This window comes from Emys orbicularis, chromosome 2, assembly GCF_028017835.1.
Source record: "Emys orbicularis isolate rEmyOrb1 chromosome 2, rEmyOrb1.hap1, whole genome shotgun sequence".
NCBI classification, from domain to species: domain Eukaryota; kingdom Metazoa; phylum Chordata; order Testudines; family Emydidae; genus Emys; species Emys orbicularis.
The window spans coordinates 250,457,063-250,521,710 of NC_088684.1; the positions used below are offsets into that span (position 1 = coordinate 250,457,063).

At 43.7% G+C, this 64,648-nt stretch overlaps 1 protein-coding gene across 1 annotated transcript; it reads left to right on the plus strand.

Annotated features, from left to right (window-relative positions):
- Positions 1-10,972: 10,972 nt before the first annotated feature.
- LOC135874340 (serum paraoxonase/arylesterase 2-like) lies at positions 10,973-60,196 on the plus strand. Its single transcript, XM_065399138.1, has 9 exons — positions 10,973-11,046; positions 19,798-19,868; positions 48,482-48,537; positions 50,112-50,277; positions 52,241-52,367; positions 53,245-53,445; positions 54,425-54,506; positions 56,697-56,825; positions 59,809-60,196. The coding sequence occupies exons 1-9, from the start codon at positions 10,973-10,975 to the stop codon at positions 59,965-59,967; spliced, it is 1,065 nt and encodes a 354-aa protein (XP_065255210.1). The 3' UTR covers positions 59,968-60,196.
- The last annotated feature ends 4,452 nt before the right edge of the window (positions 60,197-64,648 follow it).

The window sequence follows — 64,648 nt, forward strand, 5'->3', positions numbered from 1 at the left end:
GCTTATGAACAGGTATAGAGAGGGAGAGGTGGGACACAGCCCCTCCCCCAAACAGAGGAAGCAAGGAGAGGCAGCACAGTGAGCAGGGCCAGAAGGGAAGAAGCGGTGCCAGAGTCTCTCAGCTTCTGGCCACGCTGCTCTCCCCCCAGCTTCCGAAGCAGCTGCAGCTCCGGGGCTGGCACGCTGCAGCCATGCTGCCCGGCCCAGCCTGCTGGAACAGGCTGCAGCCATGCTGCCCAGCCTGCTGGAGCAGCTCCGGCCAGGCCAGAGACATCCTCCCCTGGCCCTCCCCAGATAAGGTGGGAAGGGATGGGATGGGGAGAGTGTGGGGGTCCCGGACTAGGGGTGGGGTCCTGTGGGGGGGTTGTCACAGGGGTTACTCCCCTGACCCCCAGCTTCTGCCCCCCCCCCCAAATTTCCCCACCAGTTGCAGTCCCGGCCCATCAGGGTAAGCAGCTGCCACGCTGGGACACTTTGTTTACTTAGGTTTACCTCCATGCCTGCGGACACTTGAGGTAAACAAACCATCTCGGCAGCCAGCAGCTTATCCTGATGGCCCGGGAGCCAAAGTTTGCCAACTCCTGAATTATAGGGTCAGCTTATGAATGGGTCATAAAAAATTTCCATTTTTACTTATCCATCTTGGGGGGGGTTGGCTTATACATGAACCGGCTTATGATCGAGTTTATATGGTAGATTGTATCAGAGGGGTAGCCGTGTTAGTCTGAATCTGTAAAAAGCAACAGAGGGTCCTGTGGCACCTTTGAGACTAACAGAAGTATTGGGAGCATAAGCTTTCGTGGGTAAGAACCTCACTTCTTCAGATGCAAGTAATGGAAATTTCCAGAGGCAGGTATAAATCAGTATGGAGATAACCATTACTTGCATCTGAAGAAGTGAGGTTCTTACCCACGAAAGCTTATGCTCCCAATACTTCTGTTAGTCTTAAAGGTGCCACAGGACCCTCTGTTGCTTTTTACGGTAGATTGTAAGCTGTTTGGGGCAGGGGCAATTGTTTTTTCTCTGTATGTTCAGCACCCAGCACAATGGGTTCCTAGTCCATGATTCAGCAGTCAAAAAGCTTATTGAAACTTTTTTGTTTTATAAACATGCTTGTTTCCATGAGTATATACAACTATAAAAAAGTTAAATATCTAGTAAGCTGGATGCTACAAACCATTTAGAGTTCCTTGAGAAATTATCTTTGAATTCCTCATTTTTATAACAGCTTAATCACGCTCGTGATGAAAGTGGTAAAATAATAGTACCAAACTGAACGTACCTTTTGGTCTTTCACCAATCAACATTAGAGAAATCTTTTGCTCATCAGCCATGCCATCTGATCTGCCACTACTAAGCCAACAAAGTCTGCCACTGAAAAAGAGTTAATTACCTCACAAAACCAGCTAATTACTGGGGTGTGGATCAGTAGAAGAAACTGTACAACCATCATCTCTAGAATTTCAGTTGTTGCAGCTGCCTTAGGCTAAAGGATGTTTCCTTATTTTAATCACTGCACATTTTTAAATGAAGTTTAACTCTTGCTCATTTTAATTATCAATTCAGCCCCTATGCCTAATGATTATTATTTATTATTTGCATCTTGGTAATTGCCAGAAGCTGGGGGCGGTCCAAAGTAAGAGACCCTAGTCAAAGAGCTTGCAATCAAATGAGGCCATTATGTTTTAAAAGGAGCCCTCTGGATGGAGTTATAAAGGATAAAATGGTAATTACAAACCTGTGTATTAACTGGCTGCATAGGGAAGCAGCATGGCCCAATCCCATGTTTTGCTCTTTATAAGTCAGAAGTTCTCAGTCTGTTCCTAGTTCTGCCACTGACTTGCTGTTCATCATGGGCACATGATCCCTGGAGGTAGAAAACTTGCAAGAGGAAGGTTGTAGCAGCATGTGATGAGTGTCAGCTCCCCTCCCTCAAGAGCCCACAAGACATCAGCACAGCCTGAAAAGTGTGGGGCAGTGGAGGAAGTGGGGCATGGCCACGATGCCAGTGGGACTTCTATTGAACACCTGGTGAAAACTAAAGCTGCCCTCCTCTGGTAGAACCCTGAGGAAGGGCAGTGATGGAAACACATCCTGCCCTTCCTCTGGCCGTGAATCCCTAACCCATCCCCACAGAGTGCAGCAGACTTTGCTGGCAGAGGGCTAAATCATGCCTTTGCCATGAAACCCCAAGCAAAGGGCAGCATGCTGTGCTCTGTGTAGAGAGGTGTGGGAAGCAGACTGGCTTTCAAAGTCATACTCTGCTTCGTGGATTCCCCCTTTTTTCATGCGAAAAGTTCTCAAAATAATTCCTAGAGTCTATCTTTTAGAAAAACATCCAATCTTGATTTAGTAATTGCTAATGATGGAGAATCAATGACCACCAGTAAATTGTTCCAATGGGTAATTACCATCACTGTTAAAATGTACACCTTATTTCCAGCCTGAATTTGTCTATCTTCAATTTCCAGTCATTGGATCATGTTATACCTTTCACAACTAGACTGAAGAGCTCATTATTAAATATTTTTGTTCCCTATGTAAGTACTTATAGACTTTAATCAAGTAACCCACTAACCTTCTCTTTGGAAGCTAAATAGATGGAGCTCCTTCAGTGTATCACTATAAGGCCTGTTTTCTGATCCTTTAATCAATCTCAGGGCTCTTCTCTGACCCTGTCCGATTTATAAACATCCTTCTTAATATGTGCACAGTACTGGACACAGTATTCCAGCAGCAGTCAGATCAGTGCCAAATACTGAGATAAAATAGCCTCTTTATTCCTACTTGAGATTTCCTTGTTTATGCATCCAAGGATTGCATTAGCCCTTTTGGCCACATGTCACACTGGGATCTCATGTTCAGCTAATTATCCATCATGACTCTGAAATCTTTTTCATAGAATCATAGAATATCAGGGTTGGAAGGGACCTCAGGAGATCATCTAGTCCAACCCCCTGCTCAAAGCAGGACCAATTCCCAACTAAATCATCCCAGCCAGGGCTTTGTCAAGCCAGGCCTTAAAAACCTCTAAGGAAGGAGATTCCACCACCTCCCTAGGTAACGCATTCCAGTGCTTCACCACCCTCCTAGTGAAATAGTGTTTCCTAATATCCAACCTAGACCTCCCCCACTGCAACTTGAGACCATTGATCCTTGTTCTGTCATCTGCCACTACTGAGAACAGCCGAGCTCCATCCTCTTTGGAACCCCCCTTCAGGTAGTTGAAAGCAACTATCAAATCCCCCCTCATTCTTCTCTTCTGGAGACTAAACAATCCCAGTTCCCTCAGCCTCTCCTCATAAGTCATGTGCTCCAGACCCCTAATCATTTTTGTTGCCCTCCGCTGGACTCTTTCCAATTTTTCCACATCCTTCTTGTAGTGTGGGGCACAAAACTGGACACAGTACTCCAGATGAGGCTCACCAATGTCGAATAAAGGGGAACGATCACGTTCCTCGATCTGCTGGCAATGCCCCTACTTATACAGCCCAAAATGCCGTTAGCCTTCTTGGCAACAAGAGCACACTGTTGACTCATATCCAGCTTCTCGTCCACTGTGACCCCTAGGTCCTTTTCTGCAGAACTGCTACCTAGCCATTCGGTCCCTAGTCTGTAGCAGTGCATAGGATTCTTCCGTCCTAAGTGCAGGACTCTGCACTTGTCCTTGTTGAACCTCATCTGTTTTTTTTTTGGCCCAATCCTCTAATTTGTTTCAGAGTCACCACTTCCCAGAATTAAGTCCCCCATCATGTAAATATGGCCTACACTCTTTGTCCCTAGATGTATACATTTACATTTGGCCATATTAACAGGCATATTGTTTGCTTGTGCCTAGCTTACCAAGTGATCCAGTTCACTCTATATCAGTGATCTGTCCTCTTTGTTATCTAGACAGTGGAATGCTGGGAATCAAACTTAGTGAGCCTTCCTGTTTAAGAATCCAAAGTTTAATAAATGAATTGTGTATATCTAAAAGTCTGAGCCTTGGGATATATTTTTGGCATGACATATCATATATATTGCTTTTCCCCATTTTTACTGTAGTATTTTGTGAATCCAGGGACTATTTTGCATCTGTCACTTGTGATATTATGAAGTTTGTTGGTTTTTTAAATCTCATACAATGTTTTTACTGATACATTGATGTTCTAATTATTTTCTTAATACTCTTCTATCTGATTTTGTTTTGTACTAGTAAAATGATACATTATAAAAACCTTTCTAAATAATTAACAGAGGGTCCTGTGGCACCTTTAAGACTAACAGAAGTATTGGGAGCATAAGCTTTCGTGGGTAAGAACCTCACTTCTTCAGATGCAAGTCATAAATAATTTCTAAATAATTATTTCTTGTGTTGTAAATGTACAATATGATCAGGAATTATTAGTAATAAACCTGTCCCACAAGGATAAGGTGATTGAAAAGATATGAAGTACATTGTACTGATTTTCACTAAACATTTTTCAGGGGATGAATGTCCCTAACCATGGAATCTCAAATCCTCGGTCTCTTCTATGGAGTGATCATGCTGCACATTTTTTTCTGATCTGTGCAAAATCCTTTCTGAGTTTTTCCAAGCACTATATTTCCATACTGTGATGGTCTGTACCCCTCTCTTCATCCCTTGCACACCATTATAATAAACTTTGTACAAGTGTGCCTTGTAAGGTATCATTTGAAAACTCATAACTCACTGGTCAATATTGTCCTGATAAAATATGTGTGTCAACATTCTATATAAAGTTATAAGATCCCTCTCTATGGTGTTACCAAGACATATTCCAAGTCTGGAGAGCAGCCAAACCAATTCCTCCAAGACAGAAGGGCAAGCTGATGTCTCAGCCAGTGTAAACAAGGTCAAATGGGCCATCTTCTGCTAAATGGCTATTCGTTGGCAGGAAAAGGGACATGGGCAAAAAATCTACATCTTAAAAAGAAACAGTTTGGGATTCCTGTCCACACAAACTTTTTGTCTCCTGAACCTCAGCTGGAGATGCTTCTCAATTAATGGAGAGATATCCTATCTCCTAGAACTGGAAGGGACCTTGAAAGGTCATTGAGTCCAGCCCCCTGCCTTCACTAGCAGGACCAAGTACTGATTTTGCCCCAGATCCCTAAGTGGCCCCCTCAAGGACTGAACTCACAACCCTGGGTTTAGCAGGCCAATGCCAGGTGGAATCAGCACCAACAAGGGCCAGGATCAATGTCTCAGGTTTCTCTTAACAGCACAGAATAGAACTAGCTTGAGCCCCTGCCCAGAAAGCTTGGGAAACTAAACATCACCCCTGGGTAGTGGTACCTCTAAGAAGCAATACTTCCCTCATTCGCAAGCACTTAGGCAGTGTACAACAAAATAAAACTTATATTAAAAGGGGAAAAGGGGACCCAACATTAACACCACAGCCACAATTCAAAAGCATGTGACTACAGGCAAATATCCACCTCACAGTGCATTGGGCAGTGCCCTTTGCCTCATTTTCTTGCCTTGCGATGTGAAAATCCAACTAACAGATGTCCCTTAACATGCCGTCTCCCTCTGCTGCATGCCACTCACAGTTGGCTGTCCTTGGTTAGCAAAGACCCAAAGTTCAGAGGTGTGTTCATCTCCCATCTCTAGGAGGGCATTGAGAAATGCCTCTGCTGCTCCCACCTTTCCAGCTTGCTCACTGCTGTCACTGTCTTTCTGCCGCCATTGGCCACCATTCTTTGCTGCTGCTGCTAACCACCATCTCTCTGTGACATCCCGTTCCAAGATTCCGCCACTTAACCCAGCTCTTAGTGATTTCAGCAGGTAGAGGGGAACCTCGCTAGCAGTGTAGTTTCTGTGTTGTCTTGTGCTGCAACACCGTCCCCACACAATGTCTAAGGCTTAGCCCTTGGACCCACCTAGTAGTGATGTCAGCTCCAGGAATCACCAACCAGAAACAAGGGTCATCAATTGAGCCTAATCAGTTCTGCCTTTAAATGCTGTAGAGGAATAGATCCAATGGTGTCTAGGATTCTTTTGTCAGAGTCCACACCCCCATGTAGAAACACCATCCGTACCCACTTCCTCATCACTGGGATTTGGCATCCCTATCTCCTGCTTAGCAAATAAGATTCACTTAGGGGTGAGCCCCCTCAACCAGGGCATGATAAGCACAGTTCTGCTGTCTTTTACTCATACAATAAGGATAGCAACATTTCATTATCCCTGCATTAAAATACTAGAGGGATTTGCAACCCCAAACCAGCCAAAATTGATAATTTTGGCAAAGCAGATCCATCTTGCTGTGCACCGAGGCAGAGTAGGCATGTCTATGCAAACAAGGCCTGCTCCTGAAGTCTTTTTCCACAGCGCATCACTAGCTGTCAGGGGAGACCTCATTCAGACTTACATATAATCAAAGAAAAGCTTTAGGTTCAAAAAAGAACTAGATAAATTCATAGAGGATAGGTCTATCAATGGCTATTAGCCAGGATGGGCAGGGATGGTGTCCCTAGCCTCTGTTTGCCTGAAGCTGGGAATGGGTGACAAGGAATGGATCACTTGATGATTACCTGTTCTGTTCATTCCCTCTGGGTCACCTGGCACTGGCCACTGTCAGAAGACAGGATACTGGGCTAGTATGACCCAGGATGGCTGTACTTATGTTCTTAACAAAATGTCTCAGATCACAATCTGAAGCAAAGATAATTTTGCTATATTGCATAATGTTCCAGTAATCAAGATAATTTTGGAACTGATCTATTCTCAATTGACATTAGTAATAAGAGATGTAAGGACTATGCAAGTCTTATATATTTTCTTTTTTAAACATGTGTCCTTTCCATCCACTTCTCTGAAGCACGGTATTCTAGTTGTAGTCTTCATCTTTTTATCAAATAACTTCTGAAGGATGCTACATATTGTATATAGATTATTGATTTCATATAGATTATTGATTTAATAACAGACTATTTCAACCTTCATCAGCATGTGTCATTGCCCAAACAGGCAAACACAGTGGGTTCTACCAATCCAGGCATTAAAAGAGCTAGATTATACTCTGTGACATGAACATCAATCCAGAGTAATTCACTGGAGTCAGAAGACTTACTTAGGATTTACAGTGGAGAAAATGGGATCAGAAACTGGTTTGACAATCATTTGAGTTCATTTGAGTAAGAGATACAATCGGAATTATTTAAATAAATAATACAGTGCAATTTGTAAGCAAGAAATATTTCTTGTTTGAGGTTCTTCCTACTATCTGGTCTGAATCTGTTCCCTTTTAAGTCAATAGGAGAATTTCCATTGACTTTTGTGGGAGTTGGAATGGACACTGACTCTGCACTCTATGAAAATAGTTTCAATGCATGGCATAAACACCTTCATTTGGAGAAGTTAGAGTAAATAGGCTCCACTAGAGACATGACTGAATGAACAAAGGTGCAACTTAGTAACTGAGTTGCTCAGCAATTTCAAAGAAGCTGGCCATATGGTAGGTGACCCTGTACCTCACGGACACTGATGGAGTGATGTGTTCTTTGTCACAGGATTTTAAAATCACTGATGTCCCTTTCTAATTAGGGTGACCATCTGCTCTTCATTTGATGGAATATTCCATTTTAAAATACAGATTAGTGTGGAAAATTCATATGGTCAAGAAGAGAAGAACAAACATTTCTGTTAGGCAAAACATATATAAGCTTTACAGAAAAATGGGTCAACAGTGTTCCTTTATTGCTCAGTGCTTCATTAATAGCTCTGTGTGGATTTTTATTACAGAAATAAAACAATCACATAATAATGATATCACTTTGTTCTTTTGATGCTTTTCATCTGAGAATTTCAAAATGCATTACAAAGATCGGCAAATACAATTCCAGCCCTCTCATTTTTATGTCAGCTTGTGAGAAAATAGATGTTGTCAGTAGCCTGCTAAGAGTCCCAAATTATAAAAAATATTTTTTTGTTTTAGGCATATTGTGGGGGTGGTAGGGGGAAGGGTGGGAGGTTGGTGGAAATTGGAATGAAACAGGCAGCATATATTAGAAGGCCTGAGAAAATATCTTTAGGTAGATTCTGACTAAACTAAATTTCATGTCTCAGCTGTATGCACCTAGAAGTCACTAACATGTAGCCTTGCACATATTCTGACATCTGGGGCAGTTTAAGAGAGGCTATCGATTGTTTGTTACTTCTAGCCATGTTACAATCCAAAATGAAGGTACATTTAAGGATTTTAAGGAAATATTTACTAAGCAAAGGAAAACATTCAGAAATTAATGTTAAAATGTTCAAAACATCAAGTGCAATTCCTGTATATTTATTTTGGATCACTTCTGGCAAAATGCATCACTGGCTTGTCCTGTTCAGATAACTTAAAGGGACAATATCAATTTAAATATTAGTTCAGAAACTCAGATGGTGTAAACTAGCAAAGCTCTGTTGAAGTTAATGGTGCTACAGTTTACAACTGATGAGGACTATTTTAAAATAGTGTCTATTAAAACTGGTCAAATTGATTTGAATTTTGGTGAAAATTTTTCTCAACATCTTGAATTTTGAGGTGGGAAACGGAAAAATTTTCAACAATAGATTTACAATTTCTCCCCAGTTTTTCAACCAACTACAAAGCCTGTCAAAAATTTTCAAATAGCAAAATGTTGATATTGTGAAACTTCAAAATTTTAAATGTTGACAGAAGAAACACAGTCCAGCTCTAATATCTATTTAGCATCTCTGCCCTAGGATAGCTGTTCTCTATACTTCACATATTTTTATTTTGTTCTGAAGTGTAGCTTTGGGAGCTGCAAATCTCAGGCCAATGGATTTACACAGGGATGAATCTTGATAGTTACATAGTGTTTTGAACACCCTTGTAAACAGCCTGGGAGAATGCATATGGAACAGAGCCTCCAAGTCTGAGCTGCTGCTTTCTGAAGCTTTCTGGTGCTTTTCCACAAAAGGACAAGCACCTCTGTTTCTAGAAAAGCCATGGAGCACAAAGAGACATTCAGACCAGAAACACCTCTTCCCTGTGTGATTGGAAGGAGGGGTAGCTGGGCAGGTGCCATTCTATAGTGAGGTTGCTATTGCAAGGAGCATCCCTACAAAATGTTATTGCCACAGTGACATAAGGGACTTAGTCTTTCTGTTAAAACGCTGGAGTGGGAATCAGGTGGTCTTGGTTCAATTCCTAGGTCTGCAATAGTCTTCCTGAGTGACCTTTGCTAAACCACTTGATCTTGGTGTGCCTAGGTTCCCTACATATAAAAACTCTGTATGGAACCAAGAATAAAAATGTCTGAGTCCCACACGCATGCAGAGTGGGACATCAAAGGGTAGTACAAAGGGGTGGAGGGGAATGCATCTGCTCTCTGGCAGCTGATTTGCCATAGATGCTGAAATGAAGAGATTTACAGGAGAATCTCAGCTTCCATTTTTTAAAAAAAAAGTAAATTTCTAGCCCTCATGGTTTCAGAGAAAAGCTGGCAAACATGGAGTGAACCAAAAAGGCTTGGAAACCAAAAGAAAAAAGACCCCAATATTTATTATTTTAAAATCTCATGATTTTTAAACTAATCTTGTAATTTGAGGGAGGCCTGGCTGATGCTTTTTGAATCGTTGCAGGTTAGCAATGCTGGTTGTGCCTGTTTCCCTTGGGGACACATGTAGTTTTCCCTCATTGCTTTTTAATGGGAAATCTTTGGCCATTTCTTATCACTGGAGACACAGGGCTAAGATTCCCCAAAAGACTTAGGCCCCTAACTGCCATTTTAGCTGTCTAAATTCCAGAATCAGGGATTCACAAATCCCCCCCCCCCCGATGCCACCAAACCCTGTAGGTGCCCTAAATTCCCCCAGCACCTACATTTTTGCAGTAGAAGTTCTCTAGGTGCCTGTGTGCCTGCGGACTGGTGCCTCAGGCAAGGTGTCTGCCTAAGCCCCAGTCTACACTACAGAATTAGGCTACATCTACACTACAGGGGGGGGTCGATTTAAGATACGCAAATTCAGCTACGCGAATAGCGTAGCTGAATTCGATGTATCGCATCCGACTTACCCCGCTGTGAGGACGGCGGCAAAATCGACCTCCGCGGCTTCCCGTCGACGGCTCTTACTCCCACCTTCGCTGGTGGAGTAAGAGCGTCGATTCGGGGATCGATTGTCGCGTCCTGACGGGACGTGATAAATCGATCCCCGAGAGGTTGATTTCTACCCACCGATTCAGGCGGGTAGTGTAGACCAGGCCTTAGGTAGACATAAGGCAGCTTACGTCAACCTAATGCTGTAAGTGTCCACACTAAAATGTAGCTCCTGCCGATGTAACTTGCCCACTACACCGACTTAATAACTCCACCTCTGTGAGAGGCGCAGCGCTTAGGTCGATGTAGTTAGGGCGAGGTGGTGTCAGTGTAGACACTGTGTTGTTTACACCAACTGCTGCTGCCTTTCAGAAGCTGTCCCATAATGCCCCACGCTGACAGTTAAATGGGTGCTAGCGCTCCTGGCGAGGATGTGCAACGCCGACATCAGGAGCACAGTGTGGACGTGTAAAACCGATTCAATTACTGCGGTGGCTGTATATCCAGGTAACCCAGGTCGAATTAATTCTGTAGCTAGACTTGCCCCAAGTTCCTGTGTGAATCTAGCCCAGGGTCTTTCTCCTGCGGCTGGTGTTTGCTAGGCTGGAGCTAGAAGCGTCCCCTCGCCCATTCTCTCCTGCTCGGGGAGTTTGTGTCTCTCCCCGTTGCCAGTCCTAGCTCAGGGCTATCACGGAGGCAGGGCGCTCAGCCCCGAGCAGGCTCCCGGGGGGCAGGGCGAGGCGGGGCGAGCGCGTGGCGGGAGGCGGAGTGCCTGATCCCATTAGCGGCCCCGAGGCTCTCGCAGCTGGGAGGGGACAATTAGTGGCCGTGGGCGGAGCCCTGGAGCCCTCGCTGAAAGGCGGGCGCGCTCGGCCTGGTTTGCGAGGGGGCATAGACTAGCGTCCAGCGCAGAGCCATGGGGAAAGTGCTGGTGCTCGCCCTCGCCGGGATACTTGCCGCCCTCTTCGGGGAGAGGCTAATGGAGTTTCGGTAAGTGGTTCCAGCCCCACCTCGGGGAGCTGGCCCGAGCCGGGGCACGTTCGGGAGCTTGGTTCCCTGGAGAGACTGGCGAGCTCTTGGGAGACCCGGAGAGGTCCTGGGTCTGTCCGTCTAGTTGGTGCTTTCCTTCCCTAATGGGGGCGGGGTGTTTCAACAGCACAGCGTTCGCTGCTAAATAGAACGGCCACAGGTGGGGAATCGAATTAGAAGTCACTCCGGTCTAGTGGGACTCGGGAGCTCTTGGGTCCCGCACGTCCTTATTGCCCAGAGTTCTTGTCCTTCTGCACGGGGCATGCAGAGCAGAAGTGCCATGAAGAGAAGGCTCGATTGTGCATTCCTCCCATACCGTCATCGGCTGGCAAAGCTTGTCTGCGGGGTTCAGGCTGAGTGCAAAGCGGCATAGGTCGGAAGAGCCTGGCTTTGTAGAGCCTGGATTGCTGAGCAACTGAGATTACATCACTGTTTAAAAAAGTGGTTGTCTGTCTTCCCAGGGGATTGCAGTTCATCTTGTTGCCTAGCATGGCATGCAGCTTTAGCAAGAGCCTGCACGTACAGAAATGCCACTGAATTTGTCGGAGGAAGGAAGGGGTTAATGTAAACTACCCTGTTATCCTCCAGATGCAATCGGAGCACTTGCTTTGTTTGCTTTTGCATTGGTCGTTCTAAGCCAAGCTTCAAACTAACTTCAGAAATATTCGCCCCAGATAAATCAGATTTACAGTAGGGTGATGTCGTAGCTGGGTATGTCCAATCCTTTGCTAACCCGAGCTAATGGGGTCTGTGAAGTATGAACCTTAAGGGGATAGCTTTGTTTACTTGCGTGTTCCTCTTCCAACAGAGGTCATAATGACTGAGGGTATGTTGACACACTGTCAAGATGGTAAATACAATTTCCCCAATCAATCATTTAAAAAAAATCTGTTTTGCGAAATAACTTAGATTGCAAAAATAAATAACTTCTTTTTTTTTTTTAAAGCCAGAACTTGTGAATAAACAGCCACTAGCAAACCAGTTTCTGTACTATCTGGAACTGGAACCAATATACTTTCAATAAGGGAACATGCCAGTTTCAACTTTCAGAGGAGTTGTTTTGAGTAATGAGATGAATACTAAACCGAATCAAAGCTATTAAACCCTAGAAGTAGAGAGTACATCTAGCAAAGTCTAGTAATACAATATTACAGAAATAGCTTCTCTGGAAACATAACCATGTAACTTTAGTAGCTTTAGGCTAGAAAAGTGAATGTGGAATTACTTTGTTAGGTGACAGTGGAGTCATTGCCCTGGTAATAATGAGTGATGTAAAAATATTTGCAAGAAATCAAAGTAACAACATATAAACGATTTAAATTTTAGATCTAACATTGTAGCTAATTACAAATAAACTTTTTACTACTTACTTTTGTACAGGGTAGAGTGCAGTACAAGTATATTAAGAGAAGTATTGTGTTTGGAACTAAATTCAGTTCAGTGCTGGTCCTACCACTAGTCTGAGCACTAATTGGGAAATTTATTGGCAACAAAAAACTGCTACTGTTCTGTCTCACAATATAGGGATCTTGATAAAGTTCTAGCATTCCCGGTTTATTTTTTGGGTGAGCTGTTTCAGAGCATGGTAACTAGCAGGCCCCTGTCGAAAGCTGAATAAACAGGATTGAAATAATATTGAAAACTGGTAAAATAAAGTTATATGCTAGAAACAGATCAAACTAAAAGCACTTTGTGAATATTCTGTTTTTATTGCATTTTTATGACTTTTTTTTTCCCCTGGTGTGTGCATGTGCTGCATTATAAGCCTGCTATATTGCAACCTTGCTAATACAGCAGTACTGGTGACTGGAAATGTACAACTTCAGATAAGAGTTGAGACTGCTGTCTAGCTTCCCCTAATATGTACTGGAAGGAGGAGATTGGAAAGTGAGATTTTTTTTTTTTTCTTGATATCTCTCCACACCCATCTCCCACTCCAAAAGAAAATGAAAATTAAGAAGTTCTCTATAGCTTTGCTGCTGTTCACATTAATCCCTTGAGTTCTGGCACATTGTGGTCTGGTGATATGATACTGAAAAGGGTCCTTCAGTGTTTCTTTTTTTTCAAACACATTTAACATAATTTCTAATACTCCTGGAGGTGAAAAGTGATTAATTTTGTATTAAATTAGTTTATGCATCATACTGTATTGCTAATATCTACAGCAATGGAGGCAGCTTATTCACATCCTATCTCTGCTGTGGGGTCTGAGCATAGTAAGAGTTCACACTATTCATGGACTTTTGCCTCCACTCCTTAAAAGAACAATTCTTGATGGAGCTGAACTGCTGTATTTTCAGATGTGTGATTGTTAAAGGCACACTCTACTTATTTTCCTCTTGTTCTTATTATGCTTTAGTTTTAAAAATTCATAATAATAAATAAGGTCCTGATCCAATGTCCACAGAAATAAATAACGCTTCCATTGACTTCTGGCAGATGCTAACTTTCTCCTGAACACTTGATGCAAAGAGTGTACTTCAAAAGCTTCTATTGCTTTGAAAATGTGTTGTTGTTTTTAAACCATTTTTGTATTCCTCAGATGTAGAAGAAATAGGTCTCAAGCAAGAAACTCTTTAAAACCAGGAGAAACACTGTGATAGTCACATGAGGACATTCAATGTTGCATTTTTGTGTTGCAGTGGTGGGGTAGGGGTTGGCTGGGAGTGTGTACTAAGGTTATTTTTTTTGAGACGTTTCCAAGTGAATTTCCTAAAGAGATGAGGATCAGTTTCTCAGTTGTAAATTTTGAGACATTGGTAGAAATGATAATATCCTTGAAGCCCAGGTGGCAAACTTCATGTGCCAGGCCATGTCAACACTAAAGTTTTGCCAGCATTTTTTCTAGCATACAGCTGTTGACATTAATGTCGCTAGAACATGTGAAAGCTTCGCTGATACCATGTATCCTTGCTGCAAGAGATTGCATCAGCAAAACCCACAGTGCAGGAAGGATAGGCATCCACCACACCACCGTTTGTCTCATTTTCTTGGGGGATGTTTTTGCAGTGCATTGTGGGATAACAGCATTCTCAGGGAATTATGGCAACTTGGGGTCAAGTTTCCACAATTCTCTTTGTTCCATCACATAATCTTTTTTCACACTGTTATTAAAATACCCTCCAGTCTTCTCATTGCTTTTCAATTTCTCTGCTATCTCGCTGGGAGAAGCATAGATGCTGAAGAGATCAGCGGAATTTTCATTGTTTTAGAGACTGAGTGAGTAATTCTTCTGTATTCTGAACTTCAACTACCACCACTAGTAGTCCTACAGCAGCAAAAATGAGAATGACAGTCCCCAGTTGCTTCAGGCATTCACGGACGAGTTACAAACTGTGGAGAAGTGCATCTGTACCTGTGAAATGAGAACCAAGTGATGGGATTGGATAATGATGTAAATCTGGATGATCAGCCGTGGCCAGAGCACTTTTGGACTTAGAAAGTCATGTTCCTGGAGGTGAGTGCCACGCTTCCCCAGTCCTCCAGCTCAGGGATACCAGAATGGGTGTTGCATTGATAATGGAGACATGAGTGGTGATTGTGCTCTGGAGGCTTGCAATTCTGGGCTGCTATTAGTCAGTAGTCAATCACCTTGGTGTTGGAAAATCTATGGCAGGGGTAGGCAACCTATGGCATGTGCCAAAGGCAGCACGCGAGCTGATTTTCAGTGGCACTCACACTGCCTGGGTCCTGGCAACTGGTCCGGGGGGCTCTGCATTTTAATTTAATTTTAAATGAAGCTTCTTAAACATTTTAAAAACCTTATTTACTTTACATACAACAATAGTTTAGTTCTATATTCTAGACTTATAGAAAGAAACCTTCTAAAAATGTTGAAATGTATTACTGGAGCGCGAAACCTTAAATCAGAGTGAACAAATGAAGACTCGGCACACTACTTCTGAAAGGTTGCTGATCTATGGTATGGGGTGGGGGGGAAGTCCATTGTTATCCAGATATGAAAATCTATTAAGTATATCCTGCTGTACAGGATTGTGACTCTGGGCAATGTGCAAGAAATAACAGAGGAATTTGATGGCATGGGCTTCCCAAACAGGGGAGAGGGGGCAATATATGGGACACACTTCCTGATTCTGCGCCTCCCACCAGCTTGCTTCTGAGTACATAAACAGAAAGGGATACTTTTCTATGTTTATGCAAGCGTTGGTGGATAACGGGTGGACATTTCATTGGTGGATGCCTATCCTTCCTGCACTGTGGGTTTTGCTGATGCAATCTCTTGCAGGGAGGGTACATGGCATCATCGAAGCTTTCACATGTTCTAGCAACAGCTAATGTCGCCAGCATTTTTTCTAGTATACAGCTGTTAACACTTTAGTGTTGACATGGCCTGGCACATGAAGTTTGCCACCTGGGCTTCAAGGATATTATCATATCAATTAGCATTAGCATTGGCTGATCAGGGAAGGAGCATGACGCTCACATCTTCAAAAATACTGGACTTTTTTTGAAAGTCACAATCAGGGACACTTGTCTCAGACTGGCGCATACATGTTGGTGGGGGTGAAATGCCAACAGTGATTCTTGGGGACCTTTCCTCAGGGCATAGCTTCAAAAGATTGGGTTTTTGCATAACTGGAAGTGGGGAATTTGTATTCACCTCCCTCTAGACTTTTCCCAGACAAACACTTGACACTGTTTGTTCCAAAAATTCATTCTTGTCTGGCCCATTGTTCAGTACAGTCCTTCTAAAGTTCATAACGTTTACTAAAGTTCACCTCCCATCTACCCCCAGAGAGATGACATGCAGTCCCAGCCCACAATAATACATAATCTTTGCATTTAATACAACAGATTCCAAAGACACTTAAACTTAATAAGGTTTTTCAAGGATATTCCAGGAAATTGCCACATCTATCACTCTATGCTTGTGTATGAATGTTAAATGATATGTAAATACTTGCTATGAGTCTGGAAATAGTGGTGCTGACTTGGGCAGTCACATGTTTTGCTTTGTAAGAAACCGTAAATAAAGCATGACTTTCACAAAACTCAATTTTACTGAGCAGTTCTCAATTGTCACTGGCATTGAGCGATATGGACAGGTATTGCTGCAGGCGATGCCGGTGCCTTGAGAGTGTAGGGGATGGATAGTCCCTGGAACATAGAATTGTCCATGCAGTGCAATGGCTGCTGGGGTGGAAGTCTTTGGGCATTTTACTCCATTAAGTTTTGTAAGACCTGCGTCTGCGTGTAGAGCTGCATGATGTCTTTGCACATCTTGATGCATCTCTTGGTCCTTCTGCTCAATGCACCTCTAGGTCCTTCCTCCAGCATAGAGGGAATCCAGGGATTTACTTGAATCTCTAGTCTCTCATGCATGGGGCTCTGAGCAATGGAGGAACTCAGAAAACATGTCCTCCCTGGTCCTTTTTTTCCTTCCTGGTCAAGGTCAGTCTTTCAGCAGGAGTGGAGGCTGCGCCTCTCAAGGATGCCCAAGCCAAGGCTGCTGAAAAAGCTAATAATGTCTGTCTTTTTATTTAAAGAAAAAACAGAAAGGAAAAGCAATGTGAAAAAGTGTAGGGAGTTTTGAGACAAAGATTTACATAAAAATATGCAGAGGGTCAGGTTTGGTTCAGGACTGCTCAGCAGCTCCCAGCATAGTGAGTGCATAAGAGTGCTGTTCAAAGCCTGCTGCTGGGGGCGCAAGGACTGTTGGGTGTCCTGGGCAATAAGTGTAGGGATAGTGCAGTAAATATTGCTAACTTTATTACAGCAGTAGTGATCATGGGTGATATCACTCCTAAGGCTGACAAGGGCCCCCAGGATAGACAGCTGCTCAAGGAGGCTTGAAGTCGCCCTAGCCCATATGCTGCCAGTTGGTGGTGGTTCACAGAAGGTGTCCTAGTGTGACAGAAAGAACAAGACCACACTTCCTAGAAATGGCCAGGAAACGAGTAAAGAGCATCTGCTCGAAAATACCTGGCGAGATTGTGCCAGAGACACAAGGTATCATCCAAACCCCACAAGGCCCGCATCATCCAAACCCCTCATGAGAGGAGAAGGTTCTTGCCATCGCCTACCTCTGCAAGCCAAAGCAAAGTCACCCTCCCTGAGCCATCAGCACCATCTCTACCACTTCCTACCCCTGAATCCAAGCACAGCATACACGTTTTGAACAAAGACTCTCGGACTGGAAAACCAAAGCACTGCCATTTGCAATGTTTACATAAAAATCATGTACAGTAGAATCTGAGTTACGAGCACCAGAGTTATGAACTGACCAGTGAACCACACACCTCTTTGGAACCAGAAGCACGCAATCAGGCAGCAGCGCGCGCACACACACACACACACACACACACACACACACACACACACACAGACAGTACTGTGTTAAACGCAAACTACTGGGGGGGAAAGGGAAAGCTTTTTTAAAAAAAGAGAAAAAAAAAAAAAAGATTTGATAAGGTAAGGAAACCATTTCTGTGCTTATTTCATGTAAAATTAAGATGGTTAAAAGCAGCATAGTAAATTTCAAAGCTGTATTAAGTCAATGTTCCATTGTAAACTTTTGAAAGAACAACCAAAACGTTTTGTTGAGTTACAAACATTTCAGAGTTACGAACAACCTCCATTCCCAAAGTTTGTAACTCTGAGGTTCTACCATAGGCTGCCTGACTAATTACTGGAGTGCTTGCAAGGTTTTTGACATTTTCTAATGCTCTGGTATTGCATTCAGAATATATTTGTTTAGGTTTGCATTTAATGGATTTATGGCGATGGATATTCTATCTTGCTACCAAAAGCTGCTGGCTACTAAATGGCTGTGATCGTTTCTTATTTTGCTGTCGGCACATTTTTAAAATAAATTGGCTCTGGCTACTTCAAAAAGGAATTCTTTTATTCTCTGACTGTGCACATTTGGCTGCCATTTTTGAAAGGGAGTGGAGGTGATTTGGGGCCCACGAAGAAAGTAAAGAGAGAATTATGCTTTAATATAGCTCCCTGAGCTCCCTTACCCGTCCTCAATGGATTCTGTGTCTGGGTGGGGTCCATTAGTCTCTTGAAGAGCTCCTGGCGGGGTCTATATCCTCCTCATCTCTCTTCTCAACACTCTTGTCATTGCTGCACTGCTGGGGCTCCTTCCTCTGGGTCTCATGAGGTGTCCACTCTTACCTACAGATTGCTGATGGGGTCCCTGCCAGAATTGCATAGAAGCAGCAAGTATTCGGGGGTAGCCGCAGATCTTCTGTTGGCCTCCCTTCCTCATGGCCTGGCATTTCTGCTCATCACCTTTTTTCTACCCCAGCTTCAGCATCATCTCTGTAATGACCGAATAGACCTCTATATTCCTGTGGTTATTCACAGCTGGGCTTGCACCACACCTCCCCACAGGCCAAGGAAATCTAGGCCTTCTTTTCTAGATAAGGCAGCAGTGCAAAGCTTACCTGTAGCTTTACATGGAGCCAGACCCCTATGCTTATAAAGGTAAGCTAGTAGGAAGAACACACAGGTATTTTAAAGGAGGTCAGGCTTCTGGTCACTGTGACCCCTGAACAGCTGATTTTAGAATTGTGACCAGAGCGGTCATTCTCGGCGAGTCATTGTGGGACTATGGCTGAAGGAAAAGGTAATGCAGCAAAGAAATGGCCCAGATTCACTAGCCATTTGCACCAGTTTTCTTGAGCAGAAGGACAATGTGAAAATAGATTGTAGGGTGGTATTATACCCTATACAGCTCCCAGTACCTAGCTACATACCAAAGCCAGGCCTACACTACAAAGTTTTGCTGGTAACACTTGCCTTATTTTATCATGTCTGTGTGTGCACCCACGAGCAATTTTGAATCCTGCTGCTAACACCCTGATTCTCTGTCAGCCAAGTTAAACCACGTCCCCAAATAACATAAAGCCGCTATTGGCACGGTACCAATGTCTTCGTGGATGGGATAACAAACCTGGTACATATCAATTTCTTTATTAAATTGACGAAATCTATTCAAGAGACCATGTAACCAATGTCAGTCAGGTTTATTAATATGGTACAGGAAAAAAGTTCTGTAAGATACCAGTCTCCAAAGAGCAGTCTCCTGCAGCGATGTTACATTCACCTTATGCAGAAAGTGTGCTCCCCAAGGTACACATTTCAGCTGGTATTATTTGTATGATTTTACAAGTTGCACATCTCTTTATATGTCACTAAAACCCAAACCATCAGTTTGTCCCAGTTCCCATGTTCCTTCCTTATCTTTGTTTTAGATACTCACATTCCAGGTACTTGTCCGTGAAGGTACCTCCCTAGCTTGTACTAAGACTTAGAATGAATGCATCTTGATTTTGACAAGTTTCCTATCTCCTTGTGCTAAATGCTTGCTTCAGTAAGTGTAAGGTGTTATGGGATACTTAGCATAAGTGAAAAGGATTATGGTATAGATCCGTTTAAGCCACATCACTGTTATAGGGTGACCAGACAGCAAATGTGAAAAATCAGGACAGGAGGTGGGGGGTAATAGAAGCCTATATAAGAAAAAGACCCCAAAATCGGGACTGTCCCTATAAAATCGGGACATCTGGTCACCCTACACTGTTACAATATTTGTACTTAATGCATACTTGTGTATATGGTGCAGATAATATATATTATTATGAAATCTATGTATATGCTAGCCAGCATATATCAGTCAACACTGTTTCAGTTTGTAAAACTCTCGCTTTGATCTGTTACACTAAACTGTATTTCCTCTTGCAGACGTAAACTGAATGGCTCCAGAGAGCTGGAACCAGTGGAACTTCCCAACTGCCACCTTATTAAAGGAATTGGTATGTATGTGATAGGACTGAGTACTTTGTACTGGGAGCCTTGCTTTGAAGTCAGCCACTAAAGCCAGGTTTTAAAAAGCTGACTCTGGAAACAAAAATAATTGTGGCCTATAAATACTCTTTTTGCTATTGTGAATCCCCTGAACTCCAGTGGGGAAGAAAAGAGTCAGCAGACAGAAAATTCTGTTGTGAACAGCTGGATGTTCAGAATCGAGGGAAAGTTTCAGTTAGTACTGGGATGGGAGGCTGTATAAGTACATTGTCATTGTTGTTTGTCTTTTCACAACCTTTGTCACAGTACCATGAAGATGGAGAGACCAACTAAAGTTCTGTTGCATATCTGAAATGCACACGGTGAGGTGTGGCCATGCTAGTGGGACAGGCCTTCAGATGCCTATCTGCTGGTAATATATTTCCTACAGGACCTTCTGCAAGTGTGAAGGTTTTCAGAGACAGCAACAGGCACAGAGTTAACTGCCGTGCTGATAAAAGCAAGCTGGCAAAATGCTGGGAGGAGTTGGTGGTTTTAAGATCAGAGTCCAGTCAAAGTGGATGTGGAGAAATAGAAAAGGTGTTTAGTATATGAGATACATACAGCAGCACACTCCCCTTTTTCATGTTATGGTATCCCAAAGTTCAGTGTATTGCATAATTTACCCTGAATATGCAAGTGAGCTATAACACTTGAAAGACAGAGCGTCCATGCTTGTGACTAGCTAAGTTAGGAAAAGGGGATTGCCATTACTTTCTATATAGGACATGTCTGAAAATACTAAGCACTGAAGTTATTTCTGCATGTTTATTTGTGCAGACCTAAACACTGTCATATACAAATTAATTTTAATATGTGGCCTGTTTATGAAGAAAACTAAAATGTAAATTTCTTCATCTCCTTTTCTTTATAGAAACAAATACAATATTTATGTGTAACCTAGCATGTCTGTATATCTTGGTATACATTAACTGGTCATTTTGTCCTCTTAATTTAATATTTCTGTTGTGCACAAGGAAAACTGGAATTTATTTTTTAGCTAAATGAGCAATTATAAATTCTGTTTGGCTATTAGCCACTTAGCTACATGTTCGTTGGTTAAAATATCTCCTTCATATTTGAGGTAGTGAGCTCAGCATCATAAGGATGGCTTTTTTTTTTTTTTATTTGTACAAACGTTTCACATGTTGAAATCAGCCAGGTCAAAATAGGTTTAGCTGTTTTAAACATTGAAGTCACCATTAACTTGTTTTCTTCCTGTTTCAGAGCACTTATGAGTGGATTTGCTGATTGAAGAATACTAGGTTATTGTGGGAGGGCAAATTAGGCCTATGTCTTGTTTAACAGGATCTTTCTAATGGCTGCTAAAACAAAATCCTAACAGGGTTGTACTTAGTAATATCTGTATATGGCTGAACTCCCTTATCTATTTTTTGTGGGATGCTTTGGCTCAGTTGGACTTTACAGCTTTTCCTCTGACCTAGCTGAGTCACACTGTTGATTTCACAAATCTCACTTCCTGACTGTTGCAGGGATTAAATGTCTTTCTGAACTCAAAATTATGTAGTTGAATAAACACAAGTAGAATTTTTTGTGTGAGATAGTGGGGAGGGTAGGTCAGCAGAACTTACATTTGAAAGCATTTCATTCTTCTGAGTTGAGCCCATATTTGTTAGAGGAAGAGGCAGAATATTCATTTCCCTTGATAATATTTCGTGTAAAAGGTATTCTTGAGTGATCCCTGTAAACTGGTGTCTTCGCTCCCATTTGGGAAAAGCAAATGAGTCTTTACCAAACCTTTTGCAAAATGTCAAGTATCAGGGGGTAGCCGTGTTAGTCTGTATCCACAAAACAACTAGGAGTCCGGTGCCACTTTTGCAAAATGCTCATTCTGTTCAGGAAAATAGAACTCTAAATGGCAAAAACAGTTTGATTAACTTATGAACAAGATAATTAACTGACCCTCACACACATCTTGGAGCCTGATATTTATATGAAGATTAGCTGAATGCTGACGCCCCTCTTTTGCCCGGAGACTGTGGTTGAGAAATAAACAATGTTACAGCTATCCTCCTTACTCCTCTGTCATAATATTCCCAACCCTAGCTGAGCACTTTGCTCAGGTGCATTCCTGTCATCTGCTGGTCCTCAGAGCAAAGTCAAAGCAAGGAAACCGACTCAGTGGCTCCAACATATCCGTGGGTGACTATTAATAGTAGCAGTATTCTTATAGCACTTACGAGCCACAGTCATGGACCAGGACCCTGTTGTGCTAGACGCTGTATAAACACAGAACAAACTAATAATGTCAAGAAGTTGCTGCAAATTAAAAAGTCAGCATTTTGATATGAAATTGAAAACGTCACTCCAAAATTCACTTCACAGGATTGGGGCCCCAAATAATAGTCGAATGGCAGCACCAAGATAGTAGAGGTTGCATCACAACTTATGTTTAAAGATTGACCTTTCTAAGTCCTCTAAAATCAACATGCTTAGTTGAATTCCTTTGAAATGTGGTTTGCTTTAGGAGGGGGCAGTGCAGGGTTAGTGACCCAAAATTGGGCTCATTTGAGCTAGGAGTTGCAGAAATATAAGCCCCCCCCCAATATCCATTTTAAAAATAGTTTCTAGGTGGGTTCTTGCACAGAGCTGGAGATCAAACTATTGTTACGTGGGTCAAAAAGGTCTCAAGTTTTCAAGTTTTACCCAAGGTAGTGCACGGCACCCACTGAATCTTTGGGGGACTGAAATTGGGAACGGTGTTTAAGAACATGTTCATTTCTTTGCTTGTGTAGACAGCAGTCTGGAAGTATTACATTGCACATGAACCAATAAATGGGGGGAAAAAAATGAAGGCTTTTTTGCAGCCACTTTGTTTGCCTGGATTGTTCGAGGGAATTTGCTGGCAACATTGTCCCTGGCGAACACCTTGCCACTGACCTTTCTAGTCTTAATCTTTTTGTACTCCCATGCAATAAAGATTTAATAATTCATGTTGCTTGCTACAAGTTGTCGTTCTATTATAACATGTTTTTATTTTATGGGGAGGTTTATTGTGAACAAAGCAGAATAGTTAGCAGCCTGTCGAACCAAAACTTTTGTTATATTGGTGTGTGGGGAGTTGGCGGGGGGGGGGGGGGGGGGAGAGGGGTTGTGGCTATGGTAGGGGTGGGAAATGAGAATGGGTGGTAGGCTAGTCTAGGATTGGATGTTTGAGAAAATCTGTATTTTTAGTAACCCTGGGGAAGTGGCTGCTTCCAGATCTCTGAGCAGATAAAACGTGGTGGTTTCCAAAGACGCATAGCATGGAGGTTTGGAACTGACAGTGCAGGTACCTTGACAACTGACGAAAAAGAAATTCGTGCACTGACCAAATTGCCATTATGTGGATTCTAGGGAATTCCTGGCTCATGAGGTTGCAGAAGTTTGCGAGAGAGCAAAGAATATGCCATGTTATGGAGATTGTTGATAACAGGCTAATTTGGAAGAGAGGTGGTCTGCATTGGCATCATGTTTCCCCCATCAGTGACTTATGAGGTTGTCATCTACTGGACGTTGTGGTGATTCACAGGACGGAAATGATCTGGGCCTTAATCCTAGTGTAAACCTCATACAATGTGTGAAAACAGATTTGAACCCCATCAGAGAACTGTGGCTAGGAGCTGTGATAGTTTTCACTGATTAGACTGAGTGTCTGAATAATTGCTACTGTGACAATAGGAAAGCTATTAATAAGCATTGGAAGAATATTAACTGGGAAATCAGAGGGGTCATGGCTGACCAGACAATGTGGACTGTACGGCATAGAAACATTACAAGCTCTGACCTCCCCCACACTTTCTCAGAGATAGGGTATGTCCATTGGATTGGGTCAGAGGGTCTTTCTCTCAAATGTAAAACTGTCAGTATTTTCCAACAGAAATCGTGTGTCATTTCTCTCGCTGGCCCTGCCACAAACTTCACCCTCCATCCCATTCTGAAACATGATCAGAAGTACCACACACTGTAGCCTCTGCATGTGAGTTGGGTTATAGGTGGGGTTGAGAGGAAAGTAATGGCAATAGAAACATTTGTATACTAAGGAGTGGAAACTGCAGAGAGATGCATTCCCTGCTTGTGGTTGGAGGGGGGGGGGGCTGGGTACAGAAGTGGGAGGGGCACAGATTGACAGGGTAATGCAGTGAATGGGTCAGGGTGTGGCTGCGGAGGTGTGTCAAAGTAGGGTTGGTGGGGCCCCAGCTGACTGGCTCGGTATGCAAATTGCAGGGCATGATATGTACAGCTATCTAAATGACTATTAATTCCTACCAACAACATATCTTTCTCCTGTTTAAAAATAACCCTAGGAAATTCAATGGCAAAAAATTACATTACCGCAAAGTTGAGGTTGGTTGGTGTGTGTGTCATCCCATTGCTGAATGTTGAGTTGAGCAAAACTCACACTTCTGAAAAGCAGGAAATAAGCAGTTAAGGCTGCCCATGCAGTTTTAACTTTGCCCCTTTCAGCAGTGCCCCAATAGACCCTGTTAACATACATACCTTTTACTCTGCCAACCATTTTCTTTTCCTTTTGTCCTTTAATAGTGTTAGATGGCATTCTGTGGGTGAGCATGAATGGGCTGTAAAAAGAGGTGAAGAGCTTGTACATTTCAGCAATAGTGAGGCTGGCAGAGTAAAGGTTTTTGTGTTATTGGGGCACTGCTGAAAGAAGGCAGAGTTAAGGTTGCCCATGTATGGGCAACCTTAACTCTGATGCAGCCTTAACTCTGAGTTTCCTAGTTTTCAGAAGTTTGAATTTAGCTCAACTCAGCTTTCTGCAAGGAAATGACATACCACCAACCTCCTCAACTCTACATTAACATAGTTTTGCCACTGAATTCATAAAGGAAACCAGGAAATTGACACACTTCTACCCATCTGAATAAAATTACTCACTCGTGTGTTTCTGTTGAACTCAGCCATGTAACGTTGCTCATGTGTTTGCAGGATCTAGCCCACTGTAATTACATAAGGATATTTTGCATGTGTATATCAGTCTTTTTTTTTTTTTTTTCTTAAAATCCCCCAATAAAATGTTTTAATCTGCAAAACTAGACTAGTCAGTCTGGCCTCTTGAGTGGGCATGTGATTAATTACTTTATTCAGAGCCAAGATAGTCAATCTTAAACTACTCATTTTGTACATGAGAGAATGGAGCAGCTCTTCCAGTCTATTGTCATTATGTTAAAAACCATTCACCAGTGGTAGTTTTTCAAGTTACTGCAGGCTTGGTTTTGCTATCTAGTTCACTTTTGTTTGTTTTTCCACATAGAATTTCCCACTTCATGGTTTTTAGACTCTTGTTCACTTTGCTTTCGAACGCCAACTTAAAAAAAAGAAGTCAGAAACTGAACTTGGTGGGAAGATGGGGGAGAAAGTGTGCTTTTTTTTTTTTTTTTTTTTTTTTTTTTAAAAAGAGAATAACCAATGTCTTTTAAGTTGGCATAACTGCACACCTGAATTGGAACCTTCAGTCCAAGGTGATCTTTTTAATTGTTAGAAATCTACATCCTGGGTGGGAAAAGGGTACATTACGCTTGTGTTTACAGCTGGGCAAAATCAGGAATTGTTATATAACTGAACCCTCCAATTTGTTTTGCTTTTATTTGACCCCTTCTTGCTGAATTCTTTTTTATTATTCACAAGAATGTTTGCAGAAAGAAGTTTCATGAAACACTCAAGTGAGTGTTCACGTTGGAAGTGTTCTCATGATTGCCCCAAGTTCTCTTCTAGATTTCCCTCCTGTTCAAGAAAGTGCATCAGTGAGCTGAAACTGTGTCATAAGTGGGCCAATTGTGCAGCATGAATATCAAATACTTGTTACTAACAGTTTGTGAATAACCCATACGCTAACAATGCTTAGTTTAAGCAATTCATTGAACAGCTGCAAATAGTGAACACATTGGTAAAAAATCATGAGTTGTTTGTGTGTATCACAAAGAAAAGAGTACGTTTGAATAGGTGATCGTTTGTGAATTGTTTACCTAGCTCTATTAGTATTACTGTCTCAAAATTTGATCTTAATTAATTATTTCCATGAATTTTTATTTTAGGAGTTTCTCCTCATGAACAATCTATTGCTTTGTTTAACTTGTGTATGTTACCCTCAGAAACGTGATGGAATTGTATTTCATATCCGCAAGCAGGTGAATTTGAAGTTTCATTTAATGTAGTATGGTGCAAGTACAAAATAATTCCATATCCTGACAGAAGAGGGGAAAAAAGGACCTTTGTAGTAAATATTTCTAGGGTACTCATCACTGTAGGAAGTGACTGTGACAGTCTGGTCAGAGTTCAGGAGTGCAATCCAGGACCAGTGGGGGGTTGTCACCACTTACCCATAACTCTGGGTACCTCGCAATGCTCTGTTGCTATAGCTCCCAACCTGGGCCACTTACAACAAGCCTACAAGCATGTGGGTCACACCCTGAGCATCTGTGTGCTTGCATAGCCCTGGTTCAGCAGCGCTGATCCCAACAGCCTGTCTACAACCTCACTTTGGCTTCCACCAGCCTGGGTTACAACCAGCCAGATGACTCCAACACATTTCCAGTCCTGAATTTCCCCAAAATTGTGTGCCCTAAACCAGTATCTTTCAAAGTTTGTGTCGCAGCCCAGTACTGGGTCGCGGCATGTAAGTCACTGGGTCGCCTTGTTCAGCACCCAGGGACCCTAGCGGCTCTGGTCAGCATTGCCGACCGGGACGTTAAAAGTCCTATCCGTGGTGCTGCCTAGCTAAGAGAGGCTAGTGCCTACCTGTTCTGACACCGTGCTGCGTCCTGGAAGCGGCCAGCAGCCGGTCCCGCTTCTAGGCAGGGGGGCCATGGGGCTCCACGTTCTGCCCCAACCCCAAGCAACCGCTCCACACTCCCATTGGCCGGTTCCTGGCCAATGGGAGCCGGGAGTGGTGGTGCCTGCGGGCAAGAGCTGTGCGGACCTGCTTGCGGAGGAGCCCGGACCTGCTGCTGGCTGCTTCTGGGGCACAGCGTGGTCTGCAGTGCCAGGAGAGGCAGGAAGCCTGCCTCTGCACCCCGGCTGCGCCGCTGATTGGGAGCCGCCGGAGGTAAGTTTACGCCTGAGCCTCCCCAAACTTGGAACCCCTTCCTGCACCCCAACTCCCTCATCCTTGGCCCCATCTCAGAGCCTGCGCCCCCAGCCCTGAGCCCCCCAAAACCTGGAGCCCCTCCTGCACCCCAAACCCGTCATCCCAGACCCCATCTCAGAGCCTGCACCCCCAGCCCATAGCCCTTCCACACCCTGACCCCCTGCTCCAGCCCTGAGCCCCTCCCAAACCTGGAACCCCTCATCCCACAGCTCCATTGGGTCACAGGCATCAACAATTTTCTTCAACTGGGTCCCCAGAAAAAAAGTTTGAAAACCACTGCCCTGAAGTGTCCAGCCTTCTCCTGGACAGCTCTGAGAAATAATGTTTGTTGCACCTGTAAAGAGACAAACTGCATCACAGATTATTATCTAAACAGCGCACAGAGTTAGTTCATAATGAAAATAAATAAATGTATTAACAATAGGACTTAAGTGGTGCTAAGTAAAAGGAACAAAGTTAGAAAGGGTTAAAAGCAAATAAAAGTGAAAACACGTCTAAAAGAACATGTCTAATGTAACAAGATGCAGGCTTTATTGAAAATGGTTTCTCTCACCAGTCAATCATCTCCCAACTTGCCTCTTCTTCAGTCAGTACAGTAAGAACGGCCATACTGGATCAGCCCAATGGTCCATCATGCCCAATATCCTGTTTTCTAACAGTGGCCTGTGCCAGATGCTTCAGAGGGAATGAACAGAACAGGTAATCCATCAAGTGATCCATCCCCTGTCGCCCATTCCCAGCTTCTGGCAAAGAGAGGCTAGGGACACTTCAGAGCATGGTTTTGCATCCCTGCCCATCCTAGCTAATAGCCATTGCTGGACCAATCCTTCATAAACTTATCTAGTTCCTTTTTGAACCCTGTTATAGTCTTGGCCTTCACAGCATCCTCTGGCAAAGAGTTCCACAGGTTGATTGTGCATTGTGTGAAGAAATACTTACTTCCTTTTGTTTGTTTTAAATCTGCTGCCTATTCATTTCATTTGGGGGCCCCTAGTTCTTGTGTCATGAGGAGTAATTAACATTTCCTAAGAACATAAGAATGGCTATAATGGGTCAGACCAAAGGTCCATCCAGCCCAGTATCCTGTCTTCCGACAGTGGCCAATGCCAGGTGCCCCAGAGGGAGTGAACCTAACAGGTAATGATCAAGTGATCGCTCTCTCCTGCAGTCCATCACCACCCTCTGACAAAAAAGAGGCTAGGGACACCATTCCTTACCCATCCTGGCTAGTAGCCATTAATGGACTTAACCTCCATGAATTTATCCAGTTCTCTTTTAAACGCTGTTATAGTCGTAGCCTTCACAACCTCCTCAGGCAAGGAATTCCACAAGTTATTTACTTACCTTCTCTACACCAGTCATGATTTTATAGACCTCTATCGTGTTCCCCCTTAGTCATCTCTTTTCCAAGCTGAAAAGTCCCTGTCTTTTCAATCTCTCCTCATACGGAAGCTGTTCCATACCCCTAATCATTTTTGTTTCCCTTTTCTGTACCTTCTCTAGTTCCAATATATCTTTTTTGAGATGGGGCGACCACATCTACATGCAGTATTCAAGATGTGGGCATACCACGGATTTATCTAGAGGCAATATGATATTTTCTGTCTTACTATCTAACCCTTTCCTAATGATTCCCAACATTGTTTGCTCTTTTGACTGCCGCTGCACATTGAGTGGATGTTTTCAGAGAACTATCCACAACGACTCCAATATCTCTTTCTTGAGTGGTAACAGCTAATTTAGACTCCATCATTTTATATGTATAGTTGGGATTATGTTTTCCAATGTGCGTTATTCTGCATTTATGAACATTGAATTTCATCTGCCATTTTGTTGCCCAGTCACCCAGTTTTGTGAGATTCCTTTGTAACCCTTCACAGTCTGCTTTGGACTTAACTATCTTGAGTATCTGCAAATCTGGCCACCTCACTGTTTTTCTAGATCATTTATGAATATGTTGAACAGTACTGGTCCCAGTACAGATCCCTGGCGGACACCACTATTTACCTTTCTCCATTCTGAAAACTGACCATTTATTCCTACGCTTTATTTACTATCTTTTAACCAGTTACTGATCCATGAGAGGGCCTTCCCTCTCATCCCATGATAGTTTACTTTGCTTAAGGGACCTTGTCAAAGACTTTCTGAAAAACTAAGTACACTATATCCACTCGATCACCCTTGTCCACATGCTTGTTGACCCCCCTCCAAGAATTCTAGTAGATTGGTGAGGCATGATTTCCCTTTACAAAAACCATGTAGACTCATCCCCAACAATAGTTCGTGGATTATCATGTGTCTGATCATTCTGTTCTTTACTGTAGTTTCAACCAATTTGCCTGGTACTGAAGCTAGGTTTACCAGCTTTTAATTGCCAGGATCGCCTCTGGAGTCTTCTCGTGGTTTTTTTTAAATTGTCACATTGGCTATTCTCCAGTCACCTGGTACAGAAGCTGATTTGAATGATAGGTTACACACCACAGTTAGTTGTTCTGCAATTTCACATTTGAGTTCCTTCAGAACTCTTGTGTGAATACCATCTGGTCCTGGTGACTTTTTACTGTTTAATTTATCAGTTTGTTCCAAAACCTCCTCTAATGACACTTCAATCTGGGACAGTTCCTCAGATTTGTCATCTAAAAAGAATGGCACAGATCTGGGAATCTCCCTCACATCCTCAACCATGAAGACAGATGCAGAAAATTCATTTAGTTTCTCTGCAATGGCCTTATCTTCCCTGAGTTCTCCTTTAGGATCTCAATTGTTCAGCAGGCTTCCGGCTTCTGATGTACTTACAAATTTTTTAGCTGTTACTTTTTGAGTCTTTGGCTAGCTGTTCAAATTCTTTTTTGGCCTTCCTAATTATATTTTTACATTTTTTGCAATTTTTCCACAAAAGCACAAGGTGCTGGCTTCCTTTGTTGTCTCAGGTGGAAGACTTTTTCCTAGACAGATTGCTTACCTATATTCGGTTCCACAGACTTCAAACCCCATCCCCTTGGGTTGAAGGACCCATTTTTCTCAGCTTGCAAGGGTTCTGTTCCCTTGTCGGTCTAGTGATGGTTGCCTAAAATGGCTTTCTGTCCTTGCTTCTATCTCCCAAAGTTCAGTGACCTTGTTTCAGGAGGCAGGAAGCCCTCCTGTGTGCTCAGCTTGCTGTGCCCACCGGGAAGCTGACCTCACACTGTTCTTCCCTTCCTGTCGGCTTCCCATCCCCTGGTATGTTAAATGGGGCTTCCATTGTTTTGATTTTACCATGTTTTAATTTACGTAGGAGACTGGATGGGAACAGTTCCTTCCTTTGTTCAGCCACACACATTCAAACATAATTTCAGGGAGTATTCATAATTCTGAAGAAGTGTGAAGTAGTTCTTCACACCGCGCACAGTCAACTTGTGGAACTCCTTGCCTGAGGAGGTTGTGAAGGCTAGGACTATAACAGTGTTTAAAAGAGAACTGGATAAATTCATGGAGGTTAAGTCCATTAATGGCTATTAGCCAGGATGGGTAAGGAATGGTGTCCCTAGCCTCTGTTAGTCAGAGGGTGGAGATGGATGGCAGGAGAGAGAGATCACTTGATCATTACCTGTTAGGTTCACTCCCTCTGGGGCACCTGGCATTGGCCACTGTCGGTAGACAGGATACTGGGCTAGATGGACCTTTGGTCTGACCCAGTACGACCGTTCTTATGTTCTTATGTTCCTCTGTTCCTCTTATAGTGTTAATACATGCCGTTTACAATTATATTAATCACCAGTGTGTTACAGGCATTCATAAAATCTTGCATGATACACTAACGTATACAGTCAGTTGATTAATTTGCTTAACTGAGGTTTAGACCCCCTGTCTCTCTAGTTCAGATAAAGTTTATTTTTCTTGCTGGAGTGTGGCCACACTGTCTCTTTACCCCACTTGTTAGCTTGATAGCTTTGTTTATCTGATATATGTAAATACATTTTCATTGTCTATGAGGCCAGATCTACACTACAGACCTATATCGATATAACTAGGTCACTCAGGGGTGTGAAAAATCCATATCCCTGAGCGACATAGTTATACTGATCTAGACAGCGCTAAGTCTACAGGAGAGCTTCTCCTGTCAACATAGCTACTGCCTCTCAGGGAGGTGGATTAACTATGCCGATGGGAACAGCTCTCCCATTAGCATAGTAGCGTCTTCACTAAAGCCCTACAGCGGGCTGTGTATCTGGGTTCCCCTTACCCTCTGCCCTTGGACTGTTCTTAATGTGACAGTGACAAATAAACTTAATTACTCTATTTTATCAATTTATTTAGATTTGACAAGGTAAAAGATGCACCAGCATACAGAAGCACTAACAAACTTCCAATGGCCTAAAACAGCATTAAAAACTAATATATAAATTTAACTCCAGACAATCCCTTGCTCCCTCATCCAGGACCGCACCCTCTGACGTCATCCCAGTACCTGTCAAATCTCATATTGAGATTATAGTTCATGCTGGGCAGCAAATGATTTTTCTATCCCACAAAAATGTTTGAGATTTCAAAATCTTCCCCTCCACCCTGAAATATTGGGATGAAATGTCAAAATCTCAACAAAATTTTGCAAACTGGTGGAGAAAAAAAGTTAGTTCTGGTCAACTGTAATGTTTTGTTCTGATTCTGACCATTTTAATTTTTTTCTTACTATAATTAGCTAAAATTTTGAAACCGAAGGTAATCTCAGACTGGGAAAATGAAACTTTTCACTTTGAAATGAAACTGACAATTTTAAAACTTTAAAAATGTTTTTTTCAAGTAAAAGAAATTGCTGAAATAGGCTCTTTCCTCTGAGAGACAAGGCGGGTGAGGTAATAGCTTTTATTTCTATTGATGAGAGAGACACGCTTTCGAGCTTACACAGAGCTCTTCTTCAGGTCTGGGAAAAGTACTCAGTGTCATAGCTATATACAAGATGGAACAGATTGTTTAGCATAAGGAGTCAATTAACAGTTTTGGTTTTGAGGAACTGGCATTGTCTGATGAAACATTTAGTTGAAAAATTCCAGACCAACTTTAATTACAGTAGTAGACTGCACTCACATTTTCTCTTTTCTGGGTCTGTCTGCTTGTATTTACTGTGGCTTTTAAATATGAGTCTAGGACTGACACTGTCTACTTATTGCTTCCAAAACAAAGCTTCCCTGTATGCTTTAATCATGGCTTGAGATAGTGAAATCCTAAGCGAGAGAGACACATCTTGCTGTATGTCTCCATCTCCACAATTGTCTTATCTGTGAAGATAACATCATCAATTGTCTGTATAGCATTAATCCATCTTTTGGCTTGATGCTTGCATTTCTTTTCACATCTTGAATGGGCAGGCAGTGGTTGGAGGACTAAATGGAAGACTCATGATGACTGTACACAGTTAACATACATGTACAGTGTCCCAAAATTTGCAGAATTAGTTTTGTGGTCTATCTAGCTTCTGCATAATGCCATCCATGGGATTTTTGGGTGGGTTTTATAATTGCTTGTTTATGGTGATATCAAACCTACCTTGGCTATGTAAATGCATTTTAGGTATTGTCTGCTAATTAACTTCCTCCATTATTTTTATAATTTCATCTTGTATTTCAGTAAATCGAGATCATAGTAAGACGGATGCTTTAGGTTAGTTTTCCACAACCAGTCTTTACTGTAGCTATGAAATTGAATATGCACTTTGAAATATGGTTTGTGGGTGCTATCACACTCTAATTGCAATGTACATTTATGAGTGGATCTCTTCACGGGTCTTTCAGTGTAGTGGTGACTGCAGGTGTATGAAAAGGCGGGACCTATTGATGGGGTCTGCTCATTCTGTAGAACAGCACAATGATTTGATTGGTGCTGCGCTATCTCTGTGTATGCCCCAGTGATGGTTTCTAAAAACTCTGATCTCATATAGTGGGATTGATGCATAGCAACTTTTGTTGGGAATCACTCTGAGGTCTTGCATGTGAATGTCATTTGTAGATAGTGACAGGAGTGCAGTAGGAATGCCAACTTTCTAATCACACAAAACTGAATACCCTGGCCCCACCCATGTCCCACCCCTTCTCTGAGGCCCTGCCCCCACTTGCTCCATCCCCGCTCACTCCGTTGCTCGCTTTTCCCCACCCTCACTCACTTTCACCAGGCTGGGGCAGAGGGTTGGAGTGCAGGAGGGGGTGTGGGCTCCAGCTGGGAGTATGGGCTCTAGGGTGTGGCTGGGGATGAGGGGGTTGGGGTGCAGGATGGGACTCCAGCCTGGGGCAGGGAGTTAGGGTGCGGGGGATGGGGGAGGTTGAGGGCTCCGTCTGGGGGTGGGGCGGGGGATGAGGGGTTTGGCATGCTCGGGGAAGGGGCTTGGGGTGCGGGAGTGGGTGCGGGGTCCCGGCGGTGCTTATTGCAGCTCCGAGGAAATGGCCGCCAGGTCCCTGAGGCCTCTAGCTGCAAGGGCGGCCAGGTGGCTCTGTGTGGTGCGCGCTGCCTGCGTGCCCACAGGCGCCGCCCCCCGCAGCTCCCATTGGTCGCAGTTCCCGGCCAATGGGAGCTGCGGAGCCGGCAGCTGGGCGTTCCGGACACCTGGCAACCCTATTCAGGGCCATGGAACAGCACACAGTATGGTGAGTATATGGGGGCACTTTTCAATCCCGCTGGCTGTTAGGAGCTGGTGGCCTGGGTAACTTTTGGGATAGTATAGTAAACACTGCTAAACTTATTACAGGAAGTAGGGGTCCTGGCAAATATATCGCTCATACAGGTTCCAAAGGCCCAGAAAAGGCAGCCACTTGAGATGGCTCATGGGTGCCTGGGCCCATATACCACCAGCCCCATGTCCTCCCAGAGCTCATTGCGTAGGGTTACCATATTTCAGCAAGCAAAAAAGAGGACTGGAGGAGCCCCGCCCTAATCCTGCCCTAGCCCCGCCCCTGCCCCTCCCACTTCCTGCCCCCCTCAGAACCTCCAACCCTCCCCCAGCTCCTTGTCCCCTGACTGCCCCCTACTGGGACCCTCCCCCCATCCTAACTGGCCCCTAGGACTCTACCCCCTACCTGTACCCTGACTACCCCAACCCTTACCCACACCCCCACCCGCAGACAGACCCCTGGGACTCCCACGCCCCATCCAACTACTCCCCACCCCCTGACAGCCCCCCCCAGAACTCCCGACCCATCTAAACCCCTCTGCTCCCTGTCCCCTGACTGCTCCGATCCCTCTCCCCACTCCTGCCCCCTGACAGCCCCCCCCCCAGAACTCCCAAACACCACCCCGATCCTTGTCCCCTAACTGCCCCCTCCTAAGACCCCCCCCCCACCCTAACTGCCCCCCAGGAGCCTACCCCCTACCTGTACCCTGACTGCCCAAAACCTTATCCACACCCTCCCCAGAAAGCCCCCCCCGTCTCTTGACTGCCCCCTCCAAAACCTTGCTGCCCCTTCTCCGACCCCCTGGCCCCCTTGTTGTTGGCCTTCGCCTAATGTCTCTGTGAACTTGCTCAGGAACGGCCTGAGTCGCTCGTCCCGGCACGCTGGGCAGCAGGGGAGGAGGAGCGGGGGAGGAGCTCCAGACTGCCGGAGGCGATCTGCAAATGCAGGGAGAGAGGGAGTGATCTCTGCTGCAGGGGAAGCGGAGGAGGGGCTCTCTCTGGCTGTCGGAGCCCCATGTAAGTGGCACCATCCGGCCGGCTGCCCTGTTAGCCGCGCGCGCTCTGCATGGGGGGGGGGGGAAGTTCCGGACATTTACAAATTCCCCCCAGACGCTGTTTTTAGCTCAAAAAGCCGGACATGTCCGGGGGAATCCGGACGAATGGTAACCCTATCATTGCGGAGTGTCCTACCATGGCAGAAGCAAAAAGGCTACTCTGGCTAGAAATGTGTGAGCAAAGCTCAAACACTACTTGCTTGAAAAGTTCAGTGAAATTGTGCCAGAGAACGGCAAAGATGTCTGGGTCAAGACAAACTTGCATCGCTGCAAATGGAGGAAGGTCATGACTGCTGGCTAGCTTTGTGAGCCTGTCCAAGACAAGTCCCCTAAACCAGCCACAAATTGTTCTATCTCTTTCCTGAGTCTGACCATAGCAAGTAATTTGTTTTGGACTCAAATATTGTTAGTGGGTTGTTGTTTTTCTGCCAAATCGTGTAGTTTGAATGCCCAGATTCTGGCTTGCTTGCAAGCATTCTTTTGAAGTCTCAGTGTGTTTAATTTGAATTCTCAGGTGTTAGTTCATGTAGCTTTCAATCACTGGAAGTATTTCTTTTTTTTGTTCTGAATGCATTGAATATTAGTTGCATTTTGTAATTTTATTTGAATTATTTTGCCTGCAGAGGTATGTGCTTTGAATGCACCTAAGGTATTTGCAAAAGTATATATCCTGTTTTCTTTCTATTGATTTTTTTTTTTTTTTTTTTTTTTTTTTTTTTGCGTTGTACTGACAGTGCATGCTCTTAAAATAAACAGGCTAATTTAAAACAGAATTCCTTTGCTCCCTGACCATGTGCAGTCAGCTGCCGTTTTGGGAAGGGAAGGACAGGGAAGGAAACGGGGACAACATTTCTCAAGCTATAGAGGAAATAAGTGCATTAATAAGGGCAGTAAATCACATCAATTAGAGCCCCTGTCCCTTTCCTCAGTGGGTTTTCTCTGGGTTCAGCTTGGTCTTGAAGAGGTCCTGGTTGTCTGTTGGTTCTGAATCCTCCATGTCCCCATCCTCAACAAGCTCTTGCTCACTGTGCAAATCTAGGGTGCCTTATTCTGGGTGTCATGAGGTGTCTGCTGTCACTCACAGGTGAGATCCCCGCTCAGTATAGCATCTAGCTCTGCATACTAGAGACAGGTCTGGGGGACAGAACCATATTTTTTTGCTGCCTGGGCAGCAGAGTTCAAAATTCCACCAGAGCTGTCACTGCTGTGGAGACAGTGGCATTGTAGGCTTGTTTCTGGAGGAATGTTTGTGCTGATACACATAATATAGCATCCACACAGGCATTGTCCCAGTAGAAGAATACCAGTAGAGACTTCTGTCACTCAGGGAAGTGGTTTAACTTCACTGACAAAAGTTCGGGTATTATCAGGACTCCAATTTGAGTGTAGATGCCTGCAAGGTTGTGCCAACAGGAGGCAAGCTTTGTTGGTAAATATTCATAGTGTAGACAACTTCCTCAGTTGGCTGTACTCCAAAACCGACATCCCTCCTGCTGGGCTCTTGAGCCTCCCAGGAAAGTTGTTCCATGCTGCAGGACAAACACTTAGCATCTGTGAGTCATTTCCACATTGTGGCGCATTTAGAATGATTTAAAAAATATATATAATTGATGATTAAAATTATTCAATAAATGCTAATTTAATTCATTGCATAAATCAGGAGTCTTGTCTTACAACGTAGGGCTAATGTGTGTAGTGTACAGTGTTGTATACCATTGTTATTCTTCCTTTCAATAGAACATCTCATCTCGCTGTCACATAACCTCTCTCTGACATCTACCCATCCAACCACCATTGTTCCAACTATTGTCCCCACCATTCTGATTCAGCTTCTTGAGTTTCTGATAGAAAATCAAGGTACAAGATTATAAAACTTCCCAGAAATGTCTCTTGTCTTCAGGGGGCATAAAATCCTCACTCAGATCATTCTTAGCTTGTTTACTCCTGAATTTGCCTTTCACATCACTCGCTTCACATATGTGGTTAAACTGAAATGTCTTATACCTAAGTCTAGGTCTTATACCAGGCTGTTTCAGGAATTCCTTCAACTGTTAAGATTTATGCTTATCATATCATAAACCTTGAACTACCTCCCATATAATAAACTTCTTAAAGATTATTTCTACTTGGTATTTCTCCTTTCCCCTATATTCTGGATGTCTTTTCTAACTTAATTCCTAAAGGTCAGGAGCGCTAATGAAGCGTGATTAGTGTTGAGAACTCAGTCTCAGGATAAGATGGTATTAACTTTAAGAGCAGGTTCAGATTTAGGTCAGTAACATTACTGGTGGTCATTATCTATAACTAGAGGTTGGTATATTGCAGAGTGAAAAATGCTTAGTGTTTCCTTTCATAAAATTGGTCATACATGACTGCAGTATCAAGCAGTAATCAAAACCTGTTATGTAAGAAATAACTTGATAACAGGTGGAAATGCTTGTAAAGCAATGGATTACTTATGCTTATCTCTACAAATAGAGTTCTCTGCTGTTTGATCCTCATTTTATTCCCTTTGGCACAGATCAAGAAAGGAAGAACTGACATCTTGGTTTTCTTGGTGGGAAAGCAGTAAGGGATTGACAGTCACTAGTTTTAGTCATCTTTGGTTGTCTTTTCCTCTTTCTCTTTTTAACTCTCCATGATCTTTGTGATCAAAGCATACACCTATGCAAAAAAGTTATGAATGTGTGTGGCATAAGGCCAGCCCTGGTCTATGGAATACCCTACTGGGGATCTGAGTTCAGGTCCCAAACTCCATGAACGGTCAGAGGTTGGGAGGGCTGTACAGATAGCCCATACACTCACTAGAAGCATCATGTTGGAGTGCCCCTCTGGCTAATGGCTTGTTTGATTTCTTCTGACTGAAGGGTGAGGCATCTTTGACAGGCTCTAAGCAGAATTAAGTCCAGCCCCCTTTGGCTCAGCAGAGGGTGCTGTAATGTCAGTGACTTTGAGGTGGTCCCAGGCAAACAAAAGGGAGGAAATTGAATGATCTTAGTAGACACAAACCCCACAAAGAAATATATGGAACAAAATAAAATATTGTGTATATAAAGGCATGGAAAAACTACATGAACTGGAAATAGGAACCCATTAGATTATGCATCACTGGGCAATTGCTTTCTGTTTCTTTAAATTTTTGCCTGCGGTTTCAGTTAGTATGCTATTCTCCAGTTCCTGTCCTAAATGGTTGTGTAATGCTGCTATGGGCTGCTAAGCAGTTGCCACATTTCTTCCAAGCCAGAGGTGGCTGTATTTCAGCGTCAGGCAAAGTAATTGCTGCACAGTCTGCAATGTGATTCCTGTAGAGATTTCTTTATAGATCCCCACCCAGCAATGAGTTCTGTATGACCAGACCCCTGAATCTGCACAGAGCCCCACTAGGGTTGCCAACTTTCTACTCGCACAAAACCGAACACCCTTGCCCTGCTCCCTGCCCTGCTCCTCTGAGGCCCTGCCCACTGCTCACTCCATCCCCCCCTCCCTCTGTTGCCTGCTCTCCCCACCCTCACTCACTCATTTTCACTGGGCTGGGGCAGGGGGTTGGGGTGTGGGGAGGGGTGGGCTCTGGCTGGGGGTGCGGGCTCTGGTGTAGGGCCAGGGATGAGGGATTTGGAGTGCGGGAGGGGACTCTGGGCTGGGGCAGGGGCTTAGGGGGAGGGGGAGTGAGAGCTCTGGCTGGTGGTGCAGACTCTGGGGTGGGGCTGGTGATGAGGGGCTTGGAGTGTAGGAGGGTGCTCCGGGCTGGGACTGTGGGGTTCGGAGGGTGGGAGTGGGATCAGGGTTGGGGCAGGGATTGAGGCATGGGGGAGGCTGAGGGCTCTGACTGGGGGTGCGGGCTCTCCAGTGGGGCTGGGGATGAGGGGTTTGGGGTGCAGGAGGGTGCTCTGGGCTGTGATGGAGGGGTTCAGAGGGCAGGAGGGGGATCAGGGCTGGAGTAGGGGGTTGGGGTACAGGAGGAGGTGAGGGGTGCAGGCTCTGGAAGGCACTTATGTCATTGGCTCCCAAAAGCAGCGGCGTGTCCCCCCTCCGGCTCCTACATGGAGGCGTGGCCAGGCAGCCCAACGCACTGTCCCCTCTGCAGGCACCGCCCCCACAGCTTCCTTTGGCCGCAGTTCCTGGTCAACGGGAGCTGTGGAGCAGCGCTTGGGATGGGGGCAGTGCGTGGAGCCCCTTGGCTGCCTAAGTCTAAGAGCCGGAGGGGGGACATGCCGCTGTTTCCAGGAGCTGTGCAGAGCCATGGCAGGCAGGGAGCCTGCCTTAGCCCTGCTTGTGCTACCGACTGGACTTTGAATGGCCCGGCCAGCGGTGTTGACCAGAGCGACCAGGGTCCATTTTTGACCGGGCATTCCAGTCTAAAACTGGACACCTGGCAACCCTAGAGTGCAGTGTAACCAATTAACACACAGAACTGCAACAGAATGTCACACATACAAATGTAAAGTTGGACATCTCAATTAATGTAGCACACCTATGGTGTGTGTTTAACCACCTGAAATCCCACTGAAGATTCAAAGTTTGAATGAGATCATGAATATCTCAGTGGAGACTGCAAAACAAGAGAGCTGCATCAATTGCATTAGGTTGGAAATGCAAAAGCAACGTTGTCCTGTGACCCAAATGGAGTTCTTATCACGAAATATGGAATCCTGCCAATTCAGCAGCTTTTGTATCGTTAACCCAGAAGCTGGACAACCAGCTTCTCTGGGAAGCCATGGGAGCGATGATTTTCCTGTATTCAAGTGCCACATACGTGTGACTGTTACAAAAGCTGCCACAACTAGGTTATCTATGAGAGTAACCAAAAAAGCTATGGCTGTTTCCAAGAACCATATTCAAGCAGCCATTGCTGTGTTTTAAGGGGCAGTTTGCATGAAGAAAACTAACTGGAACAAAAATTTGTGACTTCGTGTAAGCTCTGACATCAAACTAAACTTTGACCTATTCTTAACAAGTTTACTTGTAACATTGCATTCAGACATTTGGAGTATGTATTTTGCTGTTGATTGCAGCTGGAAGAGCATTTAAAAAAAAATAAAAGAATAAAACAAGTTTTATATTCTCAAATGTCCAGTATCCGTGTCTGTGCGTTTTGTGCTCATCAAGTTGTTGGGCGTTGATTCTGATGATTTTATCCTGTACGTCAGGAACAGGGCAATGCCCTCCCCAACAGTGCCTTATAATGTATTCTATGAGAGTTAGATTATACACTACTCAGAGTTTCTCATGGTGAAGCTAAAGCATGGCGTGTGGCGAACTGCTCCCAGGTTTGCAAGGAGAAGATAAGATAATGAGTTGTGATCACCTCAGGAGGGAATAGGTGTGGCTGAGTACAGCGGACTGGGTCTTCCGTGAGTGTCTGTCTGAGGACTGAACAGTGGTTAGAGCTGCACCAGAGAGGGATTTCTAGGGTGGTTTAGTTTTCCCTGGCAGGGAAGATGTCCTGCATGTATCATTACTACTCTTAATAGGTATAGTTGCTTAATGATTCTAACTGTGAATCATGAACAGCAGGCAGTAATGGTGACTAAGGTATAATGGTAGCAGACTGCCCTAACCACGAATGCTGTCTGTGTCCAAACCCTACAAAAGGAAAAAGCAAAGCGATACTTCACTGAAGTATAGTACCATGTAATATTGATTGAGAAGGATCAAGTGCCCAATCTGTGCTGCTGTAGAGACACGTGCAAAGCTTTATGGAGAAAATGTAGGAAATGCCAAGTTGAGATCTCTAGGTGCTACAACAGCACAAATAATAAAGCCACCTGGTGCATGCACACAGAGCATCAGGTTTCAGAGTGGCAGCCATGTTAGTCTGTATCAGCAAAAACAACGAGGAATCCTTGCGGCTCCTTGGAGACTAACAAATTTATTTGGGCATAAGCTTTCGTGGGCTAGAACCCACTTCATCAGATGCATGGAGTGGAAAATACAGTAGGCAGGTACAAATACACAGCACATGAAAAGATGGGAGTTGCCTTACCAAGTGGGGAATCAGTGCTAACAAGGCCAATTCAATCAGGGTGGATGTGGCCCATTTCCAACAGTAGACAAGAAGGGGGTTGACTGACAGGAGTGTTTCTTCCCTTCCCTCTTCCCCCCCCCCCTTATGCCTCTTGTTGTGTGTGTAAGGAGCATGTGACAGTGTTAAGAGCAGGATAGAAACAGTAGTGGGAATAGAACATATTGTGAACTGCACCCAGTGTGTGTATGTGTGAGTGTGTGCACATGTGTATAAGCACATTGGGCTTGATCCAGTGGGCTGGTGCAGTGCCTTTGTATTGCACTTCTGATGTAGTGTAAAGCCAGTTTAATCAGCCTTTATGTAGGTGTGATACTGTGGTTCTGCAGAGCTGACATGGCCTCTTACCCACTGGAGCTGATGTTACAGGGGAAAAGAGGGCATGGCAAGAGACGTGTCTAGCTAGGTTTCCCATGTGCTACTCCTATCGTTAGCGACATTTTTGGACCCTGGTAGCTGTTGTAGCCTGGTATAAATTTAGAGAAGCCTGAGGGCTGCTTTACCTTGAGACAAGAGGATCTGCCTACACAGAGAAGCTGTAGGATTGGGAGTGCAAAGCTGAACTTCAAGTCCCCTTTACAGCACCCCCGATGCGTGCTTCCTGCAGCTGGCTGTAGCCGAGGTTCTAATCTAATAAAGACGAGTGGTTTTCCTTTAGCATGTAGTGGATGGCTTCCTTCTATCCGTAAGTAAAGGCCATTCTTGGTCTAATCATGATGGGTGCATATCTTTGTCATCTATGCCCTTTTCTCCCACCCTCCATGCTCTCTACAAACTTTATTTAATGAATGGTAGAGGATTCCCCAAGCTCATAAATAGGATTGCCAAAATTTCATTAGGATGTTGTCCTAAATATATTAAGAATGGGGGTCTCTATTGAAAAGTAGTTCACAGTTAGTCCTGTACCCCATTATATATGTAATGTAAACATTACTCTGCCTGAACAGCTACAAAAAAGTATTAATACATTTTCCTCTTTCATGGGCACATGGATAGGAGAGTAATTAGTTTTTTCAGCTCATGCTGGCGCTCTATAGTGAGAAATACTCATAGCTGTCAGATTCCTCCTGTTTTATGTAACCTGATTTATAAACGTATTCCTTGCAGTGAAATTCTGTATTTTGCTATAGAGAACATCTTAATTTTAAAATGCTGTGTTCTTAAATCTTGCCTCAGTTGGTGAAACGCAATAAAAGTTTTTTCTCAATAGAGGCTGGAGTTTCACTTAGAGAAAGGACTGGTGCGACTTTTGTGAGGCCTGAAGAAGTGGGTTTTATGTGCTGAATGCGTTATCTTTCAGGGATCAGACTAGATTATCACAATTGTCCCTTCTGGCTTTGTAATCTATGTATCTGTCATGGCTATCTGGGGGCACGTCTTCACTACCCGCCGGATCGGCGGGTAGCAATCGGTCTATCGGGGATCGACTTACCGCGTCTAGTGAAGACGCGATAAAATCGATTCCTGATGGCTCTACCGTCGACTCCGGAAATCCACCGCGGCAAGAGGCGGTAGCGGAGTCGACGGTGGCGCGGCAGCGGTCGACTTGCCGCCGTCCTCACAGCCAGGTAAGTCGACCTAAAATACGACACTTCAGCTACACTATTCATGTAGCTGAAGTTGCGTATCTTAGGTCGACCCCCTCCCCCCCCGCTGTAATGTAGACCTAGCCTGGGACATTTAGCATGTACTTAAACATGAACCTTACAGACATCATAACTATTTAATCTTGATTAACACTAAAAATACTAAAAGTCCTTTCCTGCCATAGGTACAATTTGAGGACCTCTGTCTTTCACTTCGCAGTTAGAGCTGGTTAGATACCCAGAGTAAAAATTATTTGATCAATTAACAAGTTCTATTAAAAAGTGCATATATTCTACACCTCTTGGGTAACATGATGAAGTTCTAGTGCAACTTTCAAAGATTTCCCTGTCTTATTGACTCTGCTTAGCACTATAAAACCCTATTATTAATGCAGACATTGACAGCTATGACGTAACAATGGAGCATTATGTGGCTTTTGTTGGCTGTAGCGAAGCAGACCAATCCTCTAATGTAGCATTCACCATATTTAACTGAAAACATGTTTCCCCTCCATGTGAGTGTGATAGGGTTTTTGGTGGTTTGTTTCTGACCCTTGGCATTCTTTCATGCTGTGTAGAGCTAGGTTTCAGAGTAGCAGCCGTGTTAGTCTGTATCCGCAAAAAGAACAGGAGTACTTGTGGCACCTTAGAGACTGAAGTGGGCTGTAGCCCACGAAAGCTTATGCTCAAATAAATTTGTTAGTCTCTAAGGTGCCACAAGTACTCCTGTTCTTTTTGTAGAGATAGGGTTTGTAATAAGGAAAATCCTACAATGAAGTTCTGCAATGAAAGATAAATGGGAATAAGCTTCAGTGAGCTTAGTTCAAACACTGGAGAAACCCCTTCAGCAAGGAAATTAAAAACACACCTCAATTCTCTTGCTAACAATTAGTAAATAAAGCATCTTTTAAAGGCTTTTCCCGCCCCTCCAGCTTTCCCACTCATCTTTTTCTTGTGGTGTGACTTCCTTAGGCCGAGTGAAGCTTTACCAGTGGTAGATGGGGATCTTAACTATCATGCCACCTAAATCTGTTCAGAGCAATAGCAACAATGAAAAACTTTCTGGAAAAAGGTCAAAGTAGACACAGGCCTGTAGGAGTGGGATAATTGATCTACAGTTTAATAATTTCTTCTGTAAAAGAACTTCTCCCTCTTGTGCGCACACAGTGGATGAGGGAGGTTGTTTAGCAAGACCGAATCCAACAAATATTTGAATGGTAGTCTCGGGCTTTATCTAACTAGAAGGTAGTTGAGAAATGAATGGCCAATATTTGATTTGTTGTGCAATCTCTTTAAGGTAGTAATGAACACTTTAGTGCGTAGCTTTTTCTGTAGTTTATCCGTCTCATAAACTTGTAATTTAATTTTCCGTTCCCAAACTTGGGAGAACTCCTTTGATTTTAGTGGAGATGAAATGATCACAACTCATGATTCACTTGTTCACAAACCAGCATATTCTGCCAGCACAGTCTGTCTATGGTACTTATATGGCCCCCATCACTGTAGTATTGGAGCACCTCACAACACCCCTGTGAGGTAAGGAAATGCCATTATCCCCATTTTTACAGATGGGGAACTGAGCCAGAGAGAGTAAGTGGCTTGGCCAGGATCACAGGTTGGTTGTGCCACAGCAGGAATGGAAAAGCCCTAGGTATAGTTTCTTATCTGCTCTATTGATGAGTCTGCAGAGGTTTTCCTCTTTAAAAAGGCAATACTTTCTGCAGGATCTTTACGTTGTCATTTTAAAGACTTGTTTAGAAATCTGTTTTGTGCTGGTCTCCTGCAAAATGGGAAAGGGTCCTGAGAGGAGCTATGAGACTGTGTGGTCTGGAAAAAACACCCTTTACAATGAGACCAAGAGTTCAGCCTCTTTAGTATATTGAAGAGAAGGCCGAGGAATGACTTAATCAAGGTCTTAAACTAGATTACTGACACCAGAGGATTCGTTATTCTAGCAGGCACAGATGTTATAATAGCCAGTGGCTGGAAGTTGAAGCTGGCAAAGTAAATTGAAAATGAGACAAATTTTTAACAGTGAGGGCAGTTAACCACTAGAGCAGCTTATGATGTGGTAGATGCTCCATCCCTTGGAGTCTTAACGTCAAGATTGGACGTCTGTCTTAATGAGATGTTCCAGGCCAACCACAAGTTATTGGGCTATTGGAACCGCTGGGTGAAATTCTATGGGCTCTGTTATGTAGGAGGTTGGACTAGATTATTGTGGTGATTCTGGCCTTAAAATCTATGGTCAACACTTGCAGTTAAACAGTGTTCATTGCTGGTTCCGCTGCTGATCTTATTGTCAGAAATGGATACGTTTTCTAGTGTAGACTAGGGTTCGGGGTCAGAGGGGACTAGGTAGCTAGGACAGAAGGGCACCTGGAGGTCAACCTTTCAAACACAAAATTCAGTGGTGGCGGGAGGAAGCACGTCTGAGTTGTCAGACAAGCCTAGATCCTAGAGAGGCGGTAAACCTGAACACTAACTTGGAATTTGTGCACTGTTGTTGTTTTCAATAGCTACTGAAGTTTCTGCTAATTCTTTAGACACATGCTACGAGTAGCACAGTAGCTAAAAACAGTATCCATTTACTATCTCTTGAAAGTGGAATTATAAGAACATAAGAGGCCATACTGGGTCAGACCAAAGGTCCATCTAGCCCAGTATCCTGTCTACCGACAGTGGCCAATGCCAGGTGCCCCAGAGGGAGTGAACCTAACAGGTAATGATCAAGTGATCTCTCTCCTGCCATCCATCTCCACCCTCTGACAGACAGAGGCTAGGGACACCATTCCTTACCCGTCCTGGCTAATAGCCATTAATGGACTTAACCACCATGAATTTATCAAGTTCTCTTTTAAACTCTGTTATAGTCCTAGCCTTCACAACCTCCTCAGGTAAGGAGTTCCACAAGTTGACTGTGCGCTGCGTGAAGAAGAACTTCCTTTTATTTGTTTTAAACCTGCTGCCTATTAATTTCATTTGATGACCCCTAGTTCTTGTATTATGGGAATAAGTAAATAACTTTTCCTTATCCACTTTCTCCACATCACTCATGATTTTATATACCTCTATCATATCCCCCCTTAGTCTCCTCTTTTCCAAGCTGAAGAGTCCTAGCCTCTTTAATCTCTCCTCATATGGGACCCGTTCCAAACCCTTAATCATTTTAGTTGCCCTTTTCTGAACCTTTTCTAGTGCCAGTATATCTTTTTTGAGATGAGGAGACCACATCTGTACGCAGTATTTGAGATGAGGGCATACCATCGATTTATATAAGGGCAATAATATATTCTCAGTCTTATTCTCTATCCCCTTTTTAATGATTCTTAACATCCTGTTTGCTTTTTTCACCGCCTCTGCACACTGCGTGGACATTTTCAGAGAACTATCCACGATGACTCCAAGATCTTCTTCCTGACTTGTTGTAGCTAAATTAGCCCCCATCATATTGTATGTATAGTTGGGGTTATTTTTTCCAATGTGCATTACTTTACATTTATCCACATTGAATTTCATTTGCCATTTTGTTGCCCAATCACATAGTTTTGTGAGATCTTTTTGAAGTTCTTCACAGTCTGCTTTGGACTTAACTATCTTGAGCAGTTTAGTATCATCTGCAAACTTTGCCACCTCACTGTTTACCCCTTTCTCCAGATCATTTATGAATAAGTTGAATAGGATCGGTCCGAGGACTGACCCTTGGGGAACACCACTAGTTACCCCTCTCCATTCTGAGAATTTACCATTAATTCCTACCCTTTGTTCCCTGTCTTTTAACCAGTTCTCAATCCATGGAAGGACCTTCCCTTTTATCCCATGGCAGCTTAATTTACATAAGAGCCTTTGGTGAGGGACCTTGTCAAAGGCTTTCTGGAAATCTAAGTACACTATGTCCACTGGATCCCCCTTGTCCACATGTTTGTTGACCCCTTCAAAGAATTCTAATAGATTAGTAAGACACGATTTCCCTTTACAGAAACCATGTTGGCTATTGCTCAACAGTTTATGTTTTTCTATGTGTCGGACAATTTTATTCTTAACTATTGTTTCGACTAATTTGCCCGGTACAGACGTTAGACTTACCGGTCTGTAATTGCCAGGATCACCTCTAGAGCCCTTTTTAAATATTGGCGTTACATTAGCTAACTTCCAGTCATTGGGTACAGAAGCTGATTTAAAGGACAGGTTACAAACCTTAGTTAACAGTTCCGCAACTTCACATTTGAGTTCTTTCAGAACTCTTGGGTGAATGCCATCTGGTCCCGGTGACTTGTTAATGTTAAGTTTATCAATTAATTCCAAAACCTCCTCTCATGACACTTCAATCCGTGACAGTTCCTCAGATTTGTCACCTACAAAAGCCAGCTCAGGTTTGGGAATCTCCCTAACATCCTCAGCCGTGAAGACTGAAGCAAAGAATCCATTTAGTTTCTCCGCAATGACTTCATCGTCTTTAAGCGCTCCTTTTGTATCTCGATCATCAAGGGGCCCCACTGGTTGTTTAGCAGGGTTCCTGCTTCTGATGTACTTAAAAAACATTTTGTTATTACCTTTGGAGTTTTTGGCTAGCCATTCTTCAAACTCCTCTTTGGCTTTTCTTATTACATTCTTGCACTTAATTTGGCAGCGTTTATGCTCCTTTCTATTTGCCTCACTAGGATTTGACTTCCACTTTTTAAAGGAAGTCTTTTTATCTCTCACTGCTTCTTTTACCTGGTTGTTAAGCCACAGTGGCTCTTTTTTAGTTCTTTTACTCTGTTTCTTAATTTGGGGTATACATTGAAGTTGGGCCTCTATTATGGTGTCTTTAAAAAGCACCCATGCAGCTTGCAGGGATTTCACTTTAGTCACTGTACTTTTTTAACTTCTGTTTAACTAACCCCCTCATTTTTGCATAGTTCCCCCTTTTGAAATTAAATGCCACAGTGTTGGGCTGTTGAGATGTTCTTCCCACCACAGGGATGTTGAATGCTATTGTATTATGGTCACTATTTCCAAGCGGTCCTGCTATAGTTACCTCTTGGACCAGCTCCTGCGCTCCACTCAGGACTAAATCTAGAGTTGCCTCTCCCCTTGTGGGTTCCCATACCAGCTGCTCCATGAAGCAGTCATTTAAAGTATCGAGAAATTTTATCTCTGCATTTCGTCCTGAAGTGAAATGTTCCCAGTCAATATGGGGATAATTGAAATCCCCCACTATTATTGAGTTCTTAATTTTGATAGCCTCTCTAATTTCCCTTAGCATTTCATCATCACTATCACCGTCCTGGTCAGGTGGTCGATAATAGATCCCTAATGTTATATTCTTATTAGAGCATGAAATTTCTATCCATAGAGATTCTATGGAACATGCGGATTTGCTTAAGATTTTTACTTCATTTGATTGTACATTTTCTTTCACATATAGTGCCACTCCCCCCCACCCCCGCACGACCTGTTCTGTCCTTCCGATATATTTTGTACCCCGGAATGATTGTGTCCCATTGATTGCTCTGTCCACCAGGTTTCTGTGATGCCTATTATATCAATATCCTCCTTTATCACGAGGCACTCTAGTTCAGCCATCTTATTATTTAGACTTCTAGCATTTGTGTACAAGCACTTTAAAAACGTGTCACTGTTTATTTGTCTGCCCTTTGCTGATGTATCAGATTCTTTTTTATGTGAATGTTTATCATCTGATCTGGCCCCTACTTTATCCTCTTCCATCCTCTGCTCCTGACTAGAACCTGGAGATTCTCTATCATTAGACTCTCCCCTAAGAAGTCTCTGTCCGATCCACATGCTCCTCTGCAGCAGTCGGCTTTCCCCCATCTCCTAGTTTAAAAACTGCTCTACAACCTTCTTAATGTTTAGTGCCAGCAGTCTGGTTCCACTTTGGTTTAGGTGGAGCCCATCCGTCCTGTATAGGCTCCCCCCATTCCAGAAGTTTCCCCAGTTCCTAATGAATCTAAACCCCTCCTCTCTACACCATAGTCTCATCCACGCATTGAGACTCTGAAGCTCTGCCTGCCTACCTGGCCCTGCGCGTGGAACTGGGAGCATTTCTGAGAATGCCACTATAGAGGTCCTGGATTTCAGTCTCTTCCCTAGCAGCCTAATTATGTGAGAGAGAGCAAAGATTTGAGTAGTAAACACTTTCTGAATAAACCACTTCTCTGTCTGTCTTTGCAGAAAGAGGTGCAGAAGACATTGACATCCTTCCTGATGGTCTGGCTTTCATTAGTTCTGTAAGTATCTGAGCTCCCACCTCCCCACCCTATGCAGGTGCTTGAGTACTAATTTATTATGCACAGGAGTAATACCTGCAAATTACAGGCAGAACATTTTCTGTGCGCACTGCTTCCTGGGAATAATGCAGACTTAAGTTAGCTCAAACTGCATTTCCTCCTACTTGGGCAAGTTCATTTCTTAACCTTGCAGTGTTGTTGTGGCTATTGTTATACAACCTTTAACATTGGCACATGTGACTTTACATGCTGCTGATGTATTGCCAACCCAAAGTGTTCAGCATTTGAGTCAGCCTCCCCCAGTCAGGAGATTGGCTTAAAAATCATGATTTTTTTTTTCTTAAATTAACTTTTGGATTCTTTTTGCTTGGTTATTGAGCCCTTAGGGTTCACATATTCAAGCTTTTCTCCACAGCCAAGAGGGCTAGGAACTGTGTTTTGCTACATGAATGCTGAGTCTCATTCATGTGATTCCAGCTACTATCACTATTAGAAAAACAACCAATATTGCAATACGTGTGATAGCATTTGTGTCGCTAACTTTTGCGATTTTGCCTAGAGGAACTGTACTAGGTCGTCTCCTTACCCACTCAGGTGCACTTAACTGTGGCACTGCAGCTTTGTTTGCCCATATTTTGAAAACTTTTTGACCAGATAGCCTGGATCAATTCAGAGATTCCCTGTATTACCTTGCACGGTAGTGGTGTTACAAAGCTGCAGTCGTCTGAGCTGTCTGAAAGCAACAGTGTTAAAGTGGGAGAATGTGGGACTGAGAGTCAGGAGCCAAAAGGGGTAGAGACAGGATGGGTACAGGCCCTTAGAAGTCACTTGAGGTGGGGGAAAAGAATGGGGAAGGGGAGGCAGGAAAGCTGTGGTGAGAGGTGTTTATTTTGAAAGGACCAAGCACAGAGTGGCTGGGTGCATATTGCAAGTGGGGAATCTGCACTGTGGGAGGCAGCAGCCCTGTGTGGGTATGCAGCATTGTCTTGGGATAACCAGCACAGGGAAGGTAGATGCCTTGGAGGGTCTAGCATCACAAGAAACAGGGGTGCTCAGACAGGCTCTGGGTAGAGCAGTAGTGGCTGGTGGCTATAGAGGGGAATTACCAGCACTGAATGAGGGTGCTGGAGCAGCACTGTGGATGCTGTGGCAGTTTGTGGGGCGGGGTGTTTAGAAAAACAGTGGGGAAGGGATGTCTTTGGGATGCAGCAAAACGAGGGATTTTCTTTGTGGAAGGGTGTCGTAGCAGCAGATGGATGTGGAGAAGCAGTAGCACTGTGAGAATATTCGGTGGTGATGGGGGCATCAGCAGCATATGGTGCAGAGGGTGCACAAATGTGTCTGGGGTGGGTAGGCTGCAACATGAGGAGGATGCAGGCAGAATAGTGAGAGTTAAGGAGGGATCAATTGATTAGGGAAAACATGAAACAAAACAAAAAACAGGAAAGAGACAGATTAGTACGGTTGTTGCTGTATCATGAGGTATATCCACAAACCAAAACAGAGAGTTAGTCTCGGCACCTTTGTTAGGATCCTCTTAACTTTCTTGTTGTCGTGTTTACTTAATCTTAAAGGGTTTAAAATATCCAGGGTTAAAAAGCTTTGCTCCAGACAAGCCAGGTGAAATATTTCTGATGGATTTGAATGATGAAAACCCAAGAGCAGTAGAACTGAGAATCAGCCGTGGGTTTGATCTGGCATCATTTAACCCTCATGGGATCAGCACGTACATAGACAAAGGTAAGAAGACTGTTAAATGAAGACAAGAAATCTCAACCTAGAGCTTTATAATTATTATTTATTATAGTTAAAACCCTTTGCTATCCCTGTCACACTCCATGTTGCACCATCAATAACCTGATACATGGGAAGGGGAAAAAAGTGTGATGCTCCAACAGATATTTGTATATTAAAGCAAAAGAGCTGGCTGTTTGAGATTGTACATGGGTTTATATAAACTGACACACTCTATCTTCAAGATAGAAATATGCCCCGTATATTGAATAAAACTATGGAGAATGTGGGAAATGTCTGTATTTTTATGCATATTTTGTGTGACTCAGTTTACCCACCACTTTTGTATTTTTGCTTAAGCCTACTTGGTCTCAAGGGGTTAACTTTTTTTCCAGAGAGACACATCAGGAGTGAAGGAATAAGCATTGAATGGAGTGGGTGGGGGTCACATATTTATGTCTGGGTTGGCATGAATGAACTATAAACACATGGATAGAGCTACCTTGGAGCTCCAATGGAGAACAGCACCAGACCATTAACTTTTAATGACACCCGGTGTCTTGGAATATGGGTGGGTGATTACCTATCTGACCACAAACTGAACACTGGGAAGGGCAGCACACATCAAAACACCTTCACTGGAACTTGAAACAAAGGACATAAGTGTTAAGGGGCTTGTAGAAGGAACTTGTTCTTCCCTTGGGAGAAGAGTATTCCAGTCTGGGACTGTTGGGCAGCTGCAGGCATGCTGTCTGTCTTCCAGGCCAGGGCAAAGAGGGACCCTCCTAACCAAGGAAGGAAAAGCTGCCAGGTTAGGGGAGAGTTGTGTGTTTTAGCCTTTTCTTTACCATTTTAACACTATGTCACTGCACACTGGGTTCCTGTGGACTAATAACTGATGGCTTGTTTTGGAAAGGTTGTCTTGTGTCACTGCAAACACACTGGTTGTATAGCTCCCCAGAGGGGAAGTCTCCAACAAGGGTTCAAGATCATTTGGACCTGTTGAAGGAGCTGGGCCGGCTTTAGGAAGTGCGGGGCCCAATTTGAGTAGTTTCGACGGGGCCCCGGGAGGGATGACTCACCCGGCGGCGCTCCGGGTCTTCGGCGGCGGGTCCTTCACTCGCTCCAAGTCTTTGGCGGCACTGAAGGACCCGCCGCCGAAATGCCACTGAAGACCTGGAGCGAGTGAAGGACCCGCCGCCGAAGACCCGGCGCACCACCGGGTGAGTAAAAATTAAAGAGGCTCCTAAGTTAGGCGCTCTTCTTTAGGGCACGGGGCCCTCTTAGGCGAGGGGCCCGATTCAGGGGAATTGGCCTAAAGCTGGCCCTGTGGAGGAGTTCCGGTGGGAAACAGGTGCTGAAGCCAGGGACCCAGTCTTTGAGCTGTGGGACTCCCCTTTGAGCAGAGGTCACACTCCCAGAAAAACAGCAAAAGAGTTGGAGGCACAGCACGCCCTGTAATATCGCCGCCGTAACCAATTGCAGTTTTTGAACGCTTTACGGCATGGTGTTTAGTAAGGGGAGTGGGAGAAGACAACTCAGTGTATGGAAATATAATGCCTCCATCACTGTTCAGATACTGCAGTTCTGGTGCTATGAGCCTTAACTGAAACTTTGTTGTCTGGCATCTAGAGCCTGTGCACAATGAGCATTTCTCTTCTAGCTCAATGCACAGTAGTGACCAAAAAGGGAGACTGGCTTGGGGCTGAAATGAAGCTCTGGTTCTGCAGCTTTTTGGTACTGAATGACTGATAGAGACATGCCATCCTCTAAAGGCTCTTTCTGTCAGTAGAAGGCCCTTCAGTCTGTTGGCATCCTCCTCTACCCCCTCACAGGGGTGTTGAGTGTAAATACAGCAAAAGGCGCTTGTATACTACAGCAGTGGAAGTAGATACATACCAGACACAGACATTTAAACTGCCGTGTCATTTTTGTGAAACTCAACAATTTTTCCACATTCTTTCTTTAGATGACTCAGTGTACCTCTTCGTTGTGAATCATCCAGAGTTGAAGAGCACAGTTGAAGTGTTTAAATTTGTAGAAGATGAAAATTCTCTTGTACACCTGAAAACTATCCGACACGAACTTCTGCCAAGGTACTGAATCCAAACCACAGCTCCCGTCTCCATTTGGCTAAAGGCTGTTTTAGTTAAAGCTTAATTTATATTCAAGGGAATGTAAACCTTAGAGGACCTTTCTATTTTATATGTTTTCCCACTGCTTTCATCAGTACCTCACAGCTATATACTGCCAAGCTACTACACTTCTCACCTGTCTCCTTTGTAAGTTAAGGCCTGGACCACAAAGGGATGTGGGTGCCTAAAAGCCCAGATTTAGGTGTCTATGTCACAGTTTTAGGCACCACGGCAATCCATAACCCCTGCCTAACAGCACAGGTACTTAAATTCACTTGGCACCTACAGTTTTGCTGTAAAAGTCCCCTAGGCACCTAAGTTTCTGCACCTGGGCATGTGTACTGTTGCCTCAGGCATGCATTTGGATGCCTAGGCCACTCTGAAGATAGGCGGGGGAATGCCCATCGTGCCTGCAAGAGCCATTCCAGTAGGTGTGCTCAGAACACCCTTAACTCTATGCAAAACAAATGGGGGGTGGAAGAGAAGGCAAACATCCCTTATAGCCTATTAGCCCAGTGGTTAGGGTTCCCACCTGAGATGTAGGAGACCCTCGTTCAATTCTTCCCACTACCTGATGAGGATGAACATGCCTCCAGATATTCTGTTTAGAATCCTACATTATCAAACCGAAAACTTACCGTAATTTCTTGTCGTGGTTTAGGAAATCTTTCATCTTCTCCTATAGTCCAGTATGACTTGCAATACAAGAACAATCATCCACAATGTTTCTTTAAAGAGAACATTTAATCCTTGCCAAACTTAAATATAATCCTGTAAAACTTTTCAGAACACTAATTCTCAAACCTCTGTATTTGTTCTCTCTATCTTCTCATTTCAGTGTGAATGATATTGTGGCTCTGGGACCTGATCATTTCTATGCTACTAATGACCACTATTTCTTTGACTCCATCTTGATGTACTTGGAGTTGTTCTTGGGCTTGACCTGGTCAAATGTTGTCTACTACAGTCCAACAGAAGTTAAAGAGGTAGCCTCTGGGTTTTACTCAGTCAATGGAATTAACATTTCACCGGACAAAAAGTAAGTCTCTTTTGGTCTCCTTATACATTTGATGGACCAAATGATGAAAAGAAACTCAGACAATATTCCTGACTTTTACATGCAAATATTTGCATGTGCAGATTGTGTGGTTAGACGTCTAAATTGACTTCCGGGTGTATATTTGGTTAGTTGACTGGGTGCTCGTTGTAAATTATGGTTGTAATAAGTAATCTGAAATGATTATATAAACAGAAGATAAAGTGTATGTTCCTCTATTTTTTTTAATTCAACTATTGGTGGTAATTTAGCCAATAATATCAAAAATTACTTTTTACCCAAACTGATACTTACAATTTTTAAATGCTAGCATTGCTTGCAAGAATTAATGGATAAAATTCCTTCTAAAATTGTAATAAGGGCAACAGTTCATTTAACTTGTACAGACTACCACGTACTGGGAGCCTGTTTCAGAGTGTTAACCATTTATACAATTTGTGACTGGTCTTTTTACAAAATTGATCAGAGTCCTGGTTGTTACATTAAAACACCTTGGAACACCATTAGTACTTCAGCCATCTATCTTGAGTTCAGTTTGTGATGGACAGCTTGGAATTTTTATAAATATTTCAAAATATCAGTTTAAAGTGGGGATCGGCAACCTTTGGCACGTGGCCCATCAGGGAAATCCGCTGGCGGGCCAGGACAGTTTGTTTACCTGCTGCGTCCGCCGGTTCGGCCGATTGCGGCTCCCACTGGCCGCGGTTTGCCGTTCCAGGCCAATGGGGGCTGCAGGAAGCGGCAGCCAGTACATCCCATTGGGAGCTGCAATCGGCCGAACCTGCAGATGCTGCAAGTAAACAAACTGTCCCAGCCCGCCAGCGGATTTCCCTGATGGGCCGCGTGCCAAAGGATGGCAATCTCTGGTTTAAAGCATCTGAAAATCAAGGCTTGCACATAAAGAATCAATTTACTTTTATCTCTGTGTAGATACCTTGTTAATAGACTTTTTCATTTGAAGGTATGTTTATATTGCTGACCTGATGGCTCATCGTATTCATGTTATGGAAAAACATGCTAACTGGAGTCTAACTCAATTGAAGGTAAGAGGTTTGCCACTTAGAACAAGAGCCTAATCTATGTTTGAAATTTAGTGTGTGTCCTTTAGGGAGCCTAGATCTCTTTCAGTCATAGCCTGATTATGGGTAGAGAATGTGTTAATATACATGCAAACCAAACTGCTGGGGGGCTGTGGTTGGCTCTTGTGGTACTGAGGGGAGAGGTATTCCTGTGGAATTTCATGTGAGCAATTATTATTGTTCACTTCATCCTAATACCAGCAACCTTAAAATGAACCTTGAGTTTGGCACCGATCAAGTTCTCCTTTGGGGTGCTATCGACCTATTGATGCAGTTAGTGTTCATTAATGCAGCCTGCAAGCAGAAAGCAGCTTTCAGAGCAGCAAGTAGTATCTGACTGGGAAACAGAGGGCAATTTACAGAACATAAATATTCCAATTCTCCTGCCTTGGGATTTGGCAATCTCCCTTTTTATGTCAATGGGAGTTACTTCCGTCCTGCCTGGAGATGATTGGGCCCATAGCATACAAGGCTGGTGTTATGAGATGGTGGCAACACGTATGGTATGCTAGGGTAATAATGGCTTGTGGTTGCTGTGGGCCTGTAGAACAGGTTGTAGCACATTTCACACATCTGTATTAGCTGAGGGGCTCCCGTTGTCGGTATTTCTGTAAATCACCCCAAATTGGTTACGGTTCCCTATTTAATAATGGGATCTGGGGGTTAACACACAAATTGGGTAACATTTCAGATCATGAAATAAATGCCTGCAGAGTGAATTAACAGGTGACCATTCCAGATAGGAATTCAGATGTTCTGATTTGGGGACCAATTTGCCTAGCTATTTCTAATGCCAGCTTTTTAATGTCTCGTCAGCCACTCATGTCTCTTTCCTTCCCCCACACAAAGGATCATAGAAACATAGGGCTGGAAGGGACCTCAAGAGGTCATCTAGTCCACCCTGCTGAGACAGGATTAACTCTTTATCTCTTCCATATTTTCAATTTCCTTTCCTTTCCAGGGATTTCATACTCAGACCCCAGATTCTGGAATTGGTTTTGCTGCATCCTAGTCCCCAGCAACAATCCAGAGCAACCTCAGGGCTGCTCTGAAATACCAAGACTGTCAACACTCCTCCAGGGCCATTCCAGCAGCTGGGGCTCAGCAGATGTAGAGATGTTCTATTCGCACTCCCTATACCAGGCTCTGAGTTGATGACTTAGTACCCGCTGCTATAGGCTTTTCCCCTAGGCTGAGGAAATTCTCAAGGGGCTGCTTACACCAGCTTTAAGGCTGCTTTATGCCACTGGAGCAGCATGACCCAGCCAAAGGGGAGCAAGGATCGAGCCCACTATGCAGATGATCTATTTTTAATATTAAATATTTGTACATGATGCCACTGGCATGCGTGTCATTGGACGTAGATATTCAAAGACATTGCCGCTGCCCTGAGGAATTTGTAAGGAAGAGGCCTTTGTTTGGATAGTTACCTGGAAATGGGAACATCTGCAGTTACACTGGATAAGATTATGAATAAAAAGGTTTTGGAAAGGATATAAACCCCTCTAGGCAGGTTTTTCCATGATTGCCCAATTTCGACTTCTTACACTTGGGTTTCACACTGAAGCATCAGGTGCCGGGCCACTGCTGGTGACAGGATATTGGACAAGATGAACCATGGGTATGATCCAGTGTGGCAGCTGGTAGCATCCCAGCAGATAACTTTCCCAAGGACGGCTTTCCTTTCCACGTGATCCAGGTCTTCTCCTTGCTGACCCCAAGAGTCAGTCTCCCCTTTTCTTTTTTAATTCAGGTTGTCAGTCCTAGCTGGGAGGGGCACTGCCAACTTTCGTGCCTGTAATGCAGCATGCACACCTATATAAAAACATAAGGTTTGAAGGTGACTAGGGCTAATAATATGACCCTTCCTTCAGCTCTAGAAGCTGGAATGAGTTGCTGAAGCAAGTATGTAAGTATTTATAATGTGCCCATCACCCTTAAATCTGGGCAGTACAGCAGATGGTGCATGTTGACAAAAGGTGTAGTGAGGGGAAACTCTTATGGTGGTTTCAGTCCAAATTTTTGTAAGTGTTACTGAAAGGCATAAATACCTTTGAGAAATATGCTGATTATAAATTTATAGCCTCTCTTTATTCATGAAGTTAGTGACTTTGACGTGTGTGTCACTGTGTTGGGGTCTCCCATGTTTGATAGGTGCTGGAATTGGACACGCTAGTTGATAACTTATCTGTTGATCCTTACACTGGGGATATTTGGGGAGGATGTCATCCCAATGGCATGAAGCTACTCTTCTATGATCCTGAGAATCCTCCTGGTTCTGAGGTTAGTTTGACAGATTCTATTGGAAGATTAGACCTTGTCTATACTGTAAAACTGTATTGCTTTAACTAGAACAATGTAACTAAAGTGGTACAACTACACCCTCCGTCCCCCGAGTGTGGATGCAGTTATATAAGAATGGAAGTGTTTATACTGGTACAGATTATTCCATTATGGGAAGGAGAATAAGCTATTCTGGTGTAAGGTACCTTTATATTGGTATGACTGTGCCCACACTAGAATAATTACTTCCATTAAAACAAATTTACTCCCCTCCCCCCCCCTCCATATTCCTAACCAAAATAGCTATACCGTACTAGTACAAAATCTGTGTGTAGGCGAGACATTGGTGTGTCTTCTAAAACAAAATAGAAGAACAATGCAGAGTTTTAAAGGAATACTTCAGTCTGGTTTCTACGGAATAGTGCTTGTATCTTATATTGATGACATAAGGTAGTAATGCTATCAGTCAGAAAAATCAGCTATTGATGCTAATCTCTGTAGCATTTAATGGCGCTGAATGGTGGCTGTAGGTAATGTAACACATCTGTATTAATGCTAATTGTTCAGAGCTGAAGGGGAGAAAAATTTCAGTTCTGTCATATGGGATCTTTAGTCATAATCCACAATAACCAGTGCTCTGAGGTTGTGAGAATCCCAGTATTAAAATTCCTGAGTAAAACTAAATGCATCGGAATCAGGAAATAAGTTAAGCAGAAAGGTCCCTTTGGAAACCTCAGCTGAATTTCTCAGCTGGAGTTAAGCAACTGGCTTCCACTGACTTTCAATGGGAGTCATGGGTGTAACTCATTTAGGTCCCATAAAAAATCCCAGCTGAAGTACGAATTTGCCACTCGTTACTCTGGTCCGAGGTTCGAGTAACTGCACTGATAACTGAGGAGCTAAACTGACATTAACTGGAGCAGCACAGAGAATAATTGAGCTCAGATAGTTCTTGGGCGGAGAATGGGCACTACTTCAGCAGGTCACCTGAGAGTGTGTGTGGAGATGGTGCTCCCTCTGGAGCGTAGACTCACCAAAGCTGTGATCCTCACCTCTGCCTTCCCAGGAACATAGCAAGTCAAGGCATGGCATGTTGCTTGTAAAAAACTATGAACTCCATATTGATACCTCTTTAAATCTGTGTCATCTTGGTGTCTATCAGATAGTGGTAAAACTGACCGGCTGCATGGCAGCTTACAGGACAGAGCAGAAAGTCTAAGCTGCCCAGTGCCCCTGCACTATCATGGCTACACTCCCACTTTCCCAACAAGTTATGTTCCACATGCTGCACAGCTGCAACCTCTCAGCCACCCTGACTGAAACAATCCCTCCAGCTCCTTGGACCTTGATCCTGAACCCGAGCTGACTTCCCCCTGGATTCTATGAACCGCCAAGCAGGAGATGCTTCTTCAGGCAGGGTGGGGGAAGGGCAGGACGTAGGTACAGTGAAGAAGACTGGGAAGGGGTGGGCTGTGGTCAGGAATAGTGCAAAGTAGATGGGTCTGGAAAAAGCCACAGCCTGCTTTGCTTTTTGACCTGCAAGATGGCAACTGCCAAGAGAGAGCAGCTCACAGCCATGGAAAAGGTGATACATGGATGGGTAAGGTGGGATTTCCAAAAGTACTAAACTGAGGTAGGGAGCTCAAGTTCCATGGACTGACTAGTGCTCCTAAGTCACTTCAGTGCTTTTGGAAAATCCCACCCCTTAGCTAACATTTCATATTAAAAGGAATTACCTGTGAACAACCCTTTCAGACTCCATTTCCCTCCTACCTAGTGGCTAGACTCCAAATTTACTTGAAGAGCATGAACTCTGAGTACTTGACCATTGTGAGCCTTGCCAGATAACATCTCTTAAAATGCCTCAGTGACCACCGGAAAAAATCTCCATCTGATAGTTCAATCAATTCCAGGCTGCTTTCTCTGCAGCTGCAGTCTAATTAAATGTTGACGAATTACATGATTGGTGCTAGCTCAGTTTAATTGTATTCGTAAAAGAAATATTGCCTGAGAATAGAACAAGGACAAATTTAGCCTTGTTCTTTCTCATTTACTCTTTAATGGCCCTTAGTGAGCTACTTTCTGCAATCCTTGCTCTTCTGTGATTTAAGTGAGAGTATTCAGTTAAAATACCAATGGGTGTACTTGCACCGTACGATGCTACTCAGTGTGAATAAGAGTGGCTGAATCTGATCCTGTGGGTTTAAAACTGTTTTGTATGCACTCTTGCTGCCATCATCCAAAAACTCTGAGCTCAGGGATCTGTTGACACCGAAATTGTAACATTTCATAGCAGTGGAACTTTTCACCTTCAAGCATTCTGCTACCTTAGACAATCATTGGAACATTGTGTTGGTTCTGGTGTCCACACTTCAAAAAGGGTGTTGACAAATTGAAAAGCGCACCAAGAATGATCCAAGGTCTGAAAAGAGACCAAGGAAGTCCCATCTATTTAGCTTAACAAAGAGAAGGTTAAGAGGTGACTTGATCACGGTCTAAAAGTACCTACAGAGGGAAAAGACTTCTGAATTAGAAGTTTTTTTTTAAAAAAAATCTAGCAGACGAAGGTATTGAGCAATCTAATGGCTGAAAGCTGAAGCTAGACAAATACAGACTAGAAATAATGTACAAATTTTTTAATAGTGAGGGTAAGTAGCTGTTGGAACAACTTCCCTTGGGATGTGGTGGATTCTCTGTCACTTGAAGTCTTTAAATCAAGACTGGATAGCTTTCTGAATAGTATGCTCTAGTTGTGGGCTTAAGGCAGGAATCATTTGGTGAAATTCTATGACCTACATTAAGCGAGGGCCCAGATCTTAAGGCCAGAAGGGACCATTATGATGATCTAGCCTATGAATTTAACTATTTTAGCTTAAATTAATATACTATTTAAAAGGTCCTGTCTCTGCTGAACTCTTAACATCAACTTCTATAAAAGTAGTATAACTTCTGTATTGACTGCACGTAACGCTTCCCTTTTCAGGTAATCCGGATCCAGAACATTCTTTCTGCAAAACCTACAGTGACCCAGGTGTATGCTGAGAATGGCTCAGTGCTTCAGGGAAGTTCAGTTGCTGCAGTGTATTCTGGGAAACTGCTCATAGGCACAGTGTTCCACAGAGCTCTTTACTGTGAACTATAGTTCACTCTGGATAGACTTTGTCTGGGGGGAGGGTTCAGTTTCTTCTAAATTGCTAATTCCAAGCTACATTGTAATAAGAGTTATGAAAATGTATTCCTAGTCTTCCTCACCTCAAGGAAATAACATAAGTTCTATTCAGTGGTGAACAGAAATGGATTTAAAGGTAAAAGAATGTGTGGGGGGGCGTGTGGGGGGATTAATGGGGAGATCCCAGGCCAATAACAAAGTGTGGATGTTAATTACAAATTCAACATTAAAAGAAAATGGCTGAAAATTAGTTGGTTCTTGGGTTACCAACTGTGATCAGACTTCAGGGAGAGTTTCTCTGAGAGAGTTGATGATCTGCCTAGTGTGTAAAATAATGGAGGCAGTGTTGAATAAACACATCATTTCGTGGTTTGGGTCAGTGACCCAAGTACTTTGGGGGGGAGTAGGGGCTCCTTTTCACCCCTCCGTCAATTTTCCCTACGCTGTCAGAAATTATTTGAAACCCCTGGGTTGCCTTCTCATGAACCTGTTCTCGGACATACTCTTGCCTGCATACGAGAGTATTAGGTGCATGATTTAAACAACCCTTCAAAGAATGAGTTCAAAAATCTCTACTTTCTGAAGAGGTCTGAAATGCCTTAACCAAACAGTGCCTTGGAGCCTGTGGTCTCCACATACAGACAGAGGAGCAGTGGTGAAAGCTGCACTACAGTGAAGGCCTTTAGCGCAGAGTGCAGTTCGTGCACTATGTGTTTAATTTCCACGCTGTGTGAAACTGCCACACTCACGGCAAAGGATTCTACCAAACAAACTATTATAATGCCGTTTGCTAGAATAACACAGTCCACACTGTTTAATCATTGTATGGGTGAGGCGCGTATGATCTTTGTTTGCTAGCCAATATGCTTCTCCATCCCCTCTAGGCTAAAGCATTCTGCCACTGTTTCTCTGGCAAGAAGAGAGGCAGTATGGTCTTGGAGAGTGAACTCAGGGCTTGGAATCAGGGACAACTGCATTCTAATCATACTTCTGCCACAGCTGAGCTGTGTTGCTGGGGCCAGGTTACTTAACCACTCTCTCGCCCTTTCTTCAGCTGTAGATGGGGGAGAGAGATGCCAAGGGCACAGAACAGTTATGAGGAATGATAGAAAATGTGAAAGCAGCATCACCTCAGTGCTAGCTCCCTGATCTGCAATGGGGGGACGCTGTACTGGATCTGGCAGAACACTGCCACAGGAGCAAGTATCGAGGCAACCTGTCCTAAAGCTCTGGCTGTCATACTCTTCCTGTGGCTTAAACTTTAACTGTTGACTGCACTGGGAAGCAACTACCATGAGCTCTGACTTGGGTTATTTTTAATGATCCTCTATGTAAAAAATCCATCTACAATAGAAGCGAAAAATTCTAATCAGCTAGGTTATAATTCTACCCATGGCAGATGAGCTAGTACTATTCTAAACCATGAGAGCAAAAGGAAACCTCAGAGGTATAATTCTAGCCCATGGTTAAAAAAGGCCCCATGCATTATCAACCTAGGAATAGAGATAACTGCTATTGGTTCCCTTCCCTATTGCTACCCCTGCCTCCATGTTCCGGTTAGACTCTGCTCGCTCCAAATCCTCTCTGTGCTGTCTGAGCCACCTTTCCAAACACGTCTGGCTCTAGCGTCAGTGCTGCTAGGGGGGAGAGAGCATTGTGCTAAGTGAGCAACTCAGGTATGGATGCTACCAGTGAGTTACAAGGTGATAAAATGGTAAATTTCCTGTACCATGGTGGCTAGGTTGTTGTGACTTTGCGATCTAAGGATCTGCAATACTAGATTACTTTCTAATCATAGCAGTTTGGCAGCAGCAACTGCAGTTGCATGGAGAATGTGTTGTTTTTACAGAAACACAGAAGGGCCTAGTGGGGTCTGGCTCAAGGGGAATACAAAGCAACTGTATGGCCCCCTCCCTGGCTGCTCTAGGGGTCATGCCAGCATGTGCAGAATCAGTTCTGCACCCCTTCTCCACTGATGGGCCCCAGCTCTAGTGGGGGTTGGGAGAGGTATGGCCAAGGCATTCCTGTGACCTGGCTATTTGCTCGCTGCTGTAACAGCCCCAGGGCTCATGGGGACCAGAGCACAGGTTAGGGCTGCCCCACCTGAACTGGAAGCTAACTAGAAGCCACATGTGATTGCCTGCCAATGTGGGGGCTAACTCATGGCAGTGAAGAGCCTGGGTCTGGAACAGAGAGGAGGTGCCTTACGTCTAGTGCAAACTGCCCCTGCTCTGAGGAACTCTGCATCAGTACCAGCATGAACCTAACCCCCGAATCCCAGAGAACGCACTGTATGCTCATTTGCCTTTATTTTAGGGGGAGCAAATTGGCTCCCTCAGCAGCTTCTCTCCCTGCAGCATTTGTTTAATATGAACAGTAGGGAAAGCACAGCTTCCTCGTCCCCCACTTTTTCCAAAGGACAAACTGGGCCCTTTTGGGAGGAAGTACTAATAGAAAGTCACGTCTTCAAATATACTTAGTTCTGGAATATGCTCTAGTCTTGTGGTCAATTACTGTGTAAACAAAATTCTTATAAGGAAAAACATCACCTGACATAACATTTTGATCTTTACAATATCATGTTTCTGAGGAGCAATATAAATACTGATTTTTTTTATTTGAAATTGTGGCATCATAATACTCAGTGGATCATTATAAACAATGTTTAGCTTTACTACTCCCTGTGCTTTTCCTCATTCATTAATTGATGTACAGTGTCAAAAATTTATTTGATTGTAAACCTGGTAACCATGAATGTTCTCATCTTTATTAAAAGAAATTACACCACAGAATTCTTATACAAAATGTGACCCATCTTACCTCTTATCCTTTAGATTAAACCTTCTTCAAATGAATGTAAAATTCTTTGGAATCGTTGTTTTGTCCGTTATCCCAATTTTAGGTCCTGGGAAAAATAATGCCTGTATTGATCCTGGTTTTTATTTTAATTGTCGCTCTCTCTCTTCTTCACGGCTTTTATATTGAGCCCATAGCTGTGGTATGTATGTTCTGCTGTCAGTCACGAACTCTAAGACGTAACAATGGAATGGGGAAAAATTAAATGACTAGCTACAGGCATTTTTTATATATATACTGTAGTAGTACCTCACAGCACATTAAAAATCATGCAAATGCATTATCTTATGCTTACAAAACTCTTTGTGTTGTCAGCACTGGGGCCCTATGCTGCTCTGGCCATCTCATCTGGTCTGTCTTTTGTACAGGCACAAGACACGTGTCTGTCTGAACCCTGTAGGGTCCCAGTCACTAATTGTTTGCCCTGCTGTGAGGAGCATAGGGTTACCTGTAGCTCCTGAGTTTTCTACGTTAATCACTGGCAGTTGGACACAGCACTATCTTCAATATAGGCCCTGTTAGTGCTGTCTCAAAAAACAGTTAGTATAGAACGACCTTTAAACACAACTTAATTATACAACAGAAAAACTGATGTTAAACACAACTCTACATGTAAAAGTGATTTCTAGCAGACATCTCTAGCAACAGGACCAAATGCCTCAGCCACATTTCAAGCCTGACCTACTGATGGTTCAAGTCTGTGTTTTCTGCATGGCGTTTTTCCAGTTTCACTACTTGGCTGTGGCCTGGGCACACAGTCCTCTTACTTGCCTTGTGCCCACATGCACTTGCTGCAAAGAACAACTGCAGCACATGAAACAACTGATGTAAAGCAACGGCTGCAATTTCACATACAGTTGCTAAAATACATGGAAGAGGAGGCAGACCAGCCTGTGCTTGTAGACAGTAAAACTCTTCTACACGCCAACTCCTCCCTTGGGAGATTGAGGTCAGAACTTCCAAGTGATGTCTTTCTTTGATCCCCTTTTAAAGCCCCCCTACAGTCCAAGTGGTAGATTGTGGAACATACAATTTTCAACATAGCATAAGGTACCACTCACCAAACAGGACCAGCAGGAAATACTGATGAAAACTACACTGTGAGGCACAGTAGATAGGAGGCAGGCCATTGCCGGACTACGGAGTAAACTGCATAGAACCAGTTTGCGGTGGGGAGTGGCAGGGAGGATGGACAGATTCAACTGTGTTGAGAGTGTGAGTGGCGGGATGGGGGCAGGGTTGGAAGAGCGAGTTACACAACCTACCAATAAACAAGTGCACCGTTAGTACCTTATTGTTTAAAGGGTTAAAATGATCCTTTCCCCCTCTTGCAGGTGGTGACCATGTTGTTGAAACATGACACTTGGTGACACCAGCTATTGGGAAATTTAGAGCCTGAACTCAGAACCTTTTCCATCCAGATTCAGTGGTGACTATTTTGGTCTAGATACTGCCAGGAGTAACTCCATTGCAGTGATGGCCGTTACTTCAGCTATATACAGTTATTAAATTTGTGCTGAGCAGGAGAACAGCACCATCAGGTGGTCTGAGAAAGGCCCATTACAATTTTCAGTTTGATGACGAGTGAATTGACACGATACTGTACTTGCCTTACCAAAAGTGATACAGCTCTTTAAAAAGTTCTGCCATGGCTAGCACCAAAGATTTACCAACTGAACTGCTAGTGGCCTTTTTCTAGGTCCACTTAGGAAGATCATATATCAGCACATTTCAACACTGCATTAAGAAAAATCAGCCATATAATGCCATGGTAGTATGGTTTTTAACAGAATTGTGA

What these genes read in the sequence shown, in the direction of transcription:
- LOC135874340 (XM_065399138.1), top strand. Translation starts at nt 10,973, where the DNA reads ATGGGGAAAGTGCTGGTGCTCGCCCTCGCCGGGATACTTGCCGCCCTC. An exon ending in CCACCTTATTAAAGGAATTG is followed by an intron (nt 19,869 to 48,481) that starts GTATGTATGTGA and finishes CTGTCTTTGCAG; the next exon opens with AAAGAGGTGCAGAAGACATT. An exon ending in AGAATCCTCCTGGTTCTGAG is followed by an intron (nt 56,826 to 59,808) that starts GTTAGTTTGACA and finishes TTCCCTTTTCAG; the next exon opens with GTAATCCGGATCCAGAACAT.